Source organism: Podarcis melisellensis (assembly GCF_964234715.1).
Source record: "Podarcis melisellensis genome assembly, chromosome: 9".
Classification (NCBI taxonomy): Eukaryota; Metazoa; Chordata; class Lepidosauria; order Squamata; family Lacertidae; genus Podarcis; species Podarcis melisellensis.
In genome coordinates this window covers 51,970,128-52,042,216 of record NC_138541.1, presented here as the reverse complement: position 1 = coordinate 52,042,216, position 72,089 = coordinate 51,970,128, and the positions used below count along the sequence as shown (strand labels likewise).

General features: G+C 40.6%; 1 long non-coding RNA gene across 2 annotated transcripts; it reads left to right on the top strand.

Annotated features, from left to right (window-relative positions):
* The first annotated feature begins 51,487 nt into the window (after nt 1-51,487).
* On the top strand, nt 51,488-67,434 carry LOC309378435. Of its 2 annotated transcripts, none has more exons than XR_014172067.1 (4): nt 51,488-51,571; nt 53,783-53,941; nt 55,081-55,241; nt 65,691-67,434. It is a non-coding gene; the product is annotated as an uncharacterized lncRNA (long non-coding RNA). The 2 variants fall into 2 exon arrangements; XR_014172068.1 differs by having other exon boundaries at nt 55,078-55,241.
* Nucleotides 67,435-72,089: the final 4,655 nt, after the last annotated feature.

Here is a 72,089-nt window from a genome sequence, read left to right as displayed (position 1 = left end):
TTCACAGGGACATGAATTATGTACTAAACTAATTTGATAAGACAGCAGAGAATAAAAATACTGTAATTTAACCATCTAAAAATAACAAGGACTTGGAATTGTTCGCAGTCAGTCAAACCAACTTTTTTAAAAGAAAAGAAAAGAAAGGCAATTTATTGGAAAGGTCCAGAGTTGTGTGATTTAATGTGTGTTTATTCTGTCGGTTGCAAGGGATTTATAAGATACAAAAAAGGAAGAAAACCCCCCACCATAATTGCTTTGTGCAGCAAAAGGAGAAAGACCAAAGTATCTGACATCAATTATCTATTGCAATCTTATTATTCGCCAACCTTTGGTATCATTTATTTATGGTGAAGCTGTAAACAGTAAAGACTTTTTGAACGTAGAAATGCTGACACACGCTAAATGATGGTGACATGAAAGACCTTGCTATAATTAGGACATTACAGTAATTAGGGTCAGGTATTATTCTGAAGTAATTTGATTATTTCCCTTCCTAAGAATAACAACAACAAGGAACTCTTTGCTCTCCTGAGACTAGGGCTAAATATTGGGGTGGGTTCCATCAGTTGATGGGGATGCCTTCAAATCTACATTTTGAGTTCCAAAGGCAACCAAACTAAATGACATAACTATTAAAACTCGCTCAAGCAAATAAAGTATTCAGAAAGATTAACTCTAATATATTCAGTAGATCTTTAATCCACTGAAACTAATAAAATGGAAAATATTACTCAGACTCTAGTGCCTACACACACACCATCTGAATAAGCTTTTCTCTTCAACTGGGCATTGGCTGATGAACATTCCGTGGCCTTTTAAATGTTTCTGTGGGAGGGGAGTTATTGGTTTGTTTTGTATTTGTTTTATTATGTATTTTGTGTTTTTCATTTTTATGTTGTGAACCGTCCCCTGATCTTTGGATGAAGAGTAGTATACAGGCAGTGGCCATTTTATGGATATCCAAGTGACGGACAGGTCCTTTTGGACCTTGAAGAAGGTATACCTTCATTGTTCTGTCCACTTTTGCCTCCAGCTCCACTCACCACTGGCATGTGGCCCTCAGAAAGTTGCCCAGAAAGGAATGTGGCCCACCCCTGGCATCCTTCAAGGCACGAACAGCCTTCTTGTACTTTGCTCCTTGGGAGAAAGACAAGGGCAAACCTAGACAGCATCTTTAAAAAGCAGAGACATCACCTTGCCAACAAAGATCCGTATAGTTAAAGCCATGGTTTTCCCGGTAGTGATGTATGGAAGTGAGAGCTGGACCATAAAGAAGGCTGATCGCCAAAGAATTGATGCTTTTGAATTATGGTACTGGAGGAGACTCTTGAGAGTCCCATGGACTGCAAGAAGATCGAACCTCTCCATTCTTAAGGAAATCAGCCCTGAGTGCTCACTGGAAGGACAGATCCTGAAGCTGAGGCTCCAATACTTTGGCCACCTCATGAGAAGAGAAGACTCCCTGGAAAAGACCCTGATGTTGGGAAAGATGGAGGGCACAAGGAGAAGGGGACGACAGAGGACAAGATGGTTGGACAGTGTTCTCGAAGCTACAAACATGAGTCTGACCAAACTGCAGGAGGCAGTGGAAGACAGGAGTGCCTGGCGTGCTCTGGTCCATGGGGTCACGAAGAGTCGGACACGACTAAATGACTAAACAACAACTTTAATTATAGGCACCTGCTTAGGTTTTGAAGGCCAAAACACAACCATAGTTAACCATAGATTGCTATCCTAAATGTATGTGGATGATTCAACTCGTTGAAGTCCCAATAGTTCAGAGAGTATTTTTAATGAATTGTTGCCCTGACCTTTCTTAACAGAGAGATTTATTGGCAAGATGCAAATAGCCCGTAAAAAAAGAGATTAAAGATCTCAGAACCAACATTAACTAGGAAGTTGAGTTAATAAGAATGAAAATGCAATACATACTGCTTTTAAAATTCTAACTGAAGACTCTGTGTTCGACATGCTGCAGATGACTGAACAGCCTGCATAATAGGAAGTGAAAGACAAATAAATTCAGTCACAACACCGAGAAAAGCACTTTTGCAGCTGCAGAATAATAAATGTGTGGAGTCCCTGCAGATCAGATTGGTAAAGGTGAACAGTAGAGCCATTCAAAAAATGATAGGGCTACATCCTGGGAAAATAAGGTACTCAGAAGGCATTAGAGACAGTGTGCTTTTTCTCATTCCCTCTTATTATCCTGCTATGGCCGTCAGGCTGCAAGGTATGCTAAAAAAGAAAGTGTCTGCTTACTGAAAGCTGTGAGCGACACCAAACTGAGCTCCATGTGCTGTGTCAGATGAAATAGGTTTCATTCTTTTTGCGTCCGCAGACCTTAATTGTTACTCAGGCCTTTCAGAGTGGTTACTGACAAACTAGTCTTATTTCTCATGCAAGGAAAATATTACGGCATCATATAACTGAAGAAGGAGAACAGCAAGCCACAATAGTACTAGGATTTGTCCCCAACACCCAAGTTCAAAAAAATCAGGTTGTCTTTCAGTCCAGGGTTTGGGTTTCTACTATTTGTTCTGCAGGGCTATGCGTTTACCAAATTCTATCTTCGCTCAATATTTACACAGGTTCATAAAGGTAAAGGGACCCCTGACTATTAGGTTCACTCGTAACCGACTCTAGGGTTGCGGTGCTCATCTTGTTTTATTGGCCGAGGGAGCCGACATACAGCTTCCAGGTCATGTGGCCAGCATGACTAAGCCACTTCTGGCGAACCAGAGCAGCGCACAGAAATACCGTTTGCCTTCCCACTGGAGCGGTATCTATGTATCTACTTGCACTTTGACATGCTTTCAAACTGCTAGGTTGGCAGGAGCAGGGACTGAGCAACAGGAGCTCACCCCATTGCTGTGATTCGAACCGCCAACCTTCTGATCGGCAAGTCTTAGGCTCTGTGGTTTAACCCACAGTGCCACCCACGTCCCACACAGGTTTATAGAGGGGTGTAAATATTAAACACTATCAAGTTTCTCTAACCAAATCATTGTATTCTCCCCAAGTTTTCTTTCCCTTTGCTCCATATAAACAGCCCATATGTTCCAGTGAAGACTGTGGTCAGCTAAGGTTGCATGGGGAAACTGTGGTCCTGCAGATGTTGTTGAACTATAACTCACTTTTCCTAAGCACTGGTCATGCTGACTGAGGTTGATGGGAGTTGGAGACCAACATCTAGAGGACCACAGAGTCCACTTCCCTGATGTAGGGTCCTGTAGAGATATGCATGCCATGAACAGGTGTCTAGGGCTAGATTGCATGTGAAACACATGGTAGCCCACATATGTTTGGGAGAATCGAATTGAAATTCACTAGAAAGAGAGGCTAGGAGCAAGTAAACTCTTCATACTTCCTTTGGCAAAGACCTCTGAGAAGTTGGAGCCCATAAGATTGAATGAAGCACAGTTGGCTGCTCCAGAATCAGCAAAGCAGGACTAGTGAGAAATTCAGAACAAAAATAGAAAATCATTGAGGTCCTCAAGTTTTTGGTTATAGAGGATGCAAAGCTTTCTTTGCTCAGAGTGTGCTCTCAGAACACTAACTAAAGACCTTCTCCTCTTATCCTGGGTCCTTACAAATTAAAGTGTGGAGTTTCCAACATACATATGTTCTCCTTACAGGTCAAGAGGATCCATCACACCAGAAGCACACTGTGACCAATAAAATATTATTATTATTATTATTATTATTATTATTATTATTATTATTGAATTTATATACCACCCCATACCTGTAGGTCTCAGGGCAGTTCACAGAATAAATAAACATTTATTTTCATTGTTGATATAATTATAGTGTTACATAACATAAGAGTATAATAATTACACAATTTACATAAATTTACATTGTCATTTTAGTGTGTTTTAATATGTTATTGATGGCTTAATCTGGATCTGCTTTTCCCTGCTGTTCAGTTTTCACTATTTTTTGTGGTTTATTGTCAGTTGTTATTTTTAAGCCACAAATTCTATGCCTATCTACTCAGAAATAAGTCCCACTGAGTTCTGTGGCACTCCTAGGGACTGCAGCCTTAACATTTATATTTTTTAATTTAATGGGAACCACTTTGGAAATTTTGCCTTTTATAGTGAAATGCCTAAAACACATACATACCCATACAATGTTATACATAGCTAACTTAATAAGTGAAGCAATGGCTGAAAAGCAGAACAGTTTGTGCAATATCATGAATATTTTATGATATTATAAGACCTTTATTGATATATGTATAGTGAAACACCAACTTATAGAAGCACTTTTTGGGCTGACGCGGCATACATCTTAATTTATATTTTGTGAAATAGCAATGAGAACAAAATCATTATCCCTCCTTTCCATATTAGCTGCCTGCTTGCTACCATGCCCCTAACTTACTGCAAAAACCAGCAATTGCCATGTATCAATTCTCACCCATTTCACCAGCAGACAAGAATGTCTTGTGATTAGCACTACCAGTCCTAGGACACTCTATCTATCTATCTATATCTATCTATCATCTATCATCTATCATCTATCTATCTATCTATCATCTATCTATCTATCTATCATCTATCTATATCTATCATCTATCATCTATCTATCTATCATCTATCTATCTATCTATCTATCATCTATCTATCTATCTATCTATCTATCTATCTATCTATCTATCTATCTATATCTATCATCTATCTATCTATCATCTATCTATCATCTATCTATCTATCTATCTATCTATCTATCATCTATCTATATCTATCAGCTATCTATCATCTCTATCTATCATCTATCTATCATCTATCTATCTATCTATCTATCTATCTATCTATCTATCTATCTATCATCTATCATCTATCTATCATCTATCTATCTATCATCTATCTATCTATCTATCTATCTATCTATCTATCATCTATCACCTATCTATCTATCTATCATCTATCTACCATCAGAGATGTGGAACAAGGTGGAACAAAGAGAAGAGCACAAGCTTCCAGCTAAAGGATCACAATTACGCAATAAGATGTTCCCATGTGCTTTGAACTAAATGGCCTCGGTCCAGTATACCTGAAGGAGCGTCTCCACCCACATCGTTCTGCCTGGACACTGAGGTCCAGCTCCAAGGGCCTTCTGGCTGTTCCCTCACTGCTAGAAGTGAGGTTACAGGAAACCAGGTAGAGGCACCCGCCCTGTGGAATGCCCTCCCACCAGATGTCAAAGAGAACAACTACCAGACTTTTAGAAGACACCTGAAGGCTTTTAGGAAGCTTTTAATGTTTGATGCATTACAGTATTTTAATATTTTGTTGGAAGCCACCCAGAGTGGCTGGGGAAGCCCAGCCAGATCGGCGGGGTATAAATAATAAATTATTGTTATTGTTATTGTTATTGTTATTTGAACTGGGTGCTAGGCCTATAGATGCAGGCTTTCTCTTTCTTTTTGGCAAAGATGGTTGTTTTCTAACAAGGAAGGCCAACATGATACCCTCCAGATGTTTAGGGCTACAATTCCCATAATTTCCAGCCTCTACAAAAGCCCAGCGAGAGAGAAACTGGCTGCTTCCCATTCCTCCGCCACTGACACTCAACAGTGAGCTGAGGACAACAGCCTCCACCGTCCACAAACCAACAAAATGGCAACTTCCACTCTTTCCACCCTTCCACCCACATAATTGTAGGACCATATCACATGTGCTGATGGCACCGGAAATGGATAGGCTTATAACGACTTTTAATTAGTAGATGCACATACACACACATTGCCTGATTCCTGGTGGACTATGATCTGGTAGACTACTTCCTGGTGGGTGGGAGCTGCATCCCAAAATATCTCAAAGACACCAACTTGGGGAAAGCTGATTGACAGAGTGGTCATTTTTCATCCTTTGGACTTGGTTTGTGACATACCGTGAGAAAGATTTAGTGTTCTACCCCAATGGTGGCCCTTTCTAAGTCATGGAGGTTGTGACAACCTGTCTGAACAATTGTTACAGAATCGAGAAGAGGACGGTGCCACCAACGGTGGTTGGCCTGCACTGGAACACCAGGATGCTCACTTTACACACACCCATCCCAGATCCCATCTTAAGGAATGTGAAAGGAATGATATTCTTTCACATTCACACATTCACAGTGGGAGAGACACTCAAAAGCACTTTGCATGGCATGTATCAACTCATTTTTAAAGCAGGTCCCTATTGTTTTTCAGAAACACCTCTGTATCCACAGCTATTGAAAACTTTCATTATACTTGTACATATAACTGCCTTCCTTTTCTTTTTCCTCTGACTGATATTGCTACCTGTTTGAATCTGATTGAATCTGGCGGAAGCGGTCAAAGCAATTTCGCAATGTTATTTCTATTTATGAATTATCTTGGCTCTTCAATCTGGGAGCTTTCCCTTCTAAGTGAGCAGTGAAGAAGCACACTTCCAGCGTTTTAATTGATAGAAAGGATAAAACTGATGTTGTCTGTGTAACATTCATGTTTTAATGCCATTTTCTTTAAAGCTTTAAGTGTGTGGAGGGGGTGAAGGTTGCTGTGACTGAGTAGCAAGTATACTACTTCTGTTAATGATATATTTGGTCTAGTATTTGCTTTTTAAATTGGATTTTGATTCCCTCTCCCTGCCAAGGCAGCCTAGATTCTAATGCAAGCAATTTTCTCAAATACTGAATGGCCAGCTTACATTTGAAAGTTTTATGAAGGAGGTTAGAAGAAGCTTGATTTCTCAAAGAATATATTATTCTTATTATTCTTATTCTTCTTATTAAAGAGGTGCTGCAACTCACCATGAACACCTCCCTCATTCTCTTAGAACTGAGTTCCAGTGAGTTCTGGCTGGAAAAAAGCCCAGAATAATAATAATAATAATAATAATAATAATAATTTATTTATTTATATCCCACCCTCCCCAGCCTAAGTTGGGCTCAGGGCGGCTAACAACAATAAAATAAGACAACATTTTAAAATCATTTCAAATAATAATAATAATAATAATAATAATAATAATAATAATAATAACTTCAAATCAAATTGAAGGCAACCATTGGGTAGAGTTCTGAGAAAATTGCCAAAGGAGGGGATCAGGCTGTGCCCTGGCCAGAGGCTTGGCGGAACAGCTCTGTCTTGCAGGCCCTGCAGAAAGATGTCAAATGATAATGGTGATGAATAAGATTACTATTCTGTCTCTCTTGGAGGATCACAATTCCCAGAATGAGGATTTGAATCTCCATTCAGGGCAACACTCTAAGTGGGGACATTTCTACATTTTAAATATGGCTGTCAATCAATTGAAGGTGAGCAAGCACATTCCTGTTAACTGATCTCATTCAAGAAATTTGCATATGAGAGAAGCTCAGTATAAAGGTGCTAAAAATTTGACACCTCAACAACTGAGGGAAGCAGAGTTTTTCATTTAAGAAATGAAGGCAATGTTTCAATAGAAAGAAAAGCTGCCTTTAATATTTTCTTTGTTAACAGAAACTCATCAGAACAGAAATTTTAGAAACTATACCTTCAACTCACAGCCCCAATAACTGAAATTGATCCCCACCAATCAACTGAAGATTTTGTTGATTACTTTGTTAACAGAATGGATTAAGGCTGCAATCATATACATACTTAGCTGGGAGTAGTCCCATTAAAGTCAGTGGGACATTACACACACACAGTATTTTTATTGAAAGTTTTTGACATAAAATACAATAAAAATCAAAGTAATCTAAATACAGTGGTACCTCGGGTTCCATACGCTTCAGGTTACATTTGCTTCAGGTTACATTCGCTTCATGTTACAGACTCCGCTAACCCAGAAATAGTGCTTCAGGTTAAGAACTTTGCTTCAGGATGAGAACAGAAATTGTGCTCCGGCGGCATGGCAGCAGCAGGAGGCCCCATTAGCTAAAGTGGTGCTTCAGGATAAGAACAGTTTCAGGTTAAGAACAGACCTCCGGAACGAATTAAGTACTTAACCCGAGGTACCACTGTAAAAATAAGAATAAGAAACCAAGAAAGGAGAAGAGAGGAGACAAAAGAAAAGAAAGAGAAAAAGAGAAAGAAGGGGAAGTCCTTTACCACATTTATATCATATATATCATATCATTTATGCAGACACATAAAGATAGACCCTCCCAGCTCCTACCTGGGAGCCTATTTCTTCTCCCAGTCTCCCACCATGAGAGAACCTTTCTACCCTGCCTTTCCAGTAAGGATCACCTTCCTCCCGTCTATCCCCTTCCTGTGTGTGAGTGGGACATCCTTCTGAGAAGACATGTAGGATTGTGTTGCATAGCTGCTATCATGTGTGTGTTTACTTGGTAGTAACATGTAGAGGAGGGCTACACATGTTGGTTGGACAAACAGTTGATGTGAAAACCTTTTCACTGTGTGTGGCTGGGGCATGGGGATGGCTATTGCATGCAATATCCTTTAGGGCAAGATTGGCCTCAGAATCCACAAAGTATGTTCTTTAAACATGTACGTGTGGAGTCATGTGGACCTTCCTTTTTCAGCCAGGTAATTACTTCTGAGTAATCATGCACTCTTTATTTAAACTAAGTATTAATTCACTCATGCCATTAATTCTATTTAAAAAGCAACAACAACAACTTTTTCTTCCTGCTCCTTGGAGCAAAGCTTTTAAATCTCACAGCAAATTTAGAGGGGGGATTGAGGCATTCAATCAATTAGCATGATGGGTCTAACCAAAGTTTAAGGGGGAGAGAAAAATAGGCAGATCTGCTTGAATTGACTCTTTAACATGCTTGTGCATCCATCACATTAAGTGTTTGCTCATCACTGAATGACTTAGAAATGGACATGATGTCAAATGGCCTCTACAGACACTTCATACAAACATGCATGTACAGCACTCAATTACTCACTGTTTACTAACTGAATGGTGATTATTAAATCTAAGCTATAATGGATCTTTGACACAAGACAACTTTTAATAAACACTGTGCTTCTCACTTCCCTGGGAATGAATAACTTTCTCAAATAAAACAGGTTCTTGTTTGCTTTTGCTTTTAATTTGTTTTAAAGGGATCCAGCTTGTTCTAGTTCAAATTGTACTCCCTGTTTTGGACCAGGTCCAAATTTGTGGCCGTTGAGAGTTCTTTCAGACCCAGCTTGCAAATGCACACCCAAGCAGCCTTTGTGTCAGAAACACCTTTCATGAGCTGCAGCTGGTTCAAGCAGCAGAGCTGGCCCTACCGTTTGGCAGAGTGGGACAGCCACCTCGGGTGGCAGATTCTGAGAGGTGTGAATAGGAAGTGGTAGTGGGGTGTTGGCTGATGCAGCACTGTGTGCCACGTGGCCTTCCCTGACTTCCCTAAACTCCCCTGCTACCTTTGGAAGTGGTCGAGTACACAGTCCTATCACCAGTCTTGAAATAAGATTCAGCTTGCAATCTGATCACGTTCTGTGTGTGGAATTGGTGGAGACACCCTCTTGCCATTTCCTCCAGGCAGCACAGTGTCTTGGGACAGTGCTGTCAACAGTAGCCCTTTCTGCAAAACAAAAAACACTCTGGACACATTTGATAGCAGGGTAGAGTGCTGTGATGAATTGTATATGGGGCTGACGATTTGGAAGCTTCAGTTGGTGCAGAATACAACAGCCAGTCTGTTAGCAGGTATGGGTAGAACCATTTATAACTATGCTTAGTGATCTGATTAGGTGTGTTTCTGGGATTGAATAATCTGAAAGGCTGCCTACTTGTAAAAGAACCTGTTCCATTTCTTAAAATCTTCAGTGGAGTCTCTTTCAGGTATTCCCAGGGACAGGGCCTTCTCTGTGGTGGTGCCCAAATGTGGAACTCCCTTCCAAGAGGCACCAAGTAAACCCTACTATCATTTAAAGTCAGAATAAAAAATCTATTCCCCCTGCTTCATAGATTTAATGGGATCTGACAGATAGATAGCGCTGCTGTTTCTGTGCTGGTTTTTGCAGTGCGTGTTAATTCAATTGCTGAATGTTTGCTTTCTTTTACTATATTGTTATAAAAATGAAAATTAGTGAGCCACCTTGTAGACCATGTGCTTGAAACATTAACTGGCAAGCAAGCTTTCCTTTGCATTGCTTTTCCAATTTTAAGAAAGGAAGGTCTAAGGGTTCATTCATTCATTCAGTAACCTTGGGAAAAGGAGACACATTAATAGACCATTCTATTGTAATGAATGACTTGTCAGGTTCTGGTATGATTCCTTCACTGGTCAGAAATCCACTACCCAGAGGTTTTAGAATCCTTGATTATATAAGGGAACAGCTTTAGGCTTCCTGTCATATCTGTGTCCTCTTTCATTTAATATTCTACTGCTGGCCAGAGTAGTTTTCAAATCATTTGATTAGTAATGACTTTGAGATTTCTTTGCCATACTTGCACTTTCTGTTTTGTACATAAGATCATTAGGAGAGGCAGGTGAGTCCTCCATGTCAAAAAGATAAAGCAAATAAACTGGTTCACTTCTTCCATTAAGTCACTTATTTTCTCTTTTTTAACCTCACATAAAGGTAGGAACAAATCAGTCTATTTCTGGTTGGTGTCCTTTCTGCATTTGTTCACCCATAAGTCTGTTTTGTACAATTTCTACATAAATCTGCAAGATTTTTTTTAAAACATCCAGACAAAAATGTGCACTGAGAAATTTTATCTCAGGCAATGCATTTATAAATATGTTTTCTGTCAACATTTCAAAATGTATGTGGGGTTACATTCCAAGCATTCATGAAGAAGAAAAATGAGAAAATAGTTAAAGATGCAAATGACATAAATGTCCATTGTTAATTGTTGATGTTTTTTGGTGACCAGCAAGTTAATGTGTACTCTATAGAGGAACAAAATGCTGTTGCGCTCTCTGCCTTTTTCTGTCCATCTTTCCATCCATTCATCAGATTTCTTTTTTTGTGGATGCTTCCTTAATAATTGTTTGTGAGATAACATTCTGCTAGTTCCTTATATTCTGTTATTTGGAAAGCTAAGCCACATCTCAACTGTTCAACTGTTAACTCCTATGACTTTCTTGAGAACTTAGTTTGGTAAAGCAAAAGTTTATTGATCCACCTTGCATCTATATTTATTTAAAATTCTTTTGAACTGGTGGCCATTCTGAAAAAGTTTGCGACTGGAGGTATCTTCATTGTCTCTACAGTGGTAGAAAATACAAAAATTATAGCAGACATTTAATCTAAAACCATAGCCATTATCTAGAAAGCTTGACATGATGAGAGCTTTCCCCCCCAGTCATATATCTACAGTTCTTCTACGGACTAAGTAATGAATCTTAATATCATGCTTATCCTCACCACTTCTGGGAGTTTGATGGAAATCAGGGATATTTCATTGCTTCTGAACAAATTTAAGTTTATTCACAGCCTTACTTAACTGACATAAAATTCAAAAGGAATTCATGATAAAATGTTATAATGATGGGTGACTTCAACTTATACTCACCTTTACAGAGCAAATGTGCATTATTTCCAATTGTGACAGACAAAATCTCTGGAGATTATTAATAATAGTGCCTTAGAAAAGTTAGTCATGAAACCTACAAGGGACAAGAAATGGATTTAATCCTGAATGTGGTGCTGAAGATTTGGTGTGAGAGTTGCTGAAGCAATCAGGAGAAACCACAAATTCAACATATATGTAAGTGGACAGTTTCCCAGAAAGCCCAGCATGGTCAAATTTCATTTCAAAAGAAGAAACTTGTTTTAAGGAGAGTTTAATTAAAAGGAAATTGAAGGAACTGAAGAGTCATCAGGGTCATATGTCTTCAGTACACACAGAGGCTATTTTAAATTGTGAGAATAGAGACTCAGACAGGATGTAGACTGCAGATTTAGTCCAAGAGGACTTGAAAAGTCAAGGAAATGATAAAATGCTTGATGGCTTCCTTTTAACAAATGGAAGTGTTAAACAAATAAGGAGAATAAAGATATGGCAAAAGCAGGGAAGCAGCTGAGAAGGTATTTTGTTACATTATTACAAGGGTGAGAGTTTTGTAAAGGAAACAGTAACTGCAGAGAAGCTAAATGAATCCTTTTTGACTGTCTCCACTGCAGTGGTTTGACACGTATTCATGTCTGAACTATTTTTGGTGGGTATGAAGCTGAATTGAGGTGAATACAGTAGAACTAACAGGAAATTGAAGGATCATGGACAAATTAATTGGCAGAGTCTTGATGGAACGCAGTTGCAAAATAGTCAATCTTTTAACAAAGCTATGAAACTTGGAAGTAAAATCAGCTTCATACTGCATAACTAGTCAACATAATGCAATTTTTTAAAGGGATCGGCCAGGCTGCTGGTGGAGAGAGGGACATGTTAGTTCAGGCTTCCTCAAACTTGGCCTTCCAGATGTTTTGAGACTACAATTCTCTATGTAACCTGAGGTACCAGTGTAGTAAGGTACTGTTAATGGCAGTAGATTATCCAGCATGGTGAAAACCCAACCAACCTGTAATCTTTGAAGATCTCTCCAGACTGGGTGAGTGGGCAACAAAATGGCAAATGACATTCCATATAAGTAAGCCTAAAAGTGATACAAAAATCCTAACATGTATGCTTGGTAGAGAGCTAAACCGAAAGTGTCTAACTAGGGAACAGATCATGGTGGGTAGTTCAATGAAAATGTTGGCATAGTGCAACATTAAGCAGATTTATTTGTCTTATTTGCTGGGATTCTGATACTCTCTATCCACTGGGACCCATTGAGAGAGAAGGAAATTATTAAGTCCCACCAATCCCAAAATGATGGTGGATGGAGGTGGAGTTTGGTGTTATTTATTGTATTTGTTGGGGTTTACTGCTCAGTCAATATGCTTTTCTTTCATTCTTTTGCCTCATTGGGAAGTACTGGTGAAAGTAAGACAAGGAAAGGAACTGAAAATAAAACTGCCAATATGGTACTTAAAAAAATTAATCCATTTCTAAAACTAAGCAGCATTTGAAATACTGTGTACAATTCAGCTTCTCCATCTCTTACAAGAAGGTGCTTTAGAAGTTTATGGTTTAGAATCATTGGAACTCAATAGGACCCCTAGGCTCAGGGGCTATATGCCTCTCTCCAGACTCATTACCTGGTCCTCAGGACTCTCCCCAGCCCACCCCTCTCCCTGAGATCTCAGCAGGCCTGCTTTGTCCTTGAGAGTTTTGGCCTTGCTGGAATGTGCCCCAGAACTCAGATTCTGTATATTGCTTGCCTAAATGAAGGAATAAGGTGAAGAAACTGATCTACTATACAAAGATAAAATTCACATTTAATGTCCTGGCCACTTTTGCCTCTGGCTTCCAGAAGGTTGCTCAGGAAGCAGTGTGGTCCTCAGGCTAAAGAAAGGTTCTCCATCCCTGACTTAGACGAAAGAAGATATAATAAGCACCTTAACAGCACAATCTTATACAGGTCTACTCAAAAGTATATCCCATTTATTTCAACAGAGCTTATTCCCAGGAAAATGTTTATAGCCTAATTTATGGAGCTATGATAATAGCCAGTGGCTTAGTTTAATATACAAGGAGATGGACATATTCATGGAGAAGAAGCCTACCAAATCAGTGACTGTTAGTTATGATGAGGAAAAAGAACATTCAAATTCAGAGATGGTTAACCACTGAAGGTCAACTGTTGAGGTGCAAACAGTGGATGTGATTTGCTCTTGGGCTTTCCAGGAATACCTGGCTGGCCACTGCTGGTGACAGGCTTCTGGATTAGATGGTATCCAGCAAGGTTCTTTTTATAGTCTTTCCCCCTTGTGGCTCCTAAATCTTGGCTGCAGGAGAATATGGAAAGTTGCAAACTGAAGAACAGTGTTGGCAGATTTAATCCAGAGCGACTCACTGCAGTGAACAATTTGCTCACTGAAGTACAATAACAGTCAACCTTGTATTCAAAATGCATTAGCAGAAAGAAGAATGGGAAATAAATGTTGCTGGCCAAGAAATAATATGAGCAAGCTACTTTATATATTAAAAAGTGGGATGTGTAAAACATGCCAATTTCCGCCCTGATCACTTTGGATCCCAATATACCTCTGAAGAATTTTAGGCTGCAATCCTAAACAGAAGTAAAGGGGATTAGGATTGCAGCTTTAGTCTACTATAAGAATCACAGGAGAGATTACGTATCTCTCTGGATATTCACATCTCCCAGCAGAAGCTATCAATTTTGCTCACTTAACTTGCTATTTTAGAAGAGGATGGGATCTCCAATTAGCTAGGCTGAAAATGGAAATTCATCCTTGTCTCCTCCTACTGCATTTGTCTAGTTCACAGAAGTTTTAAAAAGGAATTTAATACGAAATAGTCAAAAATGTTTTAAAACACATGGCTAATATAGCCTCTTCTGGAACCTCTCCCACCCCCCCACTCACATTAGCCCTCTTCGGGCATTATGATTCTGAGTAAACATGTCAGAGGGGATTGCAGGGAGGGACAAACATTCTTGCATTGTCCTATTACCATATTTATCACTTTCTGTTTCTAAAATTGGGGTGGGGGGCATAAGACCATCAGTTGCCACAAGCCTCAATGGCTGTGTTCTACCTCCACTGCTGGAGGAATTCTGCTTCTGAATACTGATTGCTTGAAAATTACAAGTAGGAAGAGAGCTGTTTATGCTCAAGTTCTGCTTATGGGTTTCCCCATAGGTGTCTGGTTTGTCACTGTGAGATCAGGATGCAAGATTGCATGCACCTTTGGCCTGATTTAGCAGAGTTCTTCTTACGAAAGGTGAAGGTCTGAATTGGGAATCTCCTGTACTTACCGGTATCTCCTAACTTTCCAAGGTTCTGAAATGTGTGGGGAACTTCCATGAATGCAGGAGACTTCCTGATTCGTAGGTTTTGCCTCCAGCTTGTGGACAGTGATGCAACAAGCAAGGTGGCTGTGCATACATGTCCTTGGTGCCCTCTTTTCTGTGTTTGCTCAGAATCAAAACACCTCAAGAGTTATACTGTTTCTATCTGCCCAGATTTGACCTGCCTGCCAGGCTGAATCTGACACACAGCATTGCTTCACGATTTTCTTGTTTCCGGATTGTTTGGATCCATTAAAACAGGGGGCTAGAAAGTACTTAGCAAAATGAAATGCATGTTTGGCCTGACGATGTATGGTTTGGAGGGTGGGGCTGCATGATGTTGCAAGCTGGGCCAAAAATGGAAATAACAGTATACAGTGGTACCTCGGGTTACAGGCGCTTCAGGTTACAGATGCTTCAGATTACAGACTCCACTAACCTAGAAATAGTACCTCGGGTTAAGAACTTTGTTTCAGGATGAGAACAGGAATCGCGCAGCGGCGTGGCAGCAGCGGGAGGCCCCATTAGCTAAAGTAGTACCTCAGGTTAAGAACACTTTCAGGTTAAGAACGGACCTCCGGAACAAATTAAGTTCTTAACCAGAGGTATCACTGTATATGCTGCCAATGTTTCTTTTTTTAAAAAAAAACAACACCTCAACAGCAGCGTATTTAAATTAACTCAAGGGAATATGAAATATGTGATGATCAGCAGTGATACACCAAAATCCAAATGAAACTCAAAGTCACTTAAGAAAAACTGAGTGTTGGCCACCATTACTGCAAAAACCAGTTTGCCTGAAGGATGGCTCAACCCAGCAGCAAGGTGAAGCTGCTTACTGCAGGGGGTGGGGTGGGTCAATGAAGGTAGAAGCTGATGTCTAAATGGTGTGGAAAGTATTCTTAAAGTGTATTGTGAGGTGTATAATTTGATGCTCCTTTTCAGGCATCCAAAAATGTTGCGGCTTTTGTGCTGAAAATTGTGGTGAATAGGTTATGAGGGTAGCAGATGGTAAGGAGAGGAATGATGGACGGAGGGAGGACAGGGCAAGATCTCTAAGCAGGAAACAATCCCTAAGAAAGTGGCCAGAAAGCTCCACTTCTGGCCAACTGGACAGCATACTCTGTTCCATTCCTGTTTCTAATATTTACAGCATAGTGCTCATGTGTTCAGAGGCTGTACTTCCAATAATTTCTTCTTTAAAGGATCATAAAGTCCAAAAAATGCCACATTTTGATCCAAACCTCTATGATGACCTTGTGGCTGCACAAAATACACCCTGCACCACAAGAGACTTTGAGCTGGAATTTGTACATTTTTTGGTTTGGAATGTGAATCATGGTGACTCATAAACGTTTGTCTTCAATACAGGTCAGGCAATATGACCCCTGAGTTTTCTCCACACTCACATTTTCAGTCTAAGGGGGGGAACGACTCTTCTCTTCATTCCACTCTCTTCCTTTTCCTCTCTCCACCACAGCCATCAGCAGAGGCTCAAGTTCCCCCTTCTCCCACTATCATCAGCATCAGGGAGGGAGCCATGTCCCTTGCCCATCTCATATAACACTACTAAAGCACCAGGCCCAATATCAGGGAGATAAGAGACAGGGAAGAGGAAGTGTGCCTGTCATTGTGGAGGAGGAGAAGGCGAGCTGGGAGAGAAAGCTACTGTTGTCATTAGGTTTCAAAGCTCACACATTAAAGGACCTATAGTTTGGGGCCATCGGTTCCAAGTCAATTTACAACTTTTGAAGTGGGAGAGAAAAAAAGGAGGCAGAAAATTGATCACAATTGGGGGAAAATGAGACGAGGGCGTTCACTAAAAACCAACTGTGAGGAAAAGAATTGTCTTATTTTGACCTATTCTCTGGAATAACGTTTTCCACAGCCCATTTAAACTTGTGAGATTTGCCTATTAAGGACATAATGATGATTGTATAAAAACAGATTTCTTCTTTGCAATACCTGGCTGCTAATGGCCAACAATTAAATTAGTGATAGCTGGTATACAACACAAAGCAGCTGTGTGTTTTCCATTCTGTGCAGATGTAGGAAATGAAATATCTCAAAAAAACAAGGAGTACAAGGAGTACATTGTGGCCCATTCAGGGTCTTCCACTTTGATTTATCAATGGCTTAGATCACAATGTAATGAGCTTGGTCACCACCAAAGTGCAATGGAACAACTCCGCGTGGGTGTCTTTCATGTGTTCCCTTTTGCCAATATTTAAGGTGTGTTTTTTTTAACTTTGGCTATGGAGTCTTGGTGTGTGTGGGAGAAAGTAGATGAGCTAATAAAAGGCACATGTTAACTGTTAATGTTCATTTAGCAAATCCTGCTTAAAAGCATGTAGTCTCAAAGCTAATTTCATCCAATTGCCTTTTAATTATAATGCCTTGCTCTGAGTTACAAATATAATGACTTTTTAATATAACTTGCACTGTTCTGTATCCAGTGTAGGATTTAATCATGTAATTTATTCAATCAGAACCAGCACATTTTGTAATTAAACCACACGTGCGTGCATACGCACACTGGCACACGCACACAAAGTGTACTTTAAGGCAAAATTAGCACTGCACTCCTATGCCTGTCTACTCAGAAGTAGATCCCAATTGACATACTCTCAGGAAGTGATTACAGGACCATAGTCTGAGATGCCAACTTTATCTGAAATGCAAAATAGAGATTGCAACCGAAATCAGGTTAGTTTAATATACTGTAGCAGCATTTTGCAATAACATGGGATTAGCCTAACCTAGTCTTCCCTTTCAGAGATATGTGACACAGATGGAACCATATATCTCTAGAATGCTAACATGAGATCCAGAATACAGTTGTAATCAATTATGGAATCAGCAGTTGATAGGACCAGAAATACATGGCCGTCTGTGGACAAATGCCTGAAAGTGAGATACTCAATTTCATTTCATTTCATTTATTGAATTTATACAGTACCCTATACCCAGAGGTCTCAGGGCGGGTCACAAAAAAGATCACAATACAGTGGTACCTCGGGTTAAGTACTTAATTCGTTCTGGAGGTCCATTCTTAACCTGAAACTGTTCTTAACCTGAAGCACCACTTTAGCTAATGGGGCCTCCTGCTGCTGCCGTGCCACCAGAGCACGATTTCTGTTCTCATCCTGAAGCAAAGTTCTTAACCTGAGGTACTATTTCTGGGTTAGTGGAGTCTGTAACCTGAAGCGTATGTAACCTGAAGCATATGCAACCCGAGGTACCACTGTATATAAAATCAAAATGAAAACAATAATCCAAAAGCCACAGACAAAACTTACCCCAGGCTCCCAAACCCCCAAATAAAACAGAGATAAAAAAGCAGTGAACCCACCTCCAAACAACAACACAATTTAAAATAAAAAGAAAAAGAGGGGAAGGGGGCCCTGATATATGCCAAGGAGTGTGGAAGGCCTCCATTCTGCCTCCATGTTGAGGACCCCATTAGTAGATGCTACCAAGGAAGAGAGGAGAATGAGGAGATGTGGGGTTGCTCTTTTCAGTGGAAGCCACACTTCTCCCATCTCATCCTAGCTTCAGCCTGAGATTTGCTATGGGGAAGAAAAAAAAGAAAGAAATCCGTGATGTGTATTATTTAGAGCATGTGGTCAGAGCACTGTTTGACATTTAAAATTGAAAGTGTCTTTCCAAAAATACATGAAATGAAGCAAAGCAGCAAATGTCACTGTTGTTAATGACAACATTGTTTTCTTTCCTGCCCAGGAAGTACAAGTGACAGTTCATAAATTAAATGGCCAGAAGGCTTTAGTTATTCTATAAGTTAATATGCAGGCTATCATTAATACTGGTTATTTTATGGACACAACACATGTACAGTTTTTCTGCAGTGTCCCTGCAATAGTATGGCTGCATTCACAAACTACGTGACTTGCAAGTGCCTTGGAACTGAAGGTTAGGTCTTCCTGTATTATTTTCATTACATAATTAGGCACAGATCTACAGTCATACTTACTCCCCACCCACCCCAATGTTTTTTGCACACACCAGTTGTAGGCAGAAATCTCTGAAGGATGGATCAAATGATGAATGTAATTGAAAGTGGAATATGCTTCCATGTGCACCAGCCCAGATAAATTAAAACCAATTGCACATATTTGCTATCTGATTGGTAGTAAATTAATATAAATGTTTATAACCATGATTGCACCGTGATCCAACTTACTCATTTGTTCTCTTTAACTGGCAATTGGCAGCTCTCTCCACCTGCTTTAAAATATAGCATTGACAGCTGGCAGCGGATGAAAAAATAAATTTCTGTTTACGATTGATGAGGCACTGGGTATAGGACTAAAGCAAGCAGAGGTCACATCCACACACCATATGTTTAAAGCACTATTATGCCACTTTAACAGTCATGGCTCCCCCCAAAGAAACCTGGGAGCTGTAGTTTGTTAAGGAGGCTGACCTCACAGAGCTGTTGTTCCTAGCAGTTCCCAAGATTCTCCAGATTTTATTGTCAATTTCAGTTTCTCCTCTTTCTAATCCTAAATTCAGTTTCCCACTTTTCTGCAGCAGCTTGCTATTAATTTATTTATTTTCAAAGCACTCGTAAAAAATTTTACAGTAAGTTTCTCCCAATAAATGCATTTTTGTATGTAGTTTCAAGTCTGATAGACACGGTTTTGCAATTCTTCCTAATATGCCTTTCTGTATGCTTTTTTTTTGCCAATACATGTATTTTCATGCTTGCTTTTCCCTAATATAGTCTTTTTTAAAAAAACAAAAACACACCACATTATTTGTTTGAAGAACTGCATTGCAAAATTCGGAGAAGCAGGGATTTAGAAGGGTATTTGTGATTTGGTTCATGCGTCAGTTTGAGAATGGTGAAACAGGTAATTTCTTAGTGAAATACAAATAGAATCAAATTTCTCCCCTATCTCATTCAGACACCCTTGGTCTCTTACTTGAAGGAGCAATTGCCAGTTACTTGTAATCATTTGATGGAATTGCAATATCTATATGAATATTATTCAAATGCCAGCTTTGAAGAATATTTGCGGGCCCTTGCAATAGTCATAGAGAGATAAGCCAGGAATTTATTACATTAAGTCACATTAAAAAAGTTTTTAGATGTTCTTAATGTTTTGAAATGTCTGAAATAAATTTGAAATGTGTTTTAAACAACAGAGGTGTGGGACTCCTGGTTCCTGGTTCTAGACCTTCCTCCTTGCTCAGTCGCCTGTGGTGTTGACCCAGGATTTTCTTCTGGTCTTTCTTCTGGACCATTATGGACCTAGACTACAGCCAAGATTTTCTCTGTGCTTCAGCTTGGTTTGTTTGGACTGTGCCACAACTGCAAGCCTTTCTATATTGGTGAATAGTTTACCAAGAGGCTTATACCTCTTAGACCTGGGACACTAGAATCTGAGAGTACCCATCAAATACTGCATCATATGACGCTGAATTTACATTTTCTTTCTCTAGCCTGTTCAGGTCTTGTGAAATTAAACAGGCTGAGAGGGAGCATGTCTCTTAGTGCAGTAGTTCAATGCTTATGATAACGTTTTATTCTATTGTTAATTATGCTGTTTTAAATGCACACCTTATACTTTGCTGTGTTAATTGTACATTTTGTACTTGATCTCCTTTTTAATGTTTTATTTTGAAATCTTTAAGATAATATTTTTAGTTTCCTGTTAATTATGTTGCTTTGACTTTCTTCAGTAATGTTTTGTTCTGGATTGCTTTATTTGATGTTTTAATGTGTTGTAAACCACCTCGAGATGTTCTCTTAAAGACATAAAGAGGTATAGAAATGAAGTTAATAATAATGTGTCGACTGGCTCCAACATCCCTGTCATGATTGACTCCATCTCCAACCTTCCTGCATTCAGCTGAACACATTCAGAAGTCTCCCTGCAATTGGAAAACCTGTAATATGCTTCCCAATAATGGGAAGGCTTCTAAGCACCTTCAGCTGATCAGACTTAGAATCTCTCTTCATATATTCCTGCTTAATGCGTGGAAAGAGAGCAACAGTCTAGCTGAGGCAGTTTGACTTACAGGAACTGTAAGTATTTTGGCTTGATTCTCAGGAGACACTATGTCTCAGCTTTGTGAAGCAAATTTGGAAGATCAGCAAGAATTATATTAACAGACCTTAAACAAATTACATTGTGTATTTCAATAATTCCTTGCATTAAGCAGTGTTTTAACACACTGAATAAGTCTAGTTAGCACCAGCATTCTTCCAAGTTTATCAAGTTATTTATTTAGAAAATCTGACATTTGCATCTTTTGCTTGTATAGAGAAGTCAACGTTTTCTAATCATACCCCTAATATCTGGAAAAGTGTGTTCACTACATGTGAGTTCTGCAGCCAGCAGTATTGATTGACCTTCATCAAAATAAATACAGTGACATTTACTATTCTATCCTTTGTACATCAAACAATTCTTCCTGCTAATCTAATAGGATCTTGTGCATCAATTTGGACAAGAATATAGATACAATACAAAGTCAGCTTAACAATAAAGGGGGAAAAGAAAACTATCAATACAACGTACAGAATCATTCCACTGCATAGCTGTCAACTTACAGATTTAAAAATAAGGGACCTGCAGCCTCACCTGTTCCAGGCACTCCAGTCTTCCTGTCCTCCTGCAGTCTGGTCAAACTCATGCTGGTAGCTTCGAGAACACTGTCCAACCAACTTTTTAACCAGAGGTTCAACTGAATAGAATCTGAATCACATGCACCACAAGGCCTATGCAGCCTCAACTTAAGATGGTTCCCCGGCCTGGCTTTGCACTGCAAAGTTTGCAGCAGCACGTGCAACAAAATGGCGTCCAGCATTCAAAAAAACCCTCAGCTTGCATTAACTAGCCACACGCAAGGCATGCAAGCTCCACCCCCCCAGTCTTTCTTAGACTTCTTATTGGATGAACAACACAGCCAAGCAACACAGTTGGAGCCTCCCTCCTCCCTGGCTGGCAGGGAGGGAGGGAGAGGAGCTGCTTCCTTTGAAATTTAAGGGACATCATTTAAGGGACATTTAAGGGACATCCATCAATAAGGGACAGCAGCGGGACATGGCGCTGGAATAAGGGACTGTCCCTTCAAATAAGGGACACTTGACAGCTATGTTCCACTGTGATTTTGCAAAGCCACTAAAAGATCAAAGGACTCCTTTGGATACTTCTGGAGTATATGAATAAAATGGTTTCAAATGATGAGTTACTCGGTGGAATGCCACTGTTCAATTTGTGGGGGGAAATGGTTAGAGTTTTGTTATTGATTGAAACACAATCTCAATTATTCCTAAGTAATATATTCTCTGTTCTTTCTAGAAATCCATGTTACTTTATTGTGCAAAAGTTATACTTATCCCTGAAGTCAACCTTTCCCTGACTTTTTCTCTGGTCAGAAATGTTGCAAAATGACTTTTTTATTATTGTGAGAGCTTATCAAATGCAATGGTGTATATGACACATTTGAAAATAAGAGAACTCAGTAGCAGGCTGTTTTCTAGCAAATGGTCCTCTTCAGAAAAGATGAATAGAAGTCAAAGACTGTGCCATTTGCTGTCAATGCTTTATGTTTTAGTGAAGAGTTATGTTGCCTGTGTCCTCTCTATAAGGCACTGGTTCCACACCTGTGTCCTACCAATCCACACAATGAACTACACAATGCCCAGCCATTGAACATTGGCTATGTGCAGCCCAGCTTGTGAATTTAAATAGCAGGCCAGCTGGTGCAGTTGTGATATTGGGGGCGATGGATCCAACAATTATCTGCAATTGTCATTTGAGAGAATTGAAGCATGGCGTGATTTTTTGGGTTGTTTTTTTTTCTTAAGCTAGATGGAAGTAGCTGAGAACAATGCCATTGCTATCCTTAGCCTACCCCCACAGGGTTATTGTGAGGATAAAATGGGGAGAAATGATTTGTGCACTATGCAGCCTTATGATCTTTGGAGGAAAGACAAGATGTAAATGTAATAAATATGGTGATGAGAAATGCTGTTGGCCAGCTTATAATACATGAATGTATGTATAAGCAATAGAAACTGGTTAGGTTTTGTGCATGAGGAACAAGATGATCAATAGCTGACATGCACAATTGAGCCTGGTCTCTGTGCATTAGATGAGGAAGGGAGTGCAATAATACTGGAATCCAAGCTTTCTTGAGAAACATCTTCTGGAATAACAATATAGACCAGGGATGGACACCCTTTGGCCTTACAGATTTGCAGGACTCCTATCACCTCACCTGGCATGGCCAATGGACAGGGATAATGGGATCTGTAGTCCAACAACATATGGAGAACCCCGTTTTTCTCACTCTGGTATAGACCATCTGCCAACATTCAAATTGCACATCTGGTTTTGTTAATATACACACATACATGCATCATTTATTTGTATACTGGCCTTTTCATAGCTAAAACCATGCTCAAGGCAGCTTACAACATGAAAAAATACATAATTGCAAACAACAAAAGTAGCCATAAACAGTAAATAACGCGTCAAAAATTACGCAACCAAATTTCCACATAAATAATAAGATCTAAAATAGCAAACATTAATATCAATAACAGCAATAACCTTCCCACAACAAAACTCCTAAACAATACTCCAGACCAAAAGTCTGTTCAGCAGTCTCACTTTTGTAGTTGGAGTCAGTCAGGGCCTGGTCTCCCAGACCATGTGGGAAAAGGTCCGAAAGGCAGGGAGCAGGTCTTCCAGGATTCACAACCAAGATGGTCCCAAATATGTACCCCCAAAATGCAATGCAATTTCTTAACAATGTAATAATGATGGTGGTGGTGATGCTTGAAATAGTAGGGCTCACATCTCTTGCTACGATTCTCATGATATCTAGAGTGGTGTCATAAGACTGTTTAAAAGGGTAACATATCTGAACTGGGAGACAATGTTCCGGACATCCTCCCTCCTCAGAGTTCTTATTACAGAGCTAGAAGAACAGCCCAAAGAGGAACAGACCTGCCTACTAGGTATTACTGGGAAAGTGAGACTCCATTATTATTACAGTAAACACTGTCTATGTCAACTACTCTCTCTAATATTAAGAAGTGCCTCCATCTCCATTCTACTCCAGACTATAGCACAGCAAGACATCAAAATACAGTGTTGGGTACTTTAAAATGCCTAGGAACTGCAAACTTCTAACCAGGTTGAATGCAAATGAAAATTGGTGAAGTAGAAACCTTGTCTTCTTGAATTATTTCCAAATCTGTCTCTCCCAATTGGTCAGTGTATTATATCATAGGTGTTGTGTCTCAGCCAACATCTGTCTGACATAAATAAAACATTTCCTTTGATAAATAAATTTGTTCTTATTGTACCTGAGAATGAGACACCATACAATTTTGCCTCATGAATAATTTTCTTCAACTTGAAGCTTTGCAGACCCTCAGAGCAACATAGTTCAGAACAATATATTATTTATCATAGGTTGTGGGGGTTTTTTGGCCTTTCATACTACTTTTTCCTAGGGAGCCAGGCATTCAACCTATGTTCAATGAGCATCCCTGGAGATATATTTATTTTATAGTTGTTTTTATTAAAGTATTTTCATAATTTAAAAGGATACATACAATGTCTCTGTTTTCAATTCACAGAGTCCTTCATTTTCCCAAACTGAATTCTCGAAGAAGCTAGGCTTTCCCCTCTGAAAAAGATGCACACCAAGAATCATGCAGAAATTCACCCAAAACATCAATTCTCAGATGAAGTTTGCAGTCACTGAAAAAATGTATCTACCATAGTGATAGGGAGATAATTAGTTTGGAGTGCATCTTAATGAAAGCCTTTCTAATTTGCAGTTACTGAAACAATATGGAAACCTAAACACAGCTATCTTTTTTACTTAAAAAATCCTTCTCTTGAGTTTTGCAGTAGCTGATCTGCAAATAATGTGTTTTAAAATGTGCCTATTAAGGCAGAGTGTGTTTTAAAATGCATATATTAGGGAAAATACTATACAAATGTGCATTGTGTTAGAAAAAATTGCTTGCAGAAATATGTATATTAGGGAAATTTAAATACAAATACATGTATATTGAGATAAATTTTAAACTAAATTTAAAAACTGGGAGCGAGACAAACAGTTGCTTCTAACTGGGGGGGAGGGGCCTCCCACCACAGAAACTTGGAGCCAGTGTGTGTGAGGAGCAGTACTCTATACAATTTAAAAAATACATCCCTTCACAAATCTCCCTCTAAGTCAGAATAAGGTCTGCATTTTACAAAATATGAAACAGCGAAGCACATCTTTCCTCTTTATGGGGACTGTTGAGGCATGTTGGTTGCCGACAAAGTTCAAGTCTGACTTTGACTTTTTTTTGTTACCATCTTCAAATTCCTTAAGCATTCTTGAGAAATTTGCACATATCTTTATGTCACTGAGGCTTAAGAGCAGGAGCTGTACTAACACAGCATAATCCTAAAAAAACACTTTTGCTGAGGCACATTCCAGCTAGGAGTTGCATGGTGGGCAAACACTCCTCTATTGTGTTGACCACAAGGATATGGAACACACAAGTATCATGATGACTGGTGTACTGTACAAAGTTTGGAGAGGAAGAAGGAAATGGAACTTAATCTTTGGAGGAAGGGAAAGATAACATGGAAAAGGCTTTTCAAATGGTGATAAGTTCTATTGATAATTTGTCTCCATGCCTAGTTTTGACAGCTAAGCTGTTTTGTAACCCTCAGCATACAGTTAATGGTTTTTGAAATACAGTACAGTGGTACCTCGGGTTACATACGCTTCAGGTTACACACGCTTCAGGTTACAGACTCTGCTAACCCAGAAATAGTACCTCAGGTTAAGAACTTTGCTTCAGGATGAGAACAGAAATTGTGCTCCGGCGGCGTGGCAGCAGCAGGAGGCCCCATTAGCTAAAGTGGTGCTTCAGGTTAAGAACAGTTTCAGGTTAGTAACGGACCCGAGGTATCACAGTATATCACTTGCTATCTATTCTAATTCCCTTTGTAATAGATGCTACAAGTCCATCAATTTACTACATCAGGCAGCTTTCATTTACAGCTTTCTATCGTTTTTTTAAAGCACCAACTGTATTACATCTGTCTTTAAGACTGTGAAATTATGTGTGAGAGGAACCTTTGGCCCTCCAGATGTTGCTGAACTACAAGTCCCATCAGCCACAGCAAGCATGGCCAATGTCCAGGGGTGATAGGAGTTATATTTCAGCTGCATCTGAAGGGTCAAAGGTTCCCCACACTTCTTACAAACACTCCAATTTCAGGATATGAATCTCTTACTGACTCTACAAAATGCGAGAGGTGCCACTGAGGGTGGCTGAAGGCAGTCCACAACCCATGTTTTAGAACAGCCGTTCTCAGTCTGTTTCCCTCCAGATATTTTCAACTATAACTTTCATCAACTCCAGCCATCACAGCACTGAAGAAACTTACTATAACTTCTGGTAAGCTTCCTTAGAAATTCAGAGGTCTTTACAATGAATGACAACCCTACTCTTCAAAAGTCTTGTTCAAACAAGAATGTGAAGGCTATTCAGGAATGCCCTGGGGAATTATTTCTGCACAACTGATTTGAAAACTTTGGCACTGCCATTGGTCTCTGTCATAGGCCAAGATTCTCAGTTGCCAGATTTTAAGACTTACAGTGGAAGGGCAAAGTGAGCTCGTGGTCCCAAAGAATGATTTGAAAAGCTTATTTTTGATCTATACTTGTACAATATATGGAATCTTTTATTTTTAAAAAATCCATTCAAAGCTTTGAATTCTTTGGGGAATCCTGTACACTGCCTGCTAATAAAAATTTCTAAAACAATCAGACACAGTATTTTGCTAGCAGTCCTGAAAACAAGATTAAATGTAATACATCACAGACAGACAGTGGGAATTCTAAGGAACATCTGAATGATTTTTTTTTGTCCTGCTAGTTTTCCCCCCTTAAATGAAAATGAATGAGAAACTTGCAAGTTTGCACAAACTTCCCTTGAGCTCCTACTACTTTTCAGCAGACAGCACTGTAGTAATTGAACACAGCACCAAGATTGATGTGAGGATTAAAGGTTATGAGCTATGAAGACAGGCTGGGAGCTGAAATCCATAAAGCCCAAGAATATTAGGTTCTTGAAATGGTATACTGCATGTCAACTTGAGTAAGTGTTTCAGCCTAACCGTGCTAATTGGACAATACGATGTGAGCAGAAATTAAAGACACAATCTGAAGGGCTCATCAGAAATCCAGAAATTGTTCTTTTTGTTATTTCAAATTATGAAGTGTGCACGGCTTTGAAGTTACAAAGAATACCAAACTGAGTTTGTACCTGGGGGGGGGGGATATTATGAGGATGTGCAAGGCACGTTCCTATGCATGTGTAGTCAGGTGTCAGTCCTGTTGAGCCTCAAGTATCTATGTAATGCATTACAGCCAAAATGGAAGCTGCCTCTTACTTATTTGTTGGATAATAGTTGCATAGGACTTGCTAATTGCGGTAAGAGGTAAACAGTTGTCAAGAGCATCAGACAATGCACATAATAGAACAGGGGTGGGAAAACTATGGGTGTTCCTGATATTGTTGAACTCCAGTTCTCATCAGCTCCAGCCAGCCTGGCCATTGGCCAGGGATGATGGAAGCCATAGTCCAATAACATCTGGAGGGCTATAGGTTTCCCATGTCTGTTACAGAGGCAGTAGGGGCCAGCTAGGTTGTATCTGTGGTGCTACATTGATGACCAACACCATCATGCAATGTTATCAAGGGGAAAAGAGGAGGAGCTAGGGCCAGGCAGTAGGATTCTTGGTGCAATGTGGATGTAACCACTGGATGTTCCTTCCACTGCACCTGCAGCACACCTGGGACTCAGCTACATTCGTAAAGAAAAAGCGCTTTATATGCATTATGACACTGTGACACCAGATGGCACTGTAGAGTCCCGCCTTTCACCAACAGGATTACCCTTTATGAAGCTTACAAAGCATTCAACTGAAACGCTGTTATGATGTGTCTAGATCTAGCCCTGCTGTTGGGTGGAAGACATTTACTAAACAATGTCTGAGGTGCTATATTGTTGCAGAAAGCAATGACTTTTCTGCTGTTTAGTGAATTAGTTATTATTTACTTGTTTTTGCACTTGTTGCTTGATTGCTGTAGGACTTTTATTTGTTCAGGTTATTGTTTTAATTTGCACCATGGTTTTGTTTTTTAATGCTTTGTGAGCAACACCAGAACCTCTTGGATCTAAGGGAGAGATATCAATGCTTAAATAAATCAATGCTTCTTGCTCAAAAAGCTCTTCTGCAAAACAACCGCTACTACTGCAAAACCCAGCTGGCTGCTGTTGTACAACATCACATCTCCAATTTTCTTTTCCCTCACCAACAGTATTTAGTAGCTGAATAGGCTTGAGTGTGTTTGTCTTCAGGCAGAACGCCAAGGAGACACTGCAATCGTGGCTCTCTGCCAGGCATCTTGCCCTCACTGAAGCCTTTAAGTAAGCTGGTCTTTGGCTTTACATCTATCAACTTGAAAACAGGCTTTATCATTGTATACGGAGAAAAGAAACCATTGCATAATGCAGTGTTGCTTTAATGAGAGGTCAGTATCTTGTGAGTCCCTTGATGCCCATTTTGTTCCACTGTCCAGGTTGTGCTTAATCAAATCTCCTGCCCCACCTCTGCTACCCTCCTGGACAACTGCTTGATTATTCACTCCGGAAGGAGTAACTCAAGCAACCTTCTCTCCTCCATTTCTCGCCAAAAACTAAAGGGCAAAGCAACGGCTGTGAAAGTAAAACTTACACAGAAGCTGTGACATGTGCTGTCAAGTCAAACATCTTGCCATATCTCTGTTCTCAGAGTTAACAAACACTACGTCATGTATCTGTCAAGAACCAAAGCACAATGCAACCTGTCATACTTGGGTATTTGTATCCTCAAAGTTCATTTGGCATGACTTACCATGTATCTGATTCCCTGGCATGTTGCTACAGATCAGATTGCTGTTTTAACTGCCTGGCACTTTAATCTGGTACACTGTTCCCTTCTTTTAGCGGGTAAGAGAGATAGTTGAGTGAATGCTGATTTAAATGTGAAATAAACAAATCACAGCTATTCCGGGTACCCTGCCTCTTCTGTTTTCCTTCCTTATAAGGCTGGGATTTCTTTTCTGATTTTGTTCTTATTGCTTTAAACTTGGCTTCTCGCCAGACTTCCTAACTCAAATACTTCTTTGTATCATTAGGGAAACGGTTATGAATTCATTAGATCAACAAATCTTTTGATTTAGAGAACCATTCAGTCCAATTTAAAAGCATGCAACTGCTATAATGAGAAATTACATGCAATCATGAAAGCTGAGCAGAACTGATCTGAGGTGTGAATCTAGTATCCCAGTTGAGCATCTTAACTCTAGCATCATTCTTTCTTCAGTACCTTTCAATGGGAAATAGTTTCCCCAGGTTTTCCATGGGAATGGAAATTATCCCTGTCTTTCTCACTTTCACACAGGCACATACACCAATTTCTACTGGCATTACATGCTGCCATGTATATCTAAATCCAGATCGGTGGTCCTGCTGTGCTGCAAGCTGAACCAGAATGCCTGATGGCGAGGGCAGGCTTCAGACCCATGCTGGCTGCATCTTGTAGAACTAGGCCCAATTGAAGGCTGATAATGTTCAAATAATTTGTCAAAGAACATTATCTGAATTTTTCAGTACTGTTCTCCAATCAAAAATGGTTTACAAAATATTAGTGGGAAATGAGCATAAAAATTAAGATTTTAGTGAAAGCAACATACAAAAGTATATTATATCAGGGGAGATTGCTTGGAGGAATGTATACATTAGTCAAAACTGCATATAAAATGTGAACTAGAATTCTGATGAATTTTCGTGAAGTTTTTCTTTTTTAAAAAAAAAAATACAAGCTGCTGCAAAATGTGGAGAACTGAATTTAAACTGAGGAAAATGAGAAACTGGAAGAATCAAAATCGACACATCTTTCCATCCCAAGGTGCTTATGTGCAAAAATTCCATGTATTTACATTTGCATAATAACAGGCTACATGATAGGGATCCACTGGCTTGATCCATTTGTTTTAAAAACTTTTATATATTTGAACCAAAAATACTTATGAGTGGGATCTTACTTGAATAGTCGTTTATAAACCCAATCTCCAGTTCACATTAAATATTCTGCATTTGTATTGGTAGTGTACACAAGTTAAGACTTGATCCTGACTCTTCAGTGCATGTAAAATTACACACTGAAGTCATATGTTAACCAGCCCTACGTGTTTTTGAAACCAGTTCTGCAGGGAGACAAACATTCTTAAATTTCAAAGTGATGTAGTTATGTGAAATTTAACTTTCTTTAATTTTTTTTCTACCTTTGTTTCCCTTTTTTAAAATATCAAAAAAATATATTCAAAAGTTACAATACAATTACAATACAATCCATTCTCAATCAATATACCCCCTCCACTTTTCTACCTTTAACATGTTTTGTTAGAATTCCTGCTCCATGATTGCAGTCATGGGATTTTTGTCTATCACATGACGGTATATGTTTTGACTCCACAGAGTGGGAAGTGACGGAGATATGATGTTTGTGTTACTGTGTTTTGTGAAGTGGGACTATTGTCCTTTGTTCTTTTTTTTCTTTGCTGTCTGATGCTAGAGAGAAAGGGAGTTATGTTGCAGTGCTCCATGTGTGTTTATATGTAAATAAAGTAGATTAGCAAAAATGCTGAGTTGCTGATGTCTGAGTTGCGCAAACTCTGCGGATCCCAAAGTGTGCCTGTGCCGGTTGGCATCAGTCACTGTGATGTTCGAGCTGAAGAAAGCTTTTGAAGCTCCCAAACGAACAACCAGGAGGGAGAGAACATGCCAGTCGGGCATGTGTCTCTGCCAGGGTCCTACACAAGTATAGGCCGAGCTCCTGACAGTTTTGAGGTAGCCTAGGTATGTATTCCCCCCTTTAGCAGAAAATCCCCATACAAACCTTGTGCAATGATCTACAGCATTCCCGCCACTTCCTGGCATGTATTCCTCATAGGAAGACCAATGGGCAGCTGGGGAGGCTGCTTTCTGCAGCATCCTCAGGTGCTCTTCAGGTAACCTCCTCAGATGCTCATGAGTCCTCCCATATGGAATGCAAGCCACGAAGTTCAAGCAGCCAGTGATAATGTGGAGCACAGGACCATGCCTGTGTAGGGTTGTTGTTTTTTTAAGACAAAGGAAGATTGCATACACCCCTCAGCCACTGTGTATTGTTAATAAGGTGAGTGCCATATCAAAGCACACACACTGCTGAAAAATCCACTAAATACTCTTCCCCCTTTGTGAAAGAAGCTAGGAAACACTGCCTCTTTCATTGATCAGCTTCCCAAAATGGATAAGCAGGGTTCAGCCCCCCCCCTTTCATTCTCCTCTGTTGCTTTGACTGATTCGTAACTTGAGTTTCTGAAACAAGACGACACAAACTCAGCAGAACTGGGACTGCCCAGGTGGTCAATCCATAAAGAAAACAGCTTCGTTCTGTATGCCTTGTGGTATCTTTGCTTAAAGGATACAGACTCAGCAAGCAAGCTTGCGAGCTGCAGAAAGAACCTGGAGCAGATCAAGAGCTACTTAATCACAGCAGGGATTGTAAAGTTGTGTGTTGCTTTTATTTATTTACATTTGTCAACAAACACTTCGGGAGCATATTACGGATCCCAGTACAGAGGTAACCAAAAGAAGCCCCATCATTACTACTTCCAGATCACTGTACTCTGCAGGTGAGGGCCTCCTGCAGATACAAACTTATCAGGAGGTCTGTTCTGCGCAATTTCAGAATCAGGTCATTCGTGGTGAGGCACCTCCCCTTGAATATTTGGTAATATTTGGATTTTTTAAAATATTTTTTTAAATTGTTTCAGCACTTGTTGTTTGCCACCCTGGGCTCCTTCTGGATGAAGGGCAGCATATACATGTAATAAATTGATAATAAAAATAGTACAACAAATTGCTGTTGCAACGATACGATACAATAATCTTTATTGTCATTGTCTCATACAGAACAACGAAATTGAAAAAAAATCTACATCAGACGTTCAAAAACCAACAAGCCTGCTATCCCAGCCTGGTTAGCACCCTAAAAAACTCTGATACCCCATAATTAAATACAATCTACTCCCATAGAGACTACCTTACATTGTGTGTAAGGAACCAAAATCGCATTCGGATAGAAACTGTTTCTCAGGCAGCTAGTCATAGTCTTTATAACCCTGTACCTTCTTCCAGAAGGCAGAAGCTGAAAGAGAACAGAACAAAGCACATCTTTCTTCTTTGGCAATCACTCGTAGCCGAGTAAGATTGTCTTCCATAAACACGGTTTTAACAATGAGTCTGTAAGTGACTGTGGAGGCCAATTCTGCATCCACACATCCTTCCACAGTTCAGGGTGGGAGTTGATCACGTTGTGGATTTGCCAAGCTTGCTTTCCTCTTAGCACGTTTCTCCCTTGCGTCCTGAGTTTGAGCGTCTTCAAAGTCCATGACACATTTGGTAAAGGCTGTTCTCCAATTGGAACACTCTCAGGCAAGTGTTTCCCAATTGTTGGTGTTTATACTAGATTTTTTTAAAAATAAAATTTGCCTTGAGATAGTCTTTAAACCTCTTTTGTTGACCACCAGCATTACACTTTCCATTTTTAAATTTGGAACAGAGTAATTGCTTTGGAAGACGATCATCAGGCATCCGCACAACATGACCAGTCCAACAAAGTTGATGTTGAAGAACCATTGCTTCAACACTTCAACAAAGCACATATGGCATGTTGACTGGACTATTAAGCTCAGTGGGAGAGCATCAGCATTGCATGCAGATGATCCTAGGTTCAAAGCCTGGCATATCCACGTGGGAGATGCCTGAAAGCATGGAAACCTGTCAGTCAGAGTCAAAAATATTAAGCTAAATGGGGTCTGACTTGGTATAAGGCAGCTTCCTGTGTTCCACAATTCAAGTGCCTTAGGCTGCAATCCTTTACCAGCTTACTGGGGCATGAGACACATTGAACTCAATGGGGATTATTTCTGAGTAGACGTGTATGAGATTGCCCATAAATGGCTTCATATGCATCATCTCAATAATCTTTCCAGCCACCTTGTAAGGTAGGAGGGGTTTGGGAAGGATGTGTTGATAGTATAGAGGCTTGCTGAACCTTAGGGTTACCTAGTGATGTTCTGGCTGGAGTGATACTGGAACTGGACTGGGAACTTCACACTATTAACCACTACACTGCTCCCTAATGTGATTAGTTTTTAACATCGAATGTAAAAATACAAGTTGCCTTTAACCATTTATTTGCCTCTCTTTTTTGACTACACCCATTAGGCAATTCAGCCTTTTTATTTGCCTGTGCTGTTTTCTGCAGATGTTACGATCTTCTGTCGACAGCATGACATAAGGTCACACTGTTTTTCTGTTCTTGTTGCATTCAGTGTCACAAAATGAAACATCAGAACATGAATGTCTGGGATATCCATTGAATTATTATGATTTTGAATGCACAATGCTGGCCTTTTCAGTATTCTGAATTTGAGGGACTGGGAATGTCACTTCTCGCTTTGTTTACGGCCTCAGAAACCAGCACAGTTCAGATGGGGAGGCTAGCAAATCAAAAATAAAACAGCAAAGAAATCAAACCAATCCAGCCCCAGAGGTGCTGCTTTTCAGATAATGGCACATTCCACACAAATACTCGAATCTTAAAATCCCAGTTGTCAGCATACACAATTGAAAGGGCCAGAAATTTACCAAACATGCGGCATCAGACAGCAGCAGAACTGTAAGCATATGTTGCCAAGGTAAAGGCATTTTTCCGTGCTGCCTGCTGGATGGAACCAACATTGAATGCAACAGAATGACTTCGGATCTGGCTATGTAGAACTCATTCCTTTCTCAGTTCACTGTCCGTTTTGAAGTGCCATGTGAATAAATAAAACCTTATGGCACTGCAGAAAATTGAATCATATCTATTTACAAAAGAGAACACAAACGACAAAGACTCTCCTCCCTGAAAGAGAGGGGAGTGGTTGTGGGCGGGAGCCCGAGCACCGCCCAGCAGGGGGCGTTGCCCCCTGCCTCCAGCTCACCTGGCTGGTGCTCACGCCCCCCCGGTGGCTACCCAACCAGGTGCCGCGGTGGGGGCGTGTTCAGCAGCCTTTTGCTGCAGCGTCAGCCTTTCCCTGGCCTCATTCCTCATTCCTCGTCGTCGTCAAAAAAAAAAAAAAAAAAATGTGTAAGAAGAGCAAGTCAAAAACGGACGACATGGATGAAGAGTCAGAACAGCCTGTGCGCTTTCTGGGGTGGCCGCCACCATTAGCTATGATAAAAGTCCGAAGGAAGGCTTCCAGGATCCCTCTAGCATGCTGGGATCAAATTGAAAATGGCACCTGGCCTGTGGCGGTCGTCCCGTATGTTGAGAATGAAGCCATTAGATTCTTATCGCACGGCTAAGCCGGACCTGAGAAGGGAGCCAAAGCGCAAGGTATGTTGGGAATTCAATAAGGGGTCAGGCCAAAGGCAGTCTTGTAAGTATCTGCACAAGTGCGAGAGGTGTGCAGGCGTACTCCCAGCTGTAGCGTGTTACAAAGGGAAGTAGCCCTTTCAGTAAGGCGGGGTTCCAGTTCCAGAGAAGCCCCCACAGCAGGGAACAGACGATAGGGACCCTCCGGGTCTAGCAGGGTGGTGTCCCCCGGACGCCCCTTCTGTGCCCGCCGGACCAGGCTGTCAGTTGGTCCGCACCACAGGGTCCGCCTCCCCAGGTCGGTCAAGGCAGATCTGGAGGTGTGGACGACTTTTTGGGAATACTACAATGGGGCATCTCTATGGCAGGATGTCTTGAATTTGTCATCAGACTTCCAGGTCCAATCGGACGCGGCTGGGTCCTTAGGCTTTGGCTTGTACTTCAAGGGGCGCTGGTGTGCACAACGATGGCTGACGGCATGCAAGGTCAGGCCATCACGCGGGATCTCACTTTTCTTGAGTTCTTTCCAATAGTGGTGGCCGTTCACATCTGGACGGAAGATTTTCGTGATCACCGCGGGTGCTTCAGGACCGACAACCTGGCGGTGGTGAACATTCTAGCCAAGCAGTCATCTCGGTCTGAGAGGGTCTCCTCCCTTCTGCGGGCATTCGTCCTCCGGTGCCTTGAGTACAACATAATATTTTCAGCCAAATTCGTACCTGGAGCCAATAACGACATAGCCGATGCCTTGTCTCAATTTCAGATACCTCGCTTCCGGTCGCTTGCACCTGGAGCACAACTGTTGCCCGAACCCTTTTCGGAGTGCCTGTGGAACGTTGGAGACGCAAAGTGATACAGGGAGTATTAGCATTCGTGGCACCTTCCACTCTCAGGTCCTACAAGAAGGCCTGGTGTGATTTCCTTGGTTTCAGGTCTGGGTTATCTGGGCTCTCTCATAACATACCTCCTACCACTGACGATGTCTTGCAGTACCTTTCCCATCTCGATGATCTGGGACATGCTCCTACAACCTTAAAGATTCACGTAGCTGCCATCAGCTTCTTTTCAAAAGCTACATTTGCTCATGACCCGGGTAGCGACTTCTTGATCCGTAGACCCATTGAGGGTTGGGGCACGTTACAACCTCACAGGGCCGAGGGCCGTAAGCCAATTTCTTACGGGTTGTTATCTCAGATACGCATAAAACTCAGGTCAATTTGCTGGTCCAGGTTCGAGGCACGTCTCTTTTCTGCAGCATACGCTATCGCCTTTTTTGGCGCGCTTAGAGTTGGTGAGGTGGTGTTTGAAGTTAGTGCATGAGGTTCAACACGTGGCCTCCTGTGCGAGGACGTGCAGTTGTCCGAAACTACCGTGATAGTGCGTATACGTCAGTCCAAGACTGATCAGACTGGTAAGGGTGTCCTAGTTAAGCTCACGGTGTCGGCACAGCAGGGCCCATGCCCGGTAAAGGACACTAGGTGGTACCTCTGCCTCAGACCGCCCATGCCCAGTAGAGGACACTAGGCGGTACCTCTACCTCAGACCGCCCGGCCCGGGTCCGTTTCTGGTCCATGAGGATGGGTCACCCTTGTTGAGGCACCAATTCACCAGAGTACTTCGCAAGGCTATTGAGGCTTGTGGTTTATCCTCCCAGGAGTACACTGCGCACTCATTTAGGATTGGCGCCGCAACCACGGCCGCGCACCTGGGGCTACCGGCGGACAGGATCAAAGAAATGCGCCGGTGGAAATCCAATGCTTATAAGGCTTATATTCGCTAGTACGCGACCTGCTGCTTTACCCTACTTACCTGCCTTTCTTTTCTGTCTTTTACCCCCAGCTATGCTCAGGAGAAGCGCGTGGATTTGCGGCCACAGTATAGTTCATTGGGCCCGCGTACGAGCGGTGAGCTGCGGCCTTGCACCCAATCTTGGCCTTCCACATGGCGTTCGAGTTTCCTGGTTTTCGAGAAGAGGCATGCGTTGGGAGGAGCTTATGCCATTGCTGTGGGAGGAAGTAGCCAAGTTCGGCCCTCCCGACATCCTTGTGATTCATTTGGGGTAGAATGACCTCGCTAACAGAAGGAGTGTGGACTTGTTGTGGAGCATAAAAAGAGACTTGAATGCATTTGCAGCCTTGTGTCCCAGAACAACGGTGTTCTGGTCCTCCTTCCTGAAAAGAACTGTTTGGCGCGGTGCGCAAAGCTATATGGCCATTGAAAGAACCAGGAAACTCGTAAATCGGGTGGTAGCCCGTTGGGTGCGCTTTATGTATGGCTGAGTCATTTATCATGACCGTATCCGGACCGGCGAACAAGCTTTATACCGGATTGACGGCGTCCACTTATCGGATCTGGGGAACGACATTTGGTTAGCTAGTGTAAGCAAAAGCATCTGGGATTGGTTGCAGCTTTGAAGGTATTGGCGGCGAGCCTTTGGCTCGGGTGGCGGTTAGGCATTGGAATAATGTGTTGTGGTGTGTCAAAGTGCTAGGTGTGGCCATCGCCTATGCCTTCAATTTTTAGGGGTATTCCGTTAAAGGAATCTGGCGGTCGTGTATTCTGTCCGATGCCTGCTTGGCGGGAGGCCATGGCACGACCCGCGGTGACAGCAGGGGTGAGCCTATAGTTGAATTAGCATCAACAGGTGATGAACCCCTGGTGAATAAACCCACTTGTTTCGATCCAATGCCTAAGCCAATACCTTTTCATTGCTGTAATCAATAAAGTTGTGGCCTTTTCTAGCCCATTAACCTTATATCATGTGTCCTTGTGTCTTCATTTCACTTCGCGGGGGTCGGGCCCTCGAACCACAATATCACGGTTATTCTTTTTGAGAGTATTCCAAGATTGCACCAACCGTGAATAGCCATGCACATCAAGTGCAGAACTCAGGATCCAGGGAATCACAGCTTTCCTTGCTTTTTAGAAGTAAGTTTCCAGTCCTTAATATGGCAGTCTTAATTCAGGCATGAGGAGCTGATATGCCAGAAATTTCATATACTTCTGTAAAAGGGGGGGAGAGTTATAGCTATTTTTAGATTCCCCATTATAGTGAATAAGGATTGGGTGACTGGCTTTTGTTTTTAACAGATCAAATTTGGATTGGAAAGACAGAGTGGTTCCAAAATAGAGTAGCTGCTTCCCGAAGCTACAGATAGAGATACATGTCAAATGTTGTGGGTGGTAAACAAACCCTTTATGTATCCCCATTTTATAGATGATAAAACTGGTGGTGAGAGTAACTGCCCTATCAGGCATACAGCTGCTAATTAACTCTTTATTGACAAGAAAAGCTTTCACAGTGCTCTGGATACACATCCACACATGCTTCTAACCTCTAGGCAGCTGTCCATAGGTCTAGGCTTATATACCCTCTCCTGACAGGTTGCACACCCGTAACCTGAGACTTATCCTGCACAGACGTTGCCGCTGCTCTTCCTGCTTCAAGCCCCTCCTGGTTCTAGGAGACAGCAGGACGGGGGAAGTCTACTGACCCATCTGTCACCTGAACAGCCTCTTCTTCTTTTGCCACATCTGGTGTGCTTTCCTCCATCTTGGACTGCCCTGACTTTCCTCCTTCACCTAGCTCCTACCCTGCAGGAGGCACCAAACCCCATAAATCACTGGTCTCCTCTCCTGGGTCACTCCCCTCATCCCCTGCCTCTGCCCCACACAGTTTGGAGTCCTGTCAGTTCCTGTCACCAACAGTGACTTCCCAATTGCCATCCAGTCAGTTCATGGCTGAGCTGGGATCTGAGCACGTCTTCCAGTTCCTTTGATTAACCACTAGAAAACATCTCTGTCTCATGCACACACTGCAAAACTCCCCAAAGACACGGTACAAAATAATGGGTTGTAGTCAACGGAGTTTTATTCAGAGTAGAGCCACTGAAATTAATATGACTAAGTTATGTAGATCTATTAAATTCTAGTCTGAGTAAGGTTCAGCTGAATACCACCTGATATATGGAATTCACAGCAAGTAAACAATGACCTGAAAGAGCATAAGCTATAAACAGTGAGTGACTCCAAAAGGAGCCAGGGACCCCCATCCACTCTTGATTCTGTAAATGAGCTGTTAGTGGAACACAAATGTAGACAAGAAAAGTACAGTTCACTAGGGCTAGTTGTAATGGCTGACATTCCAGCTGTCACAGGTTGCACTTCTGTCTCTTGAGAAATATCATAAGATGCTCAGAGAAGCGAAAGCATATGAAAGTGGATTTATTTGGGCTCTCCTTTCAGGCTGACCCTCCACTGCCATCTTTGATGGTATGATAAAAGTGCAATTCCATTAGACATGGCACACTTCATTGCCACTTCACTGTCAATGCCACATGTAAGCTTCTCTCTCTTTCAACTCTTAGCATTGTAATTGCAGCCTTGTATTTCTTCACAGATGTCAAAATGGGGTTTTAAGACAATGTGTGCTTGCTCGTGTGCATCTCAGGGAGCAGGATGCACATAATCAAAACTGGCAGATACTGCATGAAAAACCCATTCAATGTTAAGCAATACTTTTCAGATTATTTCAAAGCACAGCAGTATTCTTTTCACCTCCGCCCATTTCATTACTGCATTACCCTCAGTAATGGATCAAGAATTAAATATAGGGCATAAGATATAAATGAAGGACTCCACCGTAATGTGCCTATGGGGATGGAATGTGCAGCATAGTATAAGTCTAGATAACTGTCTGCGTTCTGCTAGATCTGTGACTTTTGCTCAGGAAGTGGCCATGCAGCATCCGTTTTTATATTAGTTTCCCCTGCATTTTGGGATTTCTTAAAAAATGGAAAGTCTACTTGCAACCGAATAGTCATAGTACGGATGCCAGAGTGCCACAGGGCATGCTCTGAAAGGGATGCAGTCTTAGAAAGAATTCCAGCTGAATACTCATGAAAACATGAACGCAAGGGCAAAACACCTGATCCTTCTACCTCCCATTTCCTCTGCCTCAAGATCCAAGGGCCCAAGGCCCTGAAAATTACCTTGGGGCAGGGAAAGCTCATAACAGGGGCTCTCAGTCCAAGACAGAATAACTTTTTCTTCCTAGAATCCCTGGCCAGAAACAAATTTGCTATGTGTTATTTCTGCTGCAGTTTGCTGGACTTTCCGCCTCCGATTCTGGCAGCAAATAATGTTCTTCCGGACTGTAGAAGCCATTGTTGTTGCTTACCACAGTCCCAAGCTCAGTTTCTCTGTCTTCAAGTTTCTCTGTCTTCAAGCAGGGAAAGAGGGTTTCACGAGTCAGCACTACACACAAGATGTACCAGAGCTGGGTACACCTTGAACCTGCTTGCTCCATTATTCTAGTGTTTATATTTTCTTTTCTCTCTCTCTCTTTAAAATGACCTTTATTTTGAGCTCCATTGGCCACACCTGCTAGTTCCGCCAATTCATTTTTGTCTTCCCCTTAACCATCCGTATCAGTGGTTCCTGTGAACAAAACCTTGCAAAAAAAGTTATCAATGTGATTTTATCTATGATTTGTTTTGATATTGTTTTTGTATGGTGTTTTACAAATGCACCTTGATAAAAAAAAGCTCCCCCCCAAGCAATGTTTGATGTGAGAATGCACACAAATAATCTGAAGATTGTTGTGTTGTTGGGTTTGTTTGATTGGGGCTGTTTTATCAATGCACAGTGCCCCCTGGCATTGTAGAGTGGGTGAAAGATGCAAAGGGTGGAATGGAAAGAATTGAAAGCTGTGGCAAACCATGCAAGATGCAGTCCTGAAATTAGTTTTAGAAATCCCTCTAAATTGAACTTTAGGGAAAGTGGAGCATAGGGCAGAGTGAAACCGTATAACAATAAATAAATGGAACTCTTGTAATCCAATCATTCCTACTTCAAAGCCTACATTAAGGACAAGATACCTGCCTTTAGTTTAAGATAAAAGATGAGATTCTTAACACCAAATTATGTGACTTTTTCTGAGCTTGCACAGAATTGTGGTATCCACATTGCTCTGTCAAAGTCTACCATAAACACCTGTGGGGAAGGTGAGCAATGTCATCTGCATACAAAATGTATTAATGGGAAGTAGAATGCAATTGTGGCTTTTCTCCTGCTGGAAAGACAATCAATATAAAATGAAAGAAATATCGATTGTCGGTTAAAAGCTATTAAGCTTGGGCTTGTCATGGGTTACACATGAAATGAATGACAGCATTTATCTGTTCATTCATTGCAAGCCAAAAAAAGATGACTTGTGAATTTCCACTTATTTAAGCAATGCTGTTTTCTGTTGAGGCTTGGCATGGACAGTGTAACTCTGTCAGAGCTATGAACCTGTGCCAAGTCCTATATGTTTATTGTCTACTGCACATTGCATAAACATTGCTTTCTGCCTCATTTCAGTCCTCTTCAATCATTTTATAACATCAGAATTTTGCCCCCCCGAAGAGTGATTTTTCTTCCCTTTTAACTTAGAAGTCAATTTGACTCCACGGTTTCAACACATAAACAAAAGTTAAGATTTACCAAGGCTGACAGAAGGGGCATGAGGTTGCAACGTATTTGTTAGACCAGTGCTTGGAGGCAATGGAGGACAGGACATGCACCAATAAATTGAAGCTGAATCCTGATAAAAAACAGAGGTGTTATATGTCCCAAGTTCTTGAGTCTGGGAGGTGGAGAAATGGCCTGTTCTTGATGGGTTGCATCTTTCCGAAAGGAGCAGTTCCATCGCTTGGGAGTACTCCTAGATTTGACACTTTCAGTGGTAGCTGAGGCGGCCTCAGTGGCTAGGAGAGACTTTTTCCAACTCCATCCGGTTCACTAGCTATGACCTATTTTGGACAGAAATGACTTGGCCACTGGACTTCATGTTGTAGTAACATCCAGATGAAATTATTATAATGTGCTCTCTATTGGACTGCCCTTGAAGACGACTCAAAAACTTCACTTGGTCCAAAATGCAATGGCCAGATTACTGGGGTAGGATTCCACTTAGAACTTGTATAATATCTGTTTTAAAACAGGTGCATTGGTTGGTAGTTCATTTCTGGGGCCAAGTTAAGGCACTCACATTGGAATTTAAAGTCCTAAACTTAAATCCTAAATATCTGAAAGGCAGTCTCCTTCGCTGCAGATCCTCTCAGGTGTTAAGATCAGCAGAGGGAGACCACTTTGTGGTTCCTTCACCCTCAGAAGCTTGGTTGGTGGTGACCTGGGAGTGGACCTTCTTTGTTGCAGCCCCTGAGTTGTGGTGCTAGCTCCCCACAGAGGTGTGTTTGGCAACTTCACCATACAGTTTTCATTGAATACGTCTTTACCTTGGCTTTTGACACTCAAGATTTCTATTTTTAGGAGTCACCCTAAACTTGTGATTGTCATTATAGTGTATTTTAAATTGCTGAGACCTGCCATGGGACGTCAGGGTAAAGTGCAGGTAAAACTTCAAAACGACAACAAACAACAATAATATAATAATAATTTGTTATTTATACCCTGCCCATCTGGCTGGGTTTCCCCAGCCACTCTGGGCAGCTCCCAATAGAATATTAAAAACATGATAAAACATCAAACATTAAAAACTTCCCTAAACAGGGCTGCCTTCAGATGTTTTCTACAAGTCAGATTTTTGTTGATTTCCTTGACATCTGATGGGACAGCATTCCACAGGGCAGGCATGCCTACTGAGAAGGCCCTCTGCCTGGTTCTCTGTAACTTCACTTCTCACAGTGAGGGAACCACCAGAAGGCCCTTGGAGCTAGACCTCAGTGTCCGGCTGAACGATGGGGGTGGAGAAGCTCCTTCAGGTATACTGGGCAGAGGCCATTTAGGGCTTTAAAGGTCAGCACCAACACTTTGAATTATGCTTGGCAACATACTGAGTCAAATATGTAATATTTCTTATTTAACAAGATTTATTTGCCACCTAATCAAAAAATGATCCTAAATGATTAGTGCTGTAATATTAAACACAGTTCCTAACCACCCTAAGGGGACTTACAACACAATCCTAACCATGTCTACTCAGATGTAATTCTCATTGTATATAATGGGGTTTACTCCCATGGAAGTGGGGTTAGGATTGCAGCCTTAATTGTGAGTCAACATGCCCAGGGTTGCATAGAAAGTTAGACAAAGATAAAATTTCATAGAACCAGATCCATGTCGCTATAACACCAATACGAATCCATACATGACTTTATGAGTGTTGATGAAGCAGAGCTAAGAAGACCTGGGACTTGAGGTTTCTGCCAGCTATTCTTCATGTATCCCTAGAGAACACTTATTAATCTGCTGATTTATTACCTCCATGCTAATCTGAATACTGATCATACAATGAATTAATGAGGAAGATGCATTAAATAATTTAATAGCATATGTCTAGCACAGGTATGGTGACTTCCTCTTTTAATTATGATATTTAACTTTTCCCCTGTTGATTTTGTGGCCTATTGTGCAGCGCTAAACATTTGCAGTGTTTTTAATTTTTAATTTTATGTTTCTTTTATCTGCAACCTCCTTATCTTAAAGCGATCCTTTATCTTTCATGGGAGAAATGCTGACAGCACTATTTCGTAGCTCAGTACTCTTTCATCATTGTATTTTTGGCCTTGGGAGCGAGAGAGAAAAAGTATACCTCATCAAATTCCTAGATTTCCCCTCATTCTCCTAATAAAGGTCATAACTGTGACTTGGTTGCCTGTAATTTGATTTTGATTTTTGTTCTTTTTGAAATTTGTCACATGATATCTAACAATACAAACTTTGGTCCAAATGGATGTGTTCTTGTGGTGTTTTATCTAGTATATCAATCCTTTCTGTCACCATCATTTTTGACATGGCCTTGTGAACCTACCAGTGAAAACATGTCGTGCTCCAGGCAAAATGTTGAACTTTCCCAGAACTATTTTCCCTTTGAGAGCAACATAACTTATCCAAGGGACCTGACAGGCTCTGTACCAGTACATCCTCTCTAGGTATGGGGAATAAATATGATTCCATTCACTTTTTTAAAAAAATACTTTATATTAAATTTTACAATTTTGTCAATCATAATCAACACTATTTCAAAAGCAAAATTACAATATAATTCCCCACCACACACCCCTCAGGACTATAAATGGTTCCCAGTCTTTTTTGAAGTCTCTATTGTCCTTGTCTCTAAGTTTTCCATCAGTTTTTCTTGCCATTCTTCTTTAGTTGGTGTCTTGTCATCTTTCCATTTCTAGGCTAGTAGAATCCTAGCCACTGTTGTTGCATACATAAATAATATCTTCTGTTCTTTTGGCATGTCTTGGCCTGTAATACCTAACAGAAATGCTTCTGGCTTTTTAACAAATGCGGTCTTATGATTCAGTTCACATTTAAAGGCAAATCTACCTATTCCACCCTTTCTGAAAAAGTACACAAAAATCTTCTAAATTTTACACTTCTTGAAGTGCAGTCCACACCCCCGAGCCAGGTTATTACTGGGGTCTAGATGTCCAGCTGCAACGCCACCCACCATGAATGGTGAGCAGTCTTTAGCAAAGTAATGCATACAAAAATACACAGATGAGGGTAAAGTCTCTCTCTCTCTCTCTCTATATATATATATGCGCAAAATGCATAATATTTGGGGGAAAAGTTTTGAAAAAAATGTATATATTTGGGGAAATTGGATACAAAAATAGGTATATTAGGAAAATATGATGAAATTTAATGATTTGAAATAAAATCTACATTATGTGAAAATATGGAAAACTGAACTTAAGATTGGAAAAAATAAGAAACTGAGAGAAATCAGAACTGGCACATTTGCCCATTCCTATTCCTCTCACACGGACTCTTCTTATACTTGGACCTACATTGTTTTCATGCTTGGCCTTTAATAGACTTCTTAAGATGATTCATATTTATATGTGCTACTACTTTGTATACTAAAGTTGTTCTTGGGAGATAGATAGGCAGTTAGCTAGCTAGATATATTAAATTAGTAATAATGAAGTGCTTCTAGAGCAAGAGAATTTGAGGAGGAGATATCAAGGGATAGATATTTGCTGCCAAGCCAATGAACATTGATTTAGATTCTCAGTGGTGTACAAACTTTTTTCAAAGAGGGCCAGATTTGATGAAGTGAAGGGCCATGAAGGCCAGCCAAGGGGCCAATCAAGTTGTTAAACTTTTTTTAGGATTGAAGTTGTTGGGGTTTTCTTTAGGATTTTACCCCAGGAAAAAAACTGCCACAGGGACTGGATTAAACCGACCAGCAGTCCAGATTAGGTCACCGAAACGGATTTTGGACATACCTGAATTTTAGACAGAGGTGCCCTCTTCCAAAAAAGATACTGACATGGACCAAAACAGTATGAGATTCACCATTGACATAACAGAAATTAAAATGACAAACCTGTGGTCACACCCCAGCAAGACCAACAGACAGAATTAGGCAGAAGGCAGAAGAGCAGCATTTCTAGGCCCTGCAGTCATGCTGGTTGGTGTTGATGGAAGTTGGGCAACACTGGCTTCCCCTAAGATATGCCTTGTGAGATTTGCAACCCTATCTGTAAACCTTGACATTCAAATATTAGGCTTGTTAGTGAACTGATGAAAGGAGGCAATTAATCAGCAATACGGACATGCAAAAATGTATGTCCATATTATTGGAAACCCAGCAATAGTTGTTGCTGTTGGGTATTCATTGATTTAGCACCTTAGAAATACACTAGAATTAATTTTTGTTGCCCGTTATACTTATATGTCCTCATTAACTTCAGTGGATATTTTTCAGGCTTGTAGTGGTGAACCATCTCCCCTTCCCCATCAGTTGCTTATTAAAATTACCACCCTGTTACATTGATAGGGTATATTTAAACAGCTAGAGAAAAGTGACAGACTACTGAAATGTGTGGAGGTATTCCAGCCTCTGGTTGGAAGTCAATAAAAGGTATTCTAAGTAGTCTGGGAAACAGTATAATACATAAAAGAAAACTGTGTTGTCACTTCACTCTTTGTTAATATAGTACATATTAGATAGACATCTAGCATTTGAGGTAAGCAAAGTCACCTTTCCTTCCGTTTGCTCCTGTTGAAAACAATCCCTGCTTTCGGAGAAATAGTTTTCACAGACTGTGTCTGTGAAAGGGGCTGTTTTCTTGCCACACAAGCCACTACAACGAAAGGGGAAATGGCATTCAGCTTTCAAAAGTTAATAGCTTTTTTGCTATGGCATGGCTTCACCTTTATCCAACCAACTCCGAACAAAAGGATTTAGGTCAATCAGTCACGGACTCTGGTCATATAAGCCTCTTGCACACTGAAGAGGTTACAATTAAAACCCCAGAGCTTCCTCTCGCCTCTTGCTACATCCTATCTAGTTTCAGTGCAGTGGTATGCAGTGTGAAGGAGGTGGTACCGTCTGAAAAGGGGGGGGGCAACAGTCACATAGCACATGACTAGCGGGTCCAGTAAGAAGCATGTCCTGGATGCATGTTGTGCTTTCAACACATGAGCTTTGAGTCATGCTGCAAAATCTCAGCATTGCAGAACTTTGCTCACACCGATGCCTTCACCCTCCACCCTTTCGTTGCCTTCTAAAGCTCAGCATACATTATTTCAGATCACACTGTGCTTTCCTTTCTAATTGCGACTCTTTTCTTGTCTTTTGCTGATCTGGGGAAGTTGTGAGTGCCGCAAGAGTATAATGCATCACTGTGCAAATGTATGATAAACTGTCTCTTTGCAGTGAGGGAGCAAGGAGAAGAATTTGTTGTTTAGTTCAAGCTGCCACTGAAGAATAATCTAAAAGCAAAAGGGGGGTGGGTTCTTTAAAAAAAGGACACCAAAGGGGACCACGAGGGGACCACAAGGGGGTGGGGAAGAAATGCAAAATGGTGGCTTTGATTCCGAACAAAGAATGACACAATACACTTTAAAGAGCTGCAACTTGAAATGTTTAGGCACCTGGTTTCCAAGTAATGGCATTATAACTTCACCTGACCACACCTGCACACATGTGTGCTGGCTGGTGAAATAGTCTCCTTCCCTGTTGCTGTCAGAGATGCTTCCGTTAAGATGCTAAAATGGTTTGCTTGAGTGCTCTTCCTTCTCCTCCCCACCTTCCTGCATTAGGCTGTGTTCAGAGGGAGAATCACTGTTTATAATTTGAAGTCAAAGAACTGTGAGGGCAAGGTACCAGCTTGGGAGTAACTCTGAAATCTAAGTGTCAATACGTTATCATACTAACAAAACATGGAAGGGGAGCAGTGTGGTATAATGGTTAGAATGTCAGACAAGGTTCAAATCCCTACCGAGATATGAAGCTCACTGGATGACTGGGTGTGGACCAGTCACTTTCCCATCACTTTCCATCCTAACCTATCCCACAGGTTTGCTGTGATGATAAAATAGTGTAGGTAGCTGGAGAAGGGGAGAGAATGATTATGTTTCTGCTGACTGGGGTGGAGGGCAACTGTAGCCTAGCCAGTGTGGTGCAGTGAGATTTTAGAGGTTCTTTCTAAACTAAGGTACTTGTTTCAGATGCTTAAGCAGTTGCAAGCAAGAAGAGGAGGTGAAGATGTCAGGAGACAGGGAGTTACAGATAAAAGGAAGAAGAAAATAGAAGAAAAGATTGAAGCTGTGAAATACAAGTAATAGACTCAAGAATGAGCTCAGTGGCCGGGGTAGGATTTGGAGGCCAGCAGTCGAGGACCTGCCTGAGCAGAATGAGCAGGAAGGACCCAATAAGGCACAGCAGGGCTGACTTCCTGGGTACCTTTTTGATTATACAGTGGTACCTCGGGTTAAGTACTTAACCTGAACTGTTCTTGACCTGAAGCACGACTTTAGCTAATGGGGCCTCCTGCTGCTGCCACGCCACCAGAGCACAATTTCTGTTCTCATCCTGAAGCAAAGTTCTTAACCTGAAGCACTATTTCTGGGTTAGCGGAGTTTGTAACTGGAAGCGTATGTAACCTGAAGCGTATGTAACCCAAGGTACCACTGTATGAATCTCATTATTGATTATATGAATCTCCTAAAGTTTTTATTTCCTGTTCTCCTATTGAAGAGATGCCCTGTTTCTTCCTATACCAATTTATCTGCATCGAAGTGATTATATTCCTTTATCTCTGGTGTCTTCTCAGCCATATCAAGAAGCTCACGCTAATGTAGCTTCCAATTTAACATGTCACACTGAAATGTATGAGTGTCTTGCCTGTGAACCTGACAAAACAGCCCACATAACTACTTTAAAATGTGGTACTTTCAACTTTGGATATGTATGAGTGGTGTGTTGACAGGAATCCAGGAATGGCACAAAGACTATATGCAACCAAGAGTTCCTAGGCTTGTGTAGCACTCATCCTAAAATTAAATTGAAGCTTTAAGTAATTAAGCAGTTCTTCTCTGTCAAGGAATGTGTGAGCAGGATGGGACAGCAGACAAGTGCTATGTTTTTCATCACCAGTGACAGATGTTCCAGAGATGTGAATAGGTGCCCCAAACACCTTGGCTGTAGGGAACAGAGCAATGCATATCTGCACTACTGAATATGAAGAAGGCATCCCACTCCCCTCTGGGAAGGAAGAAGTACTCTTTTACAAAATACCTGCAAATATCAGGTCAAAATTTAGCTGCTTTTAATTATAGATATTTCCTCTTGATTTTTGGATAAGCATCAGCTGATTGGTAGCAAGACCACATTATCTGGGTATGTGCTATTCATCTTTGGAGACAGATCCTCTCTCTCTCCCCGCTGGTATGGCTCATTCAGTGTTTGTATTATTTAGCACTGTTATAATTAGACCCACAGTTTCCAATAATATCAGTCTTTCGTGCCATCTATGCACAACGGTCTGTTCAGCTGTTTGTGCTGCACGGTTTCAATCACGCTAGTCTAGGCAGCCTTCTTGTGTTGAGTGAGTCACTACAAATGACAGTACTACAAATGACAGTACATCAATTCCCAGATTAAATATATCCATAAACGATGGATTCATTATTTATAGGAATGAAACTGCGCCCCCCTGGTGAAAATAAGCACCATCCCTGCATGAAAACCTGCAACAAATCAACTTAACTTCCATGTATAGGTCGCTATCCCTATCAGGAATAAATAGAACCAGTGTTTCTTTAGAATGGCTCCTTTGACCTTCTTAAGAAAAGTATTCAGATGAATATTGTTATTTCAGTGGATATTCTATTACAGTCGTACCTTGGTTATTGAATACCCTAGAATTCGGATGTTTGGCTCCCGAACGCCGCAAACCTGAAAGTGATTGTTCCGGTTTGTGAACATTCTTTTGGAACCCAAACATCCAATGGGGTTTCCACAGCTTCTGATTGGCTGCAGGAGCTTCCTGCAGCCAATCAGAAGCAGCGATTTGATTTTTGAATGTTTTGAAAGTCAAACAGACTTCCAGAACAGATTCCGTTTGACTTCCAAGGTACGACTGTATTGTTTTAGGGGATTCCAAAATAGATTTAACCCCCCTTTTAAAAAGAGAAAAGAGAAATGTTGTAGCCAAAGCTGAGAACTATTGAGCTTGGTAGCCTATAAACTTTGGAATGGACGTAAGTCCCATTGAACTCACTGGGACTTACATTTGAGTAGACATGCAAAAGTGTTCACCCTAAACCCACTTGGCTTCAGTTAAAGATATATAAGCATGTGATAATTCACCCATGGAAATCAGTGGGACTTAATTGGCTTTTAGTGTAACTTTCCCTAAAGTGTGAATACAAAGACATCTCTTAACACACTTATGAGAAAGACCCCCCATTTTTACTTTGACAATCAGTTCTTCAAGGAATTTCTTATTTAGTAAGAAGTTTGTGTGTGCGTGTCATATAATATGCTGCTGACTGTAGCTGCTCGTTCTTCACTTCATAGTTTCTTTCAATTGCGCTTGTACATGCCTCCATAGTCACCTCCCCTTTCCCTACACAGTTTATGAGGCTTCCTATTACTTTTATTATTCTTTTCTGCTGAGACTGTATAAATCTCTGTCGATAGCCATTGCTTGTGCATTGAATAATGATCAACACGGATCACAGTCTTTCCACATTGAACTCATGTGGAAAATAGGCAGACTGAGCATCTGTGATGAGCAAGTAGTTCTTAATAATATCAGACAGCTCCTTGCTGCTGGAGAATTTACTAATTTATTAATCAGCCGTCCATGTGATAGCAGCAGCTGCCAATTAGAGATGTCAGCTCTTGGCAAGGTTTCACACTGTGTTGGGGCTTTCCATAAAGAGTGAAAGGATTTTGATAGGACTCCCTGTATGAGCCAAGAACTGGCATATTTCTCTTGGGGGGGGAAAGATCCTTAGGAGGAAATCCTTACTTGCTTACAGCACCATCCTAACCATGTCTACTTAGATGTAACCTCTATTAAAGTCAATGAGGCTTATTCCCAGATAGGGAGGGGTTAATCCGCCAATTACGTTTTGCATTTTTCCAATCTTATGCTCAGTTCTTCACATTTCCACATCAGTTGACACAGTGCTTTTTATTTTTTAAAGGCGCTGGTACTCACCATAATGTTACAGTAAGTGGACTTTTAATATTTGGGGGAAAAGTGCTGGTAATGCATAACCTTAAGTTCCCCTAAGGAAAAAAAGCACTGAGTTGTTGTTGTTGGTTTTTAAGTGCTCATGAAAACTCATTAGCATATTAGTGTGCATTTCTCCTAATAGACACAGTTTTGTATGCAATTTTGCTTAATATACACATTTTTGCAAAGCAATTTCCCCTAACATAATGCATGTTTTTACAGTGGTACCTCGGGTTAAGTACTTAATTCGTTCTGGAGGTCCATACTTAACCTGAAACTGTTCTTAACCTGAAGCACCACTTTAGCTAATGGGGCCTCCTGCTGCTGCCATGGTGCCGGAGCACAATTTCTGTTCTCATCCTGAAGCAAAGTTCTTAACCTGAAGCACTATTTCTGGGTTAGCGGAGTCTGTAACCTGAAGCGTCTGTAACCCAAGGTACCACTGTATATTCATATGAATGTATATTTGAATATATGAACATGCATATTCATTTTTATTTATATTATGCCCTACTAGATGCATTGCTAACACATAACTGGAGAACTACATCGCAACATTTTAATAAGTGAAACTTCCAAAGGAGGGATGTGTTTCAGAAAGTGGGAATTACATCAGTTCACCTTTAAATGTGAACTGAATCAAATGTGAGAGTGAATCTCTTTTTTAAGAATGGGCAGAATGTATCTCTTGCATTCATGTCACTGTCTAGACCTGTGTTTCTTCATATTGCTCATGAACTACATACACCAAGTGGATGATTAGGACATGAGCAATCTCCTGAGATTTTTTAAAAATGGGATCAGTCTCTCTAATTTCCTTAAATGGAGAAAGAATATGCTACCACATGCCCAGTGCAACATCCATAATTAAAAAGAGCCTGACCTATCAAAATACAAAGCGAAAATTAAGTTTTGGACATTTCACCTTTGAGAACAGCCATTGCATTAACTGGAAGATTCTTACAGGGAAAACTTTCTTCTCCATCTTGAAATATTCAAGCAATATTTTATCATTCTGCATGGTTTGATATTGCATCCATAAAGCAGAAGTAGGATCAGAAGCTAAAGGTATATTATGGAGGGAATGAGGTCGAGAGCAAGGCTTTTGTACCATTCTAAGTTAAACAACATGAGAGGAAATCCAAGAGTGGATGTCAGTGAAGAGTCCTCATTTTAAGGATAAAACTGACTGCATAGGACCTTCAACTGGGTTCTTAAATGGAAACCCTTTGGTTGTATTCCATTTTATTTAAGGTGAGGTTTCACCAATAGTAGATGGCATGGTGGGGTGGTGCCACTCTCCTGGCCTGCGAAACACTGAATCGCTGCATGGAAGGTGAGGGGAGGCAGCCGGGAGGTTGATTCAATGAAACTGGATCAGCAGGAGCACCAAACCAAGCTTCCTGTTGCCTCTGAGGCCAGGTAAGCGCTGCTGCCCCACCACACTAGGTTTAACCACTTCTAGCACATTAATACGGAGTTATTGAGCAATCAATGTACCAGAATAAATTTTGAGGTTAGAAAATGTAAGAATGAAATTGCTTGGCTTACATTTCCTGGGGAAGCACAGTTACCAGTCTTCAGCATCCACGTTTGGAAGTTGAAGCTAGTAATTGTGAAGAGTTGCAGGCCTATGACCTGGATCACTCTCTTATTAAAGGTCTGGCTGCTCAAACTCCCAGAAGTCTACTCCAAGAGAAACACCCATATTTTAGGATTCTGGCTCAGTGCTGACCATGAATAGCTCCAGGCTTCCTGTGGTATGTCCTAGAGTTGTAATATATTCCTTTGATCGTGGCTATATTGAGATGTATCTTCTGTTATGTGAAATGATTGCATATTTAGCCATGCTTATACCTGCATCCTCCAGTTTTCTATCTCCTACTCTAGCACATAAATTCCCATTCACCTTGTAAATAGACCACCTGATTTTGATCTTGTCCTGCTTCTAGACAATTTGGTGTGATCACAGTTTGTCCCCCCAAAAAACTTGGCTTGGGGACTCTTAGGATAAAATCTCAAATACTGACTTAGATTCAGCTATAGGATTTCCTGATCCTACCTAAACTTATGCAATGAATCTAATTTTGCAAGTGCTTTGCTTTGATTTCTGACTTGGTATGCCACAAACTTTTTAAACTTCAAAATAAGAACACCCAGTTACTTCTCTCTTTAAATATTCTATTAAAAACTGTTAAAAGTCTTCTTGTTCTTTTTCTTAAGAAAAAGCAGCTCAGATTTATTCAGTTTTAAAAGTTGAAGCTTTGTTTCATCCCTGATTCAAAGAGAAAGTGAGATCAATTTCACCCACACACATATGGAACGAAGAGAGAAGACATTGGCTTTTAGTGAGCAGCAGTTTTATTGAAGTTTATAGCACTTTGCAGTAGGTTATTGTTTCAGTGCAACTACCTTCCACCAGTGTGGTGCCCTTCTGGCCAAAGGTAGGCAACCTTTTCCTGTTGCCTCTGTAAAACGTTATGAAATGGGTGGGCTATTTTGGAAACGTACTTTGACACTTTTCATTACTGGTATGATCATCAGTTGAAATGGTGGTAGAAGGCTACACACACCAAACTCCAAGTCATTAGCAGCACTAGCACTTTAACCCCTACTACATCAGAAGAGACCCTAATCTCTCACTCTTTAACCCATCCTGTCAACTACTGACCTCAGCAACATACAGGCACAAGTCAACCCTCAGGACCAGGACAAAGCAGGACATCTCTTCTGGTTCCAGGCCCTTATCTCAGAGCATCTTTTATGCTATGGTGGTACAGTTCTGACTAATTGTATTATAGATAAAATTCTATGAAAAAAGACATATATTGTGCATAAAATATTAAGCAGTTTATTATTATTATTATTAATAATAATAATAATAATAATAATAATAATAATAATAATAATAATAATAAATTTTATTTATATCCCGCCCTCCCCATCCGAAGCCGGGCTCAGGGCGGCTAACAACAATCAAATAATCAAACAGTCAAATAATCACACATTCTAAAAATATTTCATTATAAAAAATAATTAAAATCAAATTGATGGCAACCGATTAAGCAAAATTCTGTGCATGTTGCCAGAGGAGGGAGTCAGGCTGCGCCCTGACCAAAGGCCTGGTGGAACAACTCTGTCTTGCAGGCCCTGCGAAAAAAAGATGTCATGTTTTAAAGAAATAAAAGAAAGCAAGGGTCAAGCCCCATATAATATATTTCTGCAGCATAATTTTATAAATAAGTTTAAGTATGTGCACAAGTATGTGTTTGTGCTTGTGTATGATATTTTTTAGAAAATCACAACACTTGTTTAAATAAAGAATGCTGCCCTCTGCTGCAAGGTCCCAAAAGGGATCCAGATGGGAATGTTTTTGTGGAGGGACAGGAAATGGGGCAAGAAGGACTCTCAAGAATAACTGGTAATTGACAGTAGGAGGGGAAGTGGGCAGAAGCTAGAAATGCCTTGTCCCTTTCTTATTTTTAGTGCAACCATTAAACGAAAACCTCACATCTCATTGATATCAAGGAGTGATTCAGGAAGAAGAAGAAAATTCACACAAATTGAGGTTTTAAGAAAAAAATCATCCCTATGTAAGGAAGATGCTGCTGTGGGTTGTGGGGGGAAAGGAAAAACCAAGGAGTGGATTTGAAGAGTGGGAAGAAGAGAGAGGGAATGAAAGTCAAGGGGAAACAAGCCTGAAGTTGAAATCTTGGCTCTTAGATAATGGGTAAATTCTGAAGTGCTTTATCTTCAAGTTGCATCATTACTGGAACTGCCATAAGGAAAAGGCAGGGATATCAGGATGACAGATCTTTTCTTCCCTCAGGCCAGAAAGGAGAACATTCTGCTTCACAAGACCCAGCTGAACTTTTTTTTTCCCAGCTGCTGCAGCAGACGTTTCCTTATCTTTCTGTTTAGAACTGAATCTCTTCTAATTGGTTAATGTGCTTACTTTGCTTTTTCTTCAGGTGGACACCATCCTGTTGAGTCTAAACTTCTCTTGATTCTGAGAGGAAAACACAACACAGAACAAGGCTCTTTGAAGCTGAAGTCAAATTTGGACTTGGAAACCTATACATTTGGGTTGAGGAATAAATTCATTTCGACAAAACAGCAGAAAAAAGCAGGTGATTTAATCTTATCACTGAAAATTCCAATCTACTTCATTTTCAAATGCCCCAACTGTTTCTGTTTTGAGGAACTGACATGCACACATCCAAATTTGATGGGAACATTGGCAAAGTGTCATCTCCTCTTACATCAGTGATGGGGAACATCTGGGCTATGGTCCTTTCCATTTGGCATGCTGGAGCCATGTCTATCTGCCTTGACTAAGAATGTCAGAGTGCTCAGACAGGAAATGGGAACAAGAGCAGAAATATTTGCTTATGTCCATAACAAAATATCAATCCTACAAATGCATAGATAGTCACTTGTTTTCTGTCCATAAATGATACATAGTTGATGCCTGTATTTTTCCCTTCTGCATTGAAATGAATCGCCTTGGCATTGAAATGAAAAGGTGTGGAATAATAGGGTGATAACTTAATTAACTATATAAAATTCCACCAGAGCAAACAGCAAGCCAAATACCATATATTTTGTTGCAAGCAGAACTACAGCAGAATGAAAACAGTGCTTCATGTAACAATCATGAGTTGAAATGGAAATCAATGCCTGCTTGCATGCCTACATCTAATATCATATGTACAATCAGGTGTGAGGCAGGTAAATATGGCACTGGGCCAAAGAGGGCTTTGCAGACACAAGCAATTAGCTGGCTGATTGTGCCTTCACAGCTTGTGCAAAGCCCAGTGCACAGCATTTTCTTGCCTGGTCTGAGGGTGATGGCAGAGGAGGACGTGTTTGTGGGCCTTGTTGGGTTATGAAGACTGCCCAAGGCTGCTGGTTCTGATACCAGGCCTGGATACGGTCCTTATTTTCCTATCACTTTCCTTGGTAAAAAAATTCCGCCTCCCAAATATGCTCCCTATTTTTAAAAAATCTGGAAAGCTAGAATGCCTTTCTGAAAACTTTACATTATTACATCCACACATCACAATGGTTGTTATTCTCGCAGTTTAAGACCGCTTCCCAGAGTTTCTAGAAGTTAAATATTTGGGTTAAAATGCTTCTGTTAAATCATTTCAACACTAATGCACACACATCTGAAAACATCTGCATGGATACTAAGATATCATCTAGTGTACAATCGGACAATTATTCCTTCAAAGTATAACGTCATTTTTTGCTTTTCTGTTAGCAGATCAGGTTAGGACTTAGATGCTTCATTACTGCTGCCATTTGCAGTTTCCATTCTACTTTCTTCAACGTTTGCTAACCCAGCTGTAAATGTTCCTGCATGTTTGGAGCTGCAGTCTTCTCCAACAAGACCCATTGAGGGGTTTCTGCATTCTAATTAAGCAGGTACTGTATGTTTCTTAAAGAAATGAAATGGTTAACTTACTGGCACATGGCTGAACAGTAGAGGAATGTATGTAACAAGTGGAGCAGAGCTTTCAGCACTGTGTAATTGTATATGTGTACACATGCACAAGGAGATTGTGGGGATAAGACAAGAGGGAGAAAAATTCCAACCCCAGTACATTTGGGAAACTTTCTTCAGTGACGCCACTCTGTGTACTTTGGATTTGGAGCATGCCTATGTTCAGGGTAAGAGACCACTGCTTCCCCTTTACTTTAACTTTCTGAGTTTAAATTTCCACATGGAGAATACTCTTTAACAATGCAACAAAGATAATGCAATTCCCATTTTTCCTTTTGCGAAAAGAAAAAAAAATCATCTCCTACTGACAGTTTGGCAAATGATTTTACCATTCAATTGCTCCAACACAGAGAGAAGAACCAGAATTAGCGAGGAAAACGAGAGAGGCTTTCCCAACCAAGAAGCAGTTTTTGTGTGCATGTGTGTTTACAGAAAACAAGTTAGTAATGAATGAGTGTTTGAACAAACTGACAGCAAAGACTTGCTAGAGGAGAAGCCATAAGACAACTGCACAGTCTGCATCCATTGGGTTGGAGGGCTTTGCTAGATCTATGAGCATATGGCTTTCCCTTTAGGGAGAAAACAATCTTGTTTATGTCATTCAAGATTCACTAAATGAAGGTGCAGAGCCAGTAAGGCTTTGGCAAGCAACTTGATTTCTCAAAGCATGGGGGGACATCTGGAACTGATAGTTCCTCTGTTTATTTTGCATGAACCACACTAATACCAACCCATTTTGTAAACCTTTCAACAACCCTGAGAGCCATCCAACTTATAATAAAGAGAACTGTTCTGTCATTACTGAAGTATAAACACGAGCTGAGCAAATCTTAATTAACAAGAAGATACACGCTCGCCTGCTTTGTTCGCCTTCCTCTTCGGCGTGTCTCATCGAACAGATTTCTCCATGCAGTTTCTTTGCATTTGACCTTGACTTTGAACTATACTATGGATGTTATCAAATGGAAATATTCTCCAGTAACCCGATACATCTTCAGAAGATTCTTTCGTAGCAGACAATGCCAGGATGTAAACATAATTTAAACCTTGGGACATATTTTCCCAGGGACTTTAAGCAGGTTAAGAAGAAAGTTGTTATTACAGCCATTTATCTACAAAAGATTGCAAGACAACTCTGTCTGTCTGTGTGTGTGTAGATATAGATAGATAGATAAACATACAGTGGTACCTCGGGTTACAGACGCTTCAGGTTACAGACGCTTCAGGTTACAGACTCCGCTAACCCAGAAGTAGTACCTCGGGTTAAGAACTTTGCTTCAGGATGAGAACAGAAATCGTGCGGTGGTGGCGCGGCAGCAGTGGGAGGTCCCATTAGCTAAAGTTGTACCTCAGGTTAAGAACAGTTTCAGGTTAAGAACGGACCTCCAGAACGAATTAAGTTAACCTGAGGTGCCACTGTATATAGATACAAACACCGAGAGAAATCTTTAGCTTCTGTGTTGCCAATAGTGGTGATCAAACTTAATATGCAGTAGGCATGCTCATGTCACAAAGCATGTTAGTATTGCCAACCAGCATACCCTCATACCAAAGTTCTCTGGTTCAGATTTCAGTCTGAACTAGGGAAGAAAAAACACTTCCAGACCCGCACTGATCTATTCCCTCACTCCCCAGGTGGCTGTTGAAGCAGCAATGGCAGTAGTGGGGAGGGGTCAGAGTCCAGCCATAATTAGGAGTGTTGGGAATGTCCTCTGTGTCAAATCCTGGAGAGTGACTGACACTCATTCTAGACAATACAGAGCCAGATAGACCAATGATCAGACTCAGTATAACACAACTTCCTATGTTCCCATGGAGAGGGCAGTGATAAGGAGGTTATACTGGGCCATTAGCAGTTATCCAGCTATGTTATCTGATACCACAAGGACAACATAAGGACAAGTACAGGAAAGCATCAGTCCATGGAATTCAAGTATGATTATACTGATGAGAACTTGGGTTTCCTAAGGTTTCCATTCCTCATCGTCCATGAATTTTAAGGAGCATGAGGTTGGTTGGTTTGGCTCTACCAAACAAAGTCTACCAATAGCTTCCTTTCCATTTCATTCATTTCTGGCTCAGTGGCTTTACAAGGCTAACATGTTTGGATAGTCCAAGTCTGACATATCCAATCCATGCCTTTCCAATGAGAAAGACAGAATGGCTTCAAAGAGGCATCAAAAGATAGATGAGTAATTTAGTATGTGGATGTGGGTGGGTGCAGTTTATCTCCATGTTCAGCTAATCCCTGTCCATATTGGTGGGCTTCCCATTTTGATATAGTGTTAAAATATCCCCCGCTTTGAAGGAAATGGCGTGTATTAAGTATCTGCTTCTAGAGAAGTTATTTTTACACTTTAGAAAAGTAAAAAGTTTCAGTAGCCCTCTGCTCGCATTTACAGATAGATACATAACAAATGGGTTGCCAGTTAATCATGACAGTTCTGCAGAGGAAAAATAGGTACTTGAAAGCAGGAGCTGGCAGAACCTTATTTCACACTCCAGTCACCAGGCAACTGCATAGCCCTCTAACACAGAAATCTCAACTTGCGCTGCTCAGATTCAAAAAAACACATGTCCCTAACCAGTGAGTTAAAGAACCACTTCCATCAGCTAATCCACCAGAGAGAAGAGCTATATATGAAATGTCTTGACATGTGTATATTACAGTAAAAGGTAATGGTGCTCATACATACATCACATAACTGTCAGGGTTTTTTCCTCTCTCTCTCCATGAGACAGACCCAGTGATTAAAAAGAAGAAGATCCTTTTCTATCCTCACAAAATGTTCATTTATAGCAGTTATGAAAGACTTCCTTCTCAGCCCCTCCATATAAACTCACTCTCTCTTCTGCATTCAGTAAATCACTGAAGCAAAATAAATGGAAAGTTGTCCCCAGACACCCTCCACCGTCTTCCTTATAGTCAATGCACATTATTTTCGATTTGGGGTTGCCACAATGAAAAATGGGGAGAGGAGAAACTTTGTATCTTTAAACTGTTCTCTGAGATTCAAAAATTATAAGGAGCACTTGGGGCGATTGACAGTTTCTCCACAAGCATGAATGTTGGTAGAATGAGCTGCATGCTATATTTTTGTATTCTGCTGATCTTCTCTTTGCTAGAGTGTTTACACTTGAAGAGCAGTTGGAGGCTCTTGTCTTGTTGGTAGATGGATGGGGGCAGAGTGTCCGTTCCTCTCGCTTCTGCAGTTCCAGGGCAACAGGGCAGCTGAAGCTGAGTGTTCTTTCTGGCAAGGAAGGAGAATCAACATCTATGGTGTTGCTCTTTCTTGGTGTGTTTTGCTTGGGGCTGGAGACACATCTGTGTAACTGCTGCATTTTATATGTTCAACATGCACATGGAGATTTATCATGGGTTCCAAATGCCTGAATAAGGCTTTCATGGATTGAGCGTCAAGTCACTTCTGGGTCCACCTGCCACCCCCTGTACCATCTGATTTGCACAATGTCCAGCCTGGTGAAGAATGCTGGAGGCCTTAAAAGTCTGCTTGCTAACTTCCGATATATTGGTTAGTTTTAACAAAAGTATCCCAAATCATGGATTTGGGATATAAAGGACAGTGCTCACCATTCCCAGAGATCTACAATTCTACCTTGTTCTATAGGTAAATGTAAAGGGACCCCTGACCATTAGGTCCAGTCGTGACCAACTCTGGGGTTGCGGCACTCATCTTGCTTTATTGGCCGAGGGAGCCAGCGTACAGCTTCCGGGTCTTGTGGCCAGCATGACTAAGCTGCTTCTGGCAAACCAGAGCAGTGCATGGAAATGCTTCCCACCGGAGTGGTACCTATTTATCTACTTGCACTTTGACGTGCTTTCAAACTGCTAGGTTGGCAGGAGCAGGGACCGAGCAACGGGAGCTCACCCCATCACAGGGATTTGAACCGCCGACCTTCTGATTGGCAAGTCCTAGGCTCTGTGGTTTAACCGACAGCGCCACCCACGTCCCTACCTTGTCCTATAAGGAGGGCCAAAAAGCAGCATAAGAAACATCAGTATGAAATTTCCTCATATTTTTTCAGGAGAAGCAAACACTTTTCCCAGAGGTTGGAAGTGTTAATTATATGTGGAGGTTTTAAACCTGCATGCTTTCTCTTCTCATCCTTCATCTTCATCCTGAGGGCCTAAGGGGATGTGTTGGTGAAGCTTGACTGTTTTGACACACCAACTGCTTTTGGGCAAGGCTCTCTGGCTCTTCCCCCTCCCCACAAACCCAGATGTCTGCATAAATGCATCACTTCTTCCAGTGTGTTAGAGAAAAAACGATTCTGGTCAACACACTGTGGAAATGCAGGCATCTGTCTCCTTCTGCAAATTGCAAAACAGCCCATAACAGACAACTTACCTGACAGACAGGCCATATTTGTTTTGTTTTGTTTGTTTTCCCCTGATACCTGACTGGTATCAAACACCTCACTTACCTTCGTTTTCACTTTGGTGTGCAGGAGCCATTAGGAAGCAACTCCACTTCTGAACATTTCTAGACACAGCACAACCTAAATTGGCATTGTATAAATATTTTAACCACATAATTTCCTGCCCTTGAGTGCCGATCTGGCATATGTCTAGGGTTTATGTAATAGAAAGATTTAGGCAACCTTCAGAAAATATTGTCCACTTTGCACTCTAAGCAGATGCTTCATGATCACAAAAGCATTTAAGTCTACATCTGCCATTAAGTCAGGTATACAGAGAAGATTATCTACCATTTCAATGCACTGATTATTTAGATGAGTAGCACACTCGTTTGACAGATGCTGGCTTGTTGATTTCTTTCCACTTCAAAAGTTTGTTGAGTGACTTGAAAGAAGATGTGAAACGCTGGGAAATTTGGAAAGATGTAGGTAAACTCTCCTTGGTTCCTCCTCAGTTCCTCATATATCTGCATTTAGAAAGAACCCTTAAATTGTCTGTGTAATAATAATAATAATAATAATAATAATAATAATAATAATAATAATTTATTATTTATACCCCGCCCATCTGGCTGGGCTTCCCCAGCCACCCTGGGCGGCTTCCCCAAAAAATATTAAAATACTGTGATACATCAAACATTAAAAGCTTCCCTAAATAGGGCTGCCTTCAGATGTCTTCTAAAAGTCTGGTAGTTGTTGTTCTCTTTGACATCTGGTGGGAGGGTGTTCCACAGGGCGGGTGCAACTACCGAGAAGGCCCTCTGTCTGGTTCCCTGTAACTTGGCTTCTCGCACTGAGGGAACTGCCAGAAAGCCCTCGGTGCTGGACCTCAGTGTCCGGGTAGCTAGTGTAGCATGGGGACTAAGATACTAAGTTTCAAATCAGGAAGACTGGTTCAAAGCCTAATAATAATAATAATGGCAGCAGCAGCAACAACAACATCAATTTATTATCTATACACTGCCCATCTTTCTGGGCTGCCCCAGCTAAATGTGAACAGAACAAATTTCTCCTCCAGCCCCACATCAGCTCCAGAAAGTCTAGCTAATGGTATGGGATTATGGAAACTGGAGTCCCAAAACCTCTGGAGGGCCACAGGCTCCCCACCCTGGTGTAATTTTTATATCAAAATGTTAATTAATACATATTTAATTTATATGCCAAAATGTTTTGTAAAAATCCAAGTGGTTTGGTCTAAAATGTGCTGGCAGAGGCATTAAATTCCTTTAGAACATCTATTGCTAATGTCTGGATTGAAGAGTAGGTTGTAAGCATAAGGGGGTGGGATCTCTCTCCTGATTTCTAGTATTCTAGTTTGAACAATCCCTGAAATGATAGTCTTGTGACAAATGAAAAAGACCTGTCCTGAATCCCAGATGTCTAAGTCAAGGTTATGGTTACTCAGTGATGAGGTGCAGATGGTTACAGGCACTGTTTATTTTCACTGAACCCTGGTGTTCAGAACAGGTAAGCCTTGGCGAATCCTGTTTCAAATTAATTCCTGTCTTTGTAGCTTTAATTGTTGCATTGTAAAAATGGCAGAAAGTTAGGTTGGAAAAGTTTCCCCACCCATACTCTAGATCCATGAGCAGGGTATGCAGATTCAGGGATGAGTGTGGAAGAGAATCAGTGAATTTCTGCATGAATAAAGTGAATAAAGTGCCTCCTTGTGCGACAGGTCGGAGCCAAACAGTACAAATTAAGGGCATTTGCAGATGACTTAGTGTTAACTTTGCAACAGCCAGAAGCTAGCACCAAAAGAGTTTTAGAGTTAATTGAGATATTTGGTCAGGTAGCAGGATTTAAATTAAATAAACAGAAAACAAAGGTGATGGAAAAAAATTTAACAACTGAAGAAAAAGATAGGTTTCAGAGTGAAACTGGGTTGGAAATAACAAAAAAGGTTAAGTACCTGGGGGTGAATCTAACATCTAAGAATGTGAATTTATTTAAAGATAATTATGAGAAATGTTGGTCAGAAGTAAAGAAAGATCTAGATATATGGTCTAGGCTGAAACTTTCCTTGTTAGGCCGAATTGCTGTTATCAAAATGAATGTATTGCCGAGAATGTTGTTTTTGTTTCAGACGCTGCAGATCCTAGACAAGATGGACTGTTTCAAGAAGTGGCAGAAAGATATATCTAAATTTGTCTGGCAGGGCAAAAAGCCCAGAATAAAATTTAAGATTTTAACTGACGCAAAAGATAGAGGGGGCTTTGCCCTGCCAGACTTAAGACTTTATTATGAATCAGCAGCATTCTGCTGGTTGAAGCAATGGCTACTTCTTGAGGCTACAGACATTTTGGATCTGGAAGGGTATGACAATAACTTTGGCTGGCATGCATATCTATGGTATGACAAGGCAAAGCTGTATAAAAGTTTTAAAAACCATATTGTTAGGAAAGCACTGTACAATGTTTGGAACCGATACAAAGATCTGTTGGAAAGTAAAACCCCCAGGTGGTTGTCACCAATGGAAGCTAAGGCAGTGAAAAAACTTAACATGGACTCTAATTGGCCAAAATATAGTGAAATTCTAGAACAAGATGGCGAAAAGTTGAAGCTTCAAAGTTATGAGAAGCTAAAGCATAAAGTTCAAGATTGGTTACATTATCGTCAGATAAATGAGACATTTAAACAAGACAGGAAACTTGGTTTTCAGAAGGAGAGGTCAAAGCTAGAAACAGAATTGTTAGAACCCAATACTAAGAATCTATCTAGAATGTATAACTTGCTGCTGAAATGGAACACACAGGATGAAACGGTGAAATCAGCTATGATTAAATGGGCACAGGACATCGGTCATGATATTATGTTTGCTGACTGGGAACAGTTATGGACCACCGGTATTAAGTTTACGGCATGTAATGCCTTGAAAGAGAATATAATGAAAATGATTTACAGGTGGTACATGACCCCAGTCAAACTTGCAAAGATCTATCACTTGCCCAATAATAACTGTTGGAAATGTAAGGAATCTGAAGGAACTTTTTACCATCTTTGGTGGACCTGCCCAAAGATTAAGGCCTACTGGGAAATGATCTATAATGAAATTAAGAAAGTCCTTAAGTGGACATTTGTAAAGAAACCGGAGGCTTTTCTCTTGGGCATGGTCGGCCAACTGGTACCAAAAAAGGACAGGACATTTTTTATGTATGCAACTACAGCAGCAAGAATCCTGTTGGCAAAGTATTGGAAGATGCAAGAACTACCTACTCTTGAAGAATGGCAGACGAAGGTGATGGAATATATGGGACTGGCAGAGATGACCGGCAGAATCCGTGACCAGAGGAAAGAGACGGTGGAGGAGGACTGGGGGAAATTTAGAGTATATCTTAAAAATTGTTGTAAAATTCTGGACTGATAAGATGTCAAGGGGTATGAAATGGAGAATTACAGCTGTAAATCTTAATCTTAAGAAGATCTAAAAGAGAGTTGATTAGAAAACTGATCGAAGGGTTGTTAAAGAATAAGGATAAAACAAGGATGTAGTGAAAGGGAGGTATGGGGAAGTCAAATTTTGTTTGTTGATGTTTGTTTTTGATGTATGTGTTTTTCTTTTTTGTTTGGTGTTTTGTGTATTTTGTATGTTTAGAAAATCATTAAAAATTATTATGGAAAAAATAAATAAAGTGCCTCCTTGTGCGATGGCATGGTCCCTGCATGAAACCACTTCTCAAGAAACTGTCTATTGATATCGTGTTCAATAATTTTCCCTTCCTGCTTGAATACAGCTGTTAAACTAAATTCTCCCTCCCCATTCCCCACCCCCACAAATTGATCAGTTCATATCCCTTTTCTCTAAAATGGTGTTTTAGCTCCTTACTCTTCAATTTCTGTAACGCTCTTTAAATGAGGTCATATATTGCTGTACTTTTTTTTATGTCTCAGTCTGCCAAGCGTCGATTCAATATTTTTCTAACGGAATTCACATAGATCAATTAAGCCAGAGTACTTGGGTTTAAGCCAGCTAAAATCAATGAGACCATATCAACTTAGAAGTCAAGGATTTTACTAGAACTGCTCCTTGGATTTTAGGGATAGCCATGTTTTCTCCAACAGACGTAATGAGAACAAAACAAAAATAATTTTAATCCCTAACCAAGCCACTTACTTCTACTTCAGGTACAGAATCACTTTACCAAGGATGCTATCAGCTGTCTACAATACCCTCTTGTCCAGTTATTTTACCTAGATTTCTGATTAAAAGACACAACATCTGCACAGGGAATAAAATTGTAGTATTTGCATTTCCAGGAGAACTTCCCAATACACTGTTGCCTTCCTTTAAAAAGAACACACAAGCCTAGTGAACTACCAACTGTGCCAGGGGTTCAGTTCCTAATGTCTCCAGAAAGGGCTGGGGAAGATGTTTGTCCCCAACCTTGAAATTACTATTTCTCAGTACAGAGTCACTACTGAGCTAGATTGACCAATTATCTGACTTAAGGCAGTTTACTATTTCCCAAATTATACATCATGAGATCTATATTATTATTACTCACATTTATATCCCACCCTTCTTCCAAGAAGTGGCATACATGGGTTACCTCTATTCTATCCTGCCAAAAATACTGCAAGGTACCTAGGGATATACAGCTGTGTCTCAGTCTGTTCCAAAATTCACGCTTGGAGGTTAGGCAGAGATCTCCCCATGAGCTGAACCAGGATGAGAAGCCGACTTTCTCCAGTCCAAGTCCCAAACTTTAAGCAAACCTTCCCAACCCTAGTAACTTCTAGGTGATTTGGATTAAAATTCCCATCAACACCAGCCAATAAGGCCATGAGGGCTGGGCTTTATGGGAGGTCCAATTTTTTTAAAAGGACATCTTGTTAGTGAAGGCTGCCATGATCACACTGGCTTTCTGACGCAGTTAAGTGCAAAGAATAGTTCTTTGGCTCCTTCAGCTTCCCAGCTTTCTTTGACTCAAGCATCTTAGCAAAGATTCAGCAATTGGATGCTAGGGATAGCCTGAAAAACAAGTCCAGGTTAAAGCCCCTTTTCTGTGTTTGAAACCCACTCATTGAATCTGTTGGCTTTCCCTTTGGTAGAATCTACACACATATAAAGAAGTTGGAGAAATTATTTTTTTTAAAAAACGTTTTGAAAAATACCTTGAATTTGGCATAGCTCACCATCGGCATCTAGTGTCACATTCGTATATTTCACTTAAAACATTTTATTTGCAGCTGTATAACTGGGTCCTTTGTCTTGCTGTGCCCTTCTCTGAAGTCTGATGTTTGACGGTATGTATTTTAGCTCTCCTCTTCCACAACCTGTGGCACTAGTGCAGTTCCATTGGGTACCATGGCATATTTATTTGCTTCATTAGCCACAGAGTACATGTAATGTAGCAGGAATTCTTCAAGGGAAATGAAAATGCTCCAATTACAATGAAGAAGCTCTTACTGTCTCTGCAGTTCTTTCTGTTTTAGAACTCCTGTGTTTCTGCACTTTGGTTATAGATTGCTCTTTCTGCTGCCAGCTATACACATTTCATATTTATTCCTATCTGTTACAGAGCCTAACCTATGGTGCCCGCCCTCAGGTTAACAGTTACAATATGTACACACAGAAACAGAATGACAGAAAAGGAAGCTGTTAGAATAGCCTTTGCTGCATAACCTGTCACCTGGAGATGTGCATATTTCTGAAACAAGCAAGTTAAATGGGATACAATCAGGAAGTATTTATCCAGCTTTTACCAGGGTCCGATTTAATTGGCTAATTAGGCCTGGGGGAGAAGGGGGGAAAAGATAATAGCCTTTCTTCTGTTTGAATGCTGCAGAAAGTAATCTTTAACTGTAGATAATCCTGATATGCATGGAGAGGGGAGTTCTGAGCTCTTGGCTGTTTGCAGAAAGAGGGGGTGTAGATTAGGTACATTCCATGTTCAAACTGTAATGTGCCATTCAAATTATTTCCTCAGGCAATCAAAAGATCCCACATCCTGAGGGAAAGAAGAAACAAAAGATCAACTTGACTGACCAGGATGCCACATCCGGAGGATTGCTTCACAATCTATTGCTTGTTAACATGCCAAAGAAAATAATTTAAAGGCTTACCAGAAATCCAGGGAAGTGTTTAGTCATAAAAATGATTCAGTGCCACCTTTAATAATGCAAATCCTGTCTCAAGCATTCAAACCTAAATGATATCTGTGACTAACACTTGTTCTATTTCCCTAACAATTTTTTAAAAATTATCTTCCCATTTAATATTCCTCTAAAATGTATTTTTTCTTCTTCTTCCCTTCTTACTTTATTAAATACAAGAGGGACAGTTTTCTGATGTTTCCTGCATTGACATTTGGAGCTTCCACAGCAGATGACAACCACTTTACTTCTCTTGTAAACCAACTGACAATTTCCTTTGTAAATATTCTGCAATTTTCTGGAATGTTTCAAGAGGTATTTTTGTTTGGTTTTGTTTTGTTTCAGTGGGCTGCTTAGAAAGACAGATTGGCCCATTTTCCAATCTTCCAAAGGCAATAACTGATGACTGAGCATGTAATAGAGAACCATTTCCAAAATGTCTGTTTCTCTTTTAAATGTCCTTTTAACACTCACCTTTGTTACAATGTTAACTGAACCAGATAGTGGTTTGGTAACCAACATGATCCAAGATAGGGCTCATTAGTTTCCTCATTTTTCTTTCAGTTTCACTTTGTATTTTTCTTCCTCATTATGGTATCTCTACTTCAACTGTGCACTTTGGGAGACAGTCATTATTTTTGTTACAAGCACAAACCTGAATGACTTTCAAGATGACACTTGTTCTTTGCAGTTGCTGACCTGGATTTGTTGCTAGAATAGAAAAACGACGTGGCACAACACTCAGAAACAAACTAAACTTTCCAAATTATAAATCTCTCCAGCTTTTCTTATTTGCTTGACATCATTCAATCAACCAGGGATGTGTGCAATGTCTAGGCTAGGGCAGCTTTGCAACCCAATGTCTAAGGAAAATGACTGTGTATTAGCTCCCTATGTACCACAGCAAAGACTGAGTGAGCAAAGACTGAATGATCATCGGATTAATCTGCTGAAAGACTACCCCGCTTCAGACATCTGATGGGAGTTGTTTCTCTTTTGGTAGGTTGGGAGCCTTCAGACTTGCAGTGTTCCATAAGTAGTCTGAACTTGTACAGTTCAGCAGCAGAAATATTGTTGAACCAAAAGAGAGGCAGAGATGGTTCTATACAAAATTTGTTAAGATTCCTGCTTCGTGTTTGCAGTCATGAGATTGTTGTCTATCACATGATGGTGTATGTTTTCATTCCACAGTGTGGGAAGTGACGGAGACAGGATGTTTTGGTATTACTGTGTTCCGTGAAGTGGGACTATTGTCCTTTGTTCTTTCTCTCTCTTTGCTGTCTGACGAGAAAGAGGCAGGAGCTAAGTCAGAATGCTCTGAGTGTATTATATGTAAATAAAGTAGATTAGCCAAAATGCTATGCTATTGGTTCTGTTACACAAACTGTGAATACCCTGTGGATCCCTGAGTGTGCTGATGTTTCTTGGTATCCGTCACTGTGATGTTTGGGCTGAAGAAAGCTTTTGAAGCTCCCAAATGATCAACCAGGAAGGAGAGAACATGCCAGTCGGGCATGTGTCTGTGTTAGGGTCCTACACTGAAATGGATGCAGAACATGCTGGGAGGCAGAAGGAGAAAGGAAATAACCCCATTTACCAAGGTAATTGTACCAGCATTCTCTCCACAGTCAAGTTGATGGTGGTTGACTAGCTGGAATACCTAAGTAAGGGTTACATGAGATTAGGATTGGATCAGCGTGAAAGTCTTTCTTTTACAAACAATGAAATCACTGCATTGATGCAGCAGGCTGAGACAGGAGGCATCAATCCCATTCAGTCCCCCTGACTGAAAGATGGACCCTAGGTTCACCTCTCATTTAACTATATCTGATTGATGATGAGGTGCCCTGATTTCACTATGTTCTGTATGTGATTCCTGATTTGCTGGGCTCATGTTTTTGCCCAAGCACCAACAGATTTTACTTTAACTGCACTGATAATTGTATGTAGTATGAGGGTGGTATAAGAATCTAATAGAAACTTGGATGGATGTTAATTGCTTTGAACAGGTATAGAAATTCACACACACACACACACACACACACACACACACACACAGATGTTGGTTTCTGCTTCCTTCACTGTGCAGCGAAGTGCCTGTCACGAGACAGGTGTTTACATTCCACAGTCAGTTGCTGTTGGGTTTTCCCATGGGAAGAGGAGACTGGATGTGACGTACACTGGTTTCCTGTTTTTCACTGTTCTCTCGGAGTTCTCTCCATGCTTCAGAGGAGAGAGGATGTTTTCTCTGCTCACGCAGAGGCAAGATGCATGTATGTAAGCTCTTAGCATTGAAAGTGTAAATAAACTGAAATTAAGCATGTGGCATGTACTGCTCATTCTTCTGCTGTGTACGGGACTCTGCAAAATCAACAATAGACACACACTATTTCACAAAACAGCCAAAATGCAGCAAAAATTGTGTGTAACAAAAAATCCTTAAGTCTTCTAATTATGGGTTTCAGCACATTATTATTATTATTATTATTATTATTATTATTATTATTATTATTATTATACTGCCCCATATCTGCTTTTTACCCTTATTAGGTCTTTTTTGAAAGTGCCTTGAAAAGTAGCAGTTCCCTGTGCAAAATTATAAGACAGTCTAGCAAGATCTCTAAATACCTGAACACCTGAACAGAAAAATTATATATCTGCTCCTCTTCTTGTGCTTCTATATATTTTTAAGAGTTTTGAGGTGGCCTCTGCATCACTCAAATGATAGCTTGTAGGTAGATGCATCCCACATCAAAACCCTTAATCTAGTCTGACGTTAAAAGGAAGGGTTTACTCTTTTCAGATGTTCATTGTATGAAATCTTTTCACCGAAAATGTTTATCACCATGACTCCTTTTCTTCAGCAGGCCTAAAGCTTCTGTTCTTGCAAATTTGCCATGCACCCACTGCTCAGAGCAAAGGGGATTTGCTGTTTTATCTTTAGTGTTCATCGTTTTTCCCCACTGTGAAGAAAATGTTTAATACGTGTTTATGGAAATTAGGAAACCATACTGTTGTGCTGAAAGCAATTTGCTCTTCCCCAGTTGGGAACATAAGAAGCTGCCTTATACTGAGTCTAGCCATTGGTCTAAGGTTTCAGACATTCCCTGCAGAACACATTGGCACAAGTACCAGCAGGTCTAAGAGCACCCACCCCCAATGTTACTCTATGTACCCTGCAAGCAAGTACAGAACCAATGTAGTTCAGTGCCTCCAATACCCATGGAGGTATTCATTGAGATATAGCATTGAGGTTCATATAACGATCAAACAGTGGTCTGCAGTAATATAAAAAATATAGTGAAGTATAAATTTAAGTGTAATTTAATTTTCCTCCAAGTTTTCATTTATAAATAAACAGTAGCCCAGATGGGGTTGTAAGGAGAGATCTCAGGATTTCTGTTTCCACTCCTTATAAAACCGAACCTGCAAAAAAAATGGTTTCTTTTTCCTTTTTCAAAACAATAATGTTTGCATATGCCAATATTTAATGTGCCATTTCAGTCACCAAAGTCCTGCAAGGTGTAGATTGTACATTTATTTCAACGTATAAGCAGATATGACCTGCACACTATACTTGCTTGAACAGGACTTCTTCATTAATGCAAGTAATGTAATGGGTGAGCTTGTTAACCATGATAGCCTTCCTTGCTACGCAATCCTATGCATGCTTGCAAGTCATATTAAGTTCACTGAAACTTACTTCCAGCATAGAAATGAGATTTGATCAGGATTTTTAGTTGGCTACCAGGACTAGGTCTGGAGGTCTCCTGCCAACCTCATTATCAGCTTCTCTTCCCTGATTCTTGGGGCTTTGTCCATCCGCTGGCCTCACATTAGTGCAGCCGAGATGAAATGAGCTTAACATTTGACAAAAGCTTTAGTAAGAGCACACATAGAGAGACCCTGCCCCATATAGACTTCCCACATCTAAAGAGGACACAAGAAAAGAGGCATTTCTTGTGTTCTGAAGTAGTAGAGGTTAGGTAGCAGTGGTGAACTTTCAGTCCAGAGCCCAATGCATCATTAAACACATCAACCCAACCAAGTATTTAAAAGGATTAATCCTTAAATCAATCCACCAGTGTGAAGGCCAAACAACTCACACGGATTTTACCTTTCTATCCCTACTAATACAGTACTTAAATCACTGGGGTTTCATAAAAGATATTGATGGGCATTCCAGTACCCAAATGGTTTTCTCAGCTTCCCCCTTAGCCTACACCCCAGATACCAGACATGTGCTACATAACCCTAGTTGCTTGTTCTGGGCATTTTCTTCCATGCTTCCACGTGCCACATCCATGTGCCCTCATGGAATATATTATGGATGGGTTCCTCTTTCTTACATTCACTCTAGCCTAACGGCAAGCTATAATTTCTGTGCATTCTGTGCTTCTCATTAGGAAACAGCAATCGGCCTTCCCTTTCTTTGTTCATGTGGCTGAGCTACAGCTACATGCTGTTTGATATCTCCTACACCAGATAATGAAGTATAGGACTGAAGTCTTCCCACTTTTCATCTCAAGCTCCCCTTGGCAGCAGTGAGTGATTTCAGAGAGGTATTTGGTGGGACTGAACTACACAGGGAAAGGGGTTTAAAAATCCTCTCCACGCACCATTATCCAGATCCTACTCACATCTCCCTACCATCCCCGTGGTTTCTATTAAGAAATTAGAATATACACATTCAATGCTTTTTCCAATAAACACTAGTTTCCTAAGATTAAAATTTACCATTTTTGATCCTGAGTATTGGTGCCAGTATATCTGCTGCTGCAGTATCACAATGTGGTTTATTATTATTATCATCAGCTAACTGAAAAGTATTTCATGTGATCCAACCTTAACACTTAATAGGATTGGGCTGTAAGAAAACATTGCATTCATTGTGCCTGCATATATAATGGAGGAGAAAACGAGAGCTATTACTGTGTGGTAGTGATGAAGAAATAATAGGCATAATGTAGTCTTGATGGGAGCCTTATTGAAACGTCAAAGAATTGAAACATCACGAGGATGGCTCCGAAATCTCTATTTCAGAGATGTGGGTGGGTATTATGCTGATGGAAAGCAACGACTCATCAATAACATGGTTTATGGAGCTTATTTTCCTTCTTGTGCTACTGTGGGTTTTAGCGATATGACGGATGAGTTGCTAGCAACCGAAAGAAAAAAGAAAAGAGACATATTTGGGAGAAAATTAATGCTAATTTGAAATGTTAATAATCCTGTGCAGAGAGACAAAAATAAGGAAAGATGATAGCTTTAACTTGGCTGACACCTATGTGAGTGCAGACTGGCAAAGGGGTGAATCAATTTTCCTACAATATTAGAGCATCCTCCATACTGTACATTTACCCTCATTTTGTTCTAATAATAATAATAATAATAATAATAATAATAATAATAATAATGCAATTGGTTATGAAGAGGAAATAGCCAACTGTCCCCCCTTGTCGTTCTAAATTTAATGAGCAAACAGCATTTCTCTTTATGCAAATTATAAAGTGGATAAATAATTCATCCTCTAAAATTACCAAATTTTTATAGTCTTAGAGCTCAGCTACAGAAAGGAAGAATTTAATATTTATGAAAAGCTGGTAGCTTGCTAAGAGAGCATTTCGACAATTACCATTATCACAAATAAAGCTCATTGTTTAATAATATATAATAAAAATAAGAATGAAAAAAGAGAGAAACTGTGTAAGTCTAAAGGAAGGCGGAGAGCATAGTTTTGAGCACAGCCATGATGTGGAAGCTGTGGTTTTATATTTATTCATACTTCTCTGTAAGGATATGAAGGAAATGGAAACAAAATCCAACAAAGCCTGCAATCTTTAGAACAAGTACTTGGAAAGAAAGCTTAACCAAAGCCAATATGGTCAAGATAATGATGTAAAACTGCAATCTGACTTGGATTTTGCTGGGGAATAGCAGTGAGCAGGATGAGACTGCAAGTTGGTGGGAGACACTGGATTGATCTACCAGAGGGACTCAGGAAGGCAAGCAGGCAGACAGAAAGTCTGGGAATAGGTAATAAAGACAGGAGTGCAGGGATTTGCAAAGGGTCAGAAGAGCGTTAACAGAAAACGATGGAATTTGGCTGTTGTCCAGACACAGATCCAGCCTGATCCATATGCATCTATCACTAGGCCACACCAGGGGAGCTAATAGGCTCTTAGAGTGGTGGAACCAGGGCTTTTTTTCAGGTGGGTGCCATTGCCATTATA